At 36.8% G+C, this 60,948-nt stretch overlaps 5 protein-coding genes, 1 long non-coding RNA gene and 2 other non-coding genes across 14 annotated transcripts; 4 read left to right on the top strand and 4 right to left on the bottom strand.

The window, feature by feature from the left end:
* The first annotated feature begins 2,679 nt into the window (after window positions 1-2,679).
* On the top strand, window positions 2,680-5,201 carry LOC106400014 (nuclear transport factor 2). Its single transcript, XM_022694849.2, is given in 6 exon segments — window positions 2,680-3,026; window positions 3,171-3,362; window positions 3,610-4,098; window positions 4,181-4,322; window positions 4,408-4,840; window positions 4,842-5,201. Coding segments are annotated over 5 exon segments (1,365 nt in total). The 5' UTR covers window positions 2,680-3,026; window positions 3,171-3,188; the 3' UTR covers window positions 4,969-5,201.
* Window positions 5,202-7,176: 1,975 nt separating this feature from the next.
* LOC106400395 (nuclear transport factor 2) lies at window positions 7,177-9,957 on the top strand. Its single transcript, XM_048760133.1, has 5 exons — window positions 7,177-8,169; window positions 8,384-8,645; window positions 8,722-8,927; window positions 9,049-9,190; window positions 9,276-9,957. The coding sequence occupies exons 1-5, from the start codon at window positions 7,996-7,998 to the stop codon at window positions 9,782-9,784; spliced, it is 1,293 nt and encodes a 430-aa protein (XP_048616090.1). The 5' UTR covers window positions 7,177-7,995; the 3' UTR covers window positions 9,785-9,957.
* Window positions 9,958-19,695: 9,738 nt separating this feature from the next.
* Window positions 19,696-21,340, top strand: LOC106397786 (ninja-family protein AFP1-like). Its single transcript, XM_013838413.3, has 2 exons — window positions 19,696-20,606; window positions 20,833-21,340. The coding sequence occupies exons 1-2, from the start codon at window positions 19,928-19,930 to the stop codon at window positions 21,186-21,188; spliced, it is 1,035 nt and encodes a 344-aa protein (XP_013693867.1). The 5' UTR covers window positions 19,696-19,927; the 3' UTR covers window positions 21,189-21,340.
* A 1,740-nt stretch (window positions 21,341-23,080) lies between these two features.
* Window positions 23,081-23,154, top strand: TRNAN-GUU. Its single transcript has one exon. It is a non-coding gene; the product is annotated as a tRNA-Asn (tRNA).
* Window positions 23,155-23,997: 843 nt separating this feature from the next.
* LOC106402198 (PLASMODESMATA CALLOSE-BINDING PROTEIN 4-like) lies at window positions 23,998-25,743 on the bottom strand. Its single transcript, XM_013842886.3, has 4 exons — window positions 25,549-25,743; window positions 25,050-25,289; window positions 24,930-24,957; window positions 23,998-24,540 (listed from the first exon to the last, which is right to left on the bottom strand). Exons 1-4 carry the CDS (start codon window positions 25,598-25,600, stop codon window positions 24,204-24,206), a joined length of 657 nt encoding a protein of 218 aa, XP_013698340.1. The 5' UTR covers window positions 25,601-25,743; the 3' UTR covers window positions 23,998-24,203.
* A 12,952-nt stretch (window positions 25,744-38,695) lies between these two features.
* LOC125589304 lies at window positions 38,696-38,802 on the bottom strand. Its single transcript, XR_007325492.1, has one exon. It is a non-coding gene; the product is annotated as a small nucleolar RNA R71 (small nucleolar RNA).
* A 7,946-nt stretch (window positions 38,803-46,748) lies between these two features.
* Window positions 46,749-50,437, bottom strand: LOC106397308 (probable WRKY transcription factor 57). The gene is made up of 4 exons (XM_048760132.1): window positions 49,926-50,437; window positions 48,791-48,934; window positions 48,265-48,635; window positions 46,749-47,068 (listed from the first exon to the last, which is right to left on the bottom strand). Exons 1-3 carry the CDS (start codon window positions 50,273-50,275, stop codon window positions 48,266-48,268), a joined length of 864 nt encoding a protein of 287 aa, XP_048616089.1. The 5' UTR covers window positions 50,276-50,437; the 3' UTR covers window positions 46,749-47,068; window position 48,265.
* Window positions 50,438-55,352: 4,915 nt separating this feature from the next.
* On the bottom strand, window positions 55,353-57,983 carry LOC106397309. 7 transcript variants are annotated; one of them, XR_002655157.2, is made up of 10 exons: window positions 57,827-57,982; window positions 57,568-57,741; window positions 57,443-57,455; window positions 57,289-57,350; window positions 57,019-57,091; window positions 56,640-56,860; window positions 56,404-56,560; window positions 56,230-56,320; window positions 55,692-56,054; window positions 55,353-55,561 (listed from the first exon to the last, which is right to left on the bottom strand). It is a non-coding gene; the product is annotated as an uncharacterized LOC106397309 (long non-coding RNA). The 7 variants fall into 7 exon arrangements; XR_007324746.1 differs by having other exon boundaries at window positions 55,353-56,054; window positions 56,633-56,909; window positions 57,827-57,983; XR_001279682.3 differs by having other exon boundaries at window positions 55,353-56,054; window positions 56,640-56,909; window positions 57,827-57,983.
* Between the last annotated feature and the right edge of the window lie 2,965 nt (window positions 57,984-60,948).

Below are 60,948 nucleotides of genomic sequence, written 5' to 3'. Positions count from 1 at the left end.
ACACGTAGCACATATATATAAGAATTAGTTCGATAGATTCTGCCACTAACCAAAGATCTGGTTTCAATTGGAGATCTCAAAGGCTGCCCTTTTTGATTCTCCATATTTAAGGATGCCCTTTTATTATCTAAATTTGTTGTCTGCTAGGTAACATTTACGAAGGAACACATATCGTTCTTCCACTTCTGAATAAATATTTGTGCCACCAGAGACACGTGTGATGTCTATATCTACACCGATAAGAACTTCCTTTGTTACATGCTTTGCAGATAAAAGGAACACATATCGTTCTTCCACTTCTGAATAAATATTTGTGCCACCAGAGACACGTGTGATGTCTATATCTACACCGATAAGAACTTCCTTTGTTACATGCTTTGCAGATAACATGGGGTCGATGTGTCAAATGTAATATCATATAAGCTCAATCTATTTAAAATATTCAACAGTTCTTTTTGTTAAGCTCAATCTTAAATCTAAAATTAAACTAGGAGTATTCTAGACATATGAAAGTGTTCATACTAATCCATATGTGGAGGTAGTCCATGAGCACTCTTTGAATATTCAGATGGGCCGAAAGCAAGTGTTCATATTGGTATAAGTATCAAAAAACAATATGATTTAGTTTCGGGTAATAAGTGAAACGTACTTAAAATATGTTGATTTAGTCTTAGATTTCTTAAGATTTTCACTAAAACTATCGAGCATGATTCTTCTTTTTTTGTGTGTTATTCAAGTATTTATCTTATCATTCATCATTAAAAACCATAATGTATTTCTAACATTTTATAGATTACCTTCTTACACATAACAAAATCTCCAAAAAAGGGAAAATATTTTTTAAATAATCTTATAAAAATTAGGAAAAATTGCTAAAACGAAACAAAAATTCAGCATGGTTGTGCATTTGGTATAAAAGTTTTTTTCTCCACTTTTGCTCTTTTTTCTCCTTTCTAATTCTAAAAGTTAATGAAATAAATAGTTTTATGAATCAAAAAAATTGTAAAAAATAGAAATAATTGATAAAACACACATATACACGAAATGATATATTTTTTGGCTAAAATACTTGATAAATTAAATTTTAAAATTACGTTCTACTAAAAGTATAATCCATCTTCTACGGAAAATGGGTTAGTAGAAAATGAATTCTAGATTAAAAAAGTTCACCTACTTTTTTTTAGAACGGACAATCTAATTTTACTTAAAATTCTAAATAGGGAGAATGTGAATTCTACTAATTGTAAAGATAGCTACTTTTTTGTCTAATGCAACTTCTATTTTTATTACGTATTCTACAACTCTCGGAATGTGCAATCTAGACATTACTCTGACGGCTACATGAAGTAGAATATGCTTATGGGATTTTGTCTTCGTTCTACACAATGTAAAAAGTGCTTTTTACGGATAAGAAAACCTGATTTTTGCAAAAATTTAGAAAAATTTCAGTCAAGAAAATATTCTAAAAATATTTGAAATATTCTAACTTCCTAAAATGTGTATATTTGGTCACAAAAATATTTTAAAAATATTTGTAATCTCTGTGCTTGCCTAAAACGTTACAAAAATATTTTTTTTTATTTTTTTATATGTTTGCAAAAATATATATATATATATATATATATATATATATATTTGACATTTGTGATATATTTACAAACATATATCGACTAAAAAAATATGTATATTTGTTTTATTTTTATTAATATATTTATTTATAGAATTATTTGAAATTCAATTGGTGTATATCACGGAGAATATATAAATGTTATTGTTCATGCTATGCATGAGAATATTTTATTTTTAGTTAACATCATATATTAAAAGTAATAACTGAATTTAAGTATATAATTATCGTAAAAATATTAGTATATAAGTGTTACTTATTATAATTGTTTAAAGTATAAAATTATTTATCAAATATGATTAAACTTCTAAACTATTTAATAAAGGTTTATTTATTTAAATAATTTATAAAATAGTTAACATACACTAAAAATTGTTGAATATCGAGTAAAACGTTTAGTCGATATTTTGGAAATATTTGTTTGTAAATTTAAATGTACAATTTATAAATAAAAATATTAATTTTTTTTGTGCTCTTTATTTTAATTAAGTTTTTATTAATATATTCATTTATTTTTATTAATGTATTTATTTATATAATTATTTTGAATTCAATTTTTTATATCAATTTTTATATCAATTTTTTATATTAATATAAAAAATGTTAAATATATTATTTATATTAATTTTTATTAATATATTCTAAAATGTTAACTTAAAATTATATATATATATATATATATATATATATTTTTTTTTTAATTAAATTTTAATTTTTTAATTTGTTTTTAATATTTAAATACTTTTAAAATGTATTTATTTGATTAATTTGATTAATCAAGTGTTAGTTTTGGGATTATTAAAAAAAATTATACTAAAAAGACAACTTAACAATGATATTATACCAAAAGGACAAACATGTTGAATTTTTGTTCTGTTTTGGCTATTTTCCCTAAAATTTATTACTTAGATAAGAACACAAGATTTTGTATCTATCTTTGAGAATTCATTAATTATTTTTTGTTTTATTTTTTGGTCATCAATCCATTAATTATTTAGTTCAAGAAAGTAAGACTAAATTTGCAAGAAATCTAGAAATCATTAACTAAATAGTTCAAAAAAGTTTAACCAATAATTTATTTTGGCAAGAGTGCTAGGGTCAACAAGAAAAGGATATAAAGGCCAAAGAACATAAAAGCATCCACCTCACAGTCAAAGACTCAAAACACAAGTCCGAGTTTCTAAAGCTGACCGACCCCCTTTTGTTCATGAATACAAATATTATCTTTCCTTTTTTGTTCTCTCCTTACGGAAACATAATCTCTGCCAACCTGTCTTAAACCCTTATTTAAAGCTCCTCTCCTCTCTTGCCTTCTCCTCAAAAATCTCTCAAACTTCTTTACCTAATCACAACTAAAAGCCTCCTCCTTTTCTCTATACTCTCTTGGTTCCATCTCTAGGTTTGTAAATCCCTTGATACGAATTCAGATTTGTGATTTTTCTTGCATTCTGAAAAGTTTTGATTTTTAATAATGGGTTTTGGATTAGAATGTTGATTGTTTCTGTTTGATCTGAATTGTATTCTCCCCTTTCTTTTTCCTCAGGACGTGACGTGTACAGATATGGCTGCGGAGGGAGGTGTTCATTGTGCTCGCCAAGTCTCTGAGGCTTTTGTGGAAAAGTACTATCATCTTGTGGGGACGACGACTCATGCAGCTCATAAGTTTTATGGAAATGATAGCCTTGTCACCAGACCAGGACCTGATGGTACTATCATGTCTTTTCCATCCCTCGAGGTAAAACAATGACGTTGGATGTTTCTCACGATTCTCTTTTTATATTAGGTTAATGATATTTAGGTTCATGAGATATTTACTCTATGATACTAATTGCACTTTATGCTGAAACTAGTTATGATGATTGCACTTTATGCTGAAACTAGTTATTAATTGCACTTTATGCTGAAACTAGTTATTAATTCTCTTTGTCTATATTTAATCGGAGAGAGACTTGACATTGTTTTATTATCATCCTTGGTTCCAGGCTATCAAGAAGCACTACCTTTCCTCTTACTATGATGGTACTACATTCGATGTGGTCAGTGTTGATACTCAGAGTTCGGTGGGAGATGGAATATTCATCATGGTTATTGGTTTCTTGACTGGTAAAGATAACCTCAAGAGGAAGTTTTCCCAAGGGTTCTATCTTGCACGTCAGAACCGTAACTATGTTGTCTCCAATGACATTCATCGTTTTGTGGATGAAGAGGGTTCTACTCCAAGAGCTCTTCCAGCTGCTGTATTTGGTACGTTTGCCAAGTCTTGTCCACAAGTTACAAAGCCAGTTGAAGAGATGAAAAAGACTGGGCAGGTCCACAAAGCCACCAAGAAAAAGTCTGTTAATGCTGCTGAGGTTAAGAAGGTGGTTGCTCCTGAAAAAGCTGTTGTAACTGCTCAAAAACCTAAAGAGCCAGTTGCTGAAACAGCTGCTACTCCTCCGCTTGATGGAGCCAAGAAATCTTATGCTTCCATGGTGAGTTTTATTCTTATAAATTTGACCTTTTTTTTACTTGGGCCATATCTATAACACTTATTAATCAATGTTGAAAATGCAGGTTCTATCCATGTCGAGAAACGCTGCTCCTCTTCAAGTTAAAGCAGCCCCGGTTCAGAAACCTAGTACCGTGGCACAACCCAAACCCCATGTAGCTCCACCACCTGTACAGAAAAGTGACCAGAAGATGGTTGATGAACCAGGTTATAAAATGTTCATCCATTGTTGTCAAACAACTCTTTTGTCTTGTCTATTTTTGGATATCTTACATGTTGTTTTTGGTTGCAGGGACTTCCATATTCGTGTCGAATCTGCCAATGGATGCAAGGCCTCTTCAAGTCTATGAACTGTTCAAAGGTTTTGGCGCTCTCAAAGGAAATGGAGTTCAAATCAGAAGCTCCAGGGCTAGTGGAAGTTGCTTTGCCTTTGTTGCCTTTGAATCTGTTGCATCCGTACAGAGTGTACTCAAGGCTGCCAAGAGCAATCAGTTCAATCTTGGGGAGCATAAGCTTCGTGTTAAGGAAAAGCAAGTTGAGTATAATAGTAGCAAACCGTCTGGTGGGAGAAGTGAAGGTGAAAGCATGAGTCAGAGTGGTTCTGTAGATGGAAGCAAGACTCAGAGTGGCTCTGTAGATGGAAACAAGACTGTGAATGTATCTGTAGGAGGCGAAGAAGATGATGGCTTTAAGGTGGTCAGAAGCCGTAGGAACAGAAGTGGGAAGAGGAGACAAGAATAGCCAAAGAATCACTAAAGAAGGAGCTGCTAAGGTTAAAGCTTGGTGCTCTCTGCAAACACCAGTACAAGAACAGTTACAGTTTCTTAGAAAAGTTGATTGTTTGAAGAGATAAGGGAAGAGCTTGCAACTTGAAAATATTCCGGCATTACAGTTCACATCTCTTTACTTTTTTTTTTTAAGTCTGTTGTCCAATATAAATTCTGTTCCTTTTTTTTTCTTTTTGTTTTACTCCTTATGGGACTCAATATAAATCTTCTGTTCTTTTTTTTCTTTTCAGTCAGACAATTTTCTATCCTTTTTTGCTTGTTTTCAAAAATTTTAATTTGAATGTTTCACCATTGATGTTTCTAACAAGATTCTGATCCATGCACTCTTGCATATTTATTTACATTTACATTTATAATTATAAGTTTCTGTTTTTATAACTATAAATTGTATATGATATTTTGTTATATATTGTGTAAATAAATATAAGAGTGGTCGTCATTTTTTTTTTCTGATCATTGATTATTAATAAATTTATTGTTATTGTTTTTTTTTTTTTTTTGCAAATTTAGAAGTAGTTTACAATTTATCAGAAGCTGTAATCAGTCAAGACTCAAGAGACTTGACTGTAACTACAAAGTGGGATTCATTAGCATTAGCTCAAAGGGCAGCTCGAGGTCTCCATGGACTCACGGTAGCTTCTACTAACGATTATGTTCTTTTCAGACATTTTTCTAAACAGACAACATAAATAACATCTAAAGTTATGAAGCTCAAAACTATAAGTTACATTTGAAAGTCATGGATCAGCTGCCCCCTTCACTCACTAGATCTCTCTTTCTCAAATTAGGCAAAGTCAACAACCTTTTTACTGTCTATTTCCTTCCTCAATTCACCTAAAAGGTGAAAAGTGAGGAAGAGCGCTAGAGAAAGTGCAGCATTTGAGACTACCCAAACATGAAACAGACCAATTAATAACTGATAATGAAACATGATGGTACTGTAATTTGCCTTGAGCCTCTTGTCAGATTCCTTCTGAGCCCTTATAGCAGGTTTAGAGGCAGCTTTCTCTTTAGTCTTCCTCTTCCTTTCCATAGCTAACCGAGCTTTTCTCTTTACTCTCCTTCAAAATCTCTTCGTCAACCTCTTCTTCTTCCTTTTTTTTTTGCATTCAATACACGGGGAGTTCCAAATTTATAACATAACTCCCCTCACCACCTGATCTATTGAAATCCCATTGTCTTTTTCCACGCGTCTTTCTTTTGTTTATCTGTGATTACAATTCCGTCTTGAGACGTATTGAAGCTGAAATCTTCTCTGTTCATCTTGGCTCAGCTGTGTTTCACAGAGTGAAGCCGAGGTTCTGTTTACGTAGAGGATAATTGGAAAGAGTTGTAGCTTTATATTTTTGATTTAAAAATAAATCTGTAGATTTTTTTGCTGTGGCTGTAGATAATTTTGCTGTAGAATATTAGCTGTAGGTTTAAAAAGATTCAAAGACTTAACTATAAATTTTCTAAAGCAAAAAATAAGTGCTCTAGATTTATGGCTTTTCATAGCTAAAAATAAATAAAAAGAAAAGAAAAATCGGTAGCTTTAAAAAATCTTTACACATGATTGGTAAAATTCTGAGCTGTATAAATAATTTAGGTTGCAGAGAGATCTTACAGCACTTCTAAAATATTTGCCAATCAACCCCGTAATCATCATCTCTAATAAGCCTTGTCACTCTATCAACCTATCAAGAAAGACATTCGAGATTAAATTTCTCAAATCTCATGCAACATACATGTCTACACCAAGCTAGTGGTTTAGTGCTTCAAATAAGTTCCATTGCACTTAATTCTTGTTGGGAAGGATGCTTTACGCCATGTCATCGGTATTAACATCGGTTGGTCTCGAGTCCGGAGGAATTATTTGGGCCGAATGCGCAGACACCTTCTGATTTCCAAAAAAAGAAAAATTTATATATATATATATGCTTACATATAGTTAACGTTAACTATATTGACATTTTAATCATTATATAATCATAATTATATATTTACTTTGAACATATATTAATTTTTATTTATATTTATATAGCTTATAACTTATTGAAAAGTTCATAATAAGAAGGAATAAGTTTTACGTAGTAATCATTTTGAAAATTTCTTTGTACACGTTACTAACAATAGAAAAAGTTATCTACATGTATTTAAGTTTGCATCTATCATTTCAAACGGGTTGTATTAACCCATAAACTACATAATCTAAACCAAAATCAAATTGATTCAGTCTAAATCAAAGTCAAATATTTCATAATTTCCTTTCTTTGGCTTAAATCAATATAGAAAAATATGTACTTTCAAAATTACATGACTGTTAGTTTGCGCATTAGGATCCCGATTTATGGATCTCTCGGTAAAAAGTAGGTCAGATTTCGCTTATTCCTAATCCTGAATGCACGGTGGATGTGAAGAAGTAGACCATCATCTCGGAAAAGAAAAATTGAAATGATTGAAGATTCTTTATTTGACCAATTATATACAAAATGGATTGGTTTTTCCCACCTAAACACAATTTTTTCTGAAGAATTCATCTCTCCAACTATTTCTTCATGGGAAGTTTATATAAATTTTCATATCTTATTTGAATTGAGATAAGTTTTTTACTGTAAATTTTGCATTTCTTATATAATGATTCAACCTTTATAAAGTTATATCATATTCTCTTTAATATCTTATCCTGAGTAAATAATTATTTTTGAAATATTTATTTTGACTCAATTTTTAGGTAAGAGTTCAAGAAAGTTTTACTTATTTTCTTGGCAAGAGTAATAGGGTCAAGGAGAAAAGGATATAAAGGTCAAAAACATAAAAGCATCCCCCAGTCAAAACTCCGAGTTAAAGCTGACCGACCCTTTGTCATTAATACAAATATTCTCTTTCCTATTTTTGTTCTCTCCTTGTATGGAAACATAATTTCGCCGACCCTCTTGAACCCTTATTTAAGCTCCTCTCCTCTCTTGCCTCCTCATCGCAAATATCGTCCTCTTTAACCTAATCACACTAAAATCTACCTCCTTTCATAGAGGCTTGCCTTCTTTTAAATTGATGAAAGTAGTAGATATAACTTTATAATAAATAAATAAAAACTCAGGACGTGTGTAGATATGGCTGCCGAGGGAGGTGTTCTTGATGCTCGCAAAGCCTCTGAGGCTTTTGTGGAAAAGTACTATCATACTGTGGGGACGACGACTCAAGCAGCACATACGTTTTATGCTGATGGTTGCATTGTCAGCAGACCAGGACCTGATGGTACTACGATGTCTTTTTCATCCCTCGAGGTAAAACATTGTCGTTGAATGGTTCTCACGATTCTCCTTTTATATTAGGTGTTATTAGGTCAAGGTTTGTATTATGTTGGTTGCCTTATTAGATTCATGATATTTATTTACTCTATGACATTAATTGCACTTTATGCTGAAACCAGTTAAGACTCTTGCCTATTTTTTTTTGTCGAGAGAGACTTGACATTGTTTTATTATCATCCTTGTCCAGGCTATCAAGAAGCACTACCTTTCCTCTTACTATGATGGTACTACATTCGATGTGGTCAGTGTCGATTCTCAGAGTTCATTGGGAGATGGGGTATTCATCATGGTTATAGGTTTCTTGACTGGTAAAGATAACCTCAAGAGAAAGTTTTCCCAAGCGTTCTATCTTGCACGTCCGAACGGTGTCTATGCTGTCGTCAATGACATTCATCGTTTTGTTGATGAGGAGTCCTCTACTACAAGAGCTCTTCCATTTGTTGAATCTGGTATGTTGCCTGAGGCTTTGTCTTTATAACTATATATTTGAAAGAGAACTAACTCTTTAATGGACGAACATTGTAGTGCCAGAAGTTACAAAGCCTTTTGAAGAGGTAAAAAAGACTGCGCAGGTCCACAAAACCACCAAGAAGAAGTCTGTCAAAGCTGCGGAGGTTAAGAATGTGGCTACTCCTGAAAAGGCTGTAACTGCTCAAAAACCCAAAGAGCCGGTTGCTGAAACATCAGCTACTCCTGCTCTTGATGGAGCCAAGATATCTTATGCTTCAATGGTGAGTTTTCTCCTTGTAGATTTGACTTTTTCCTTGGGCCTTATATGCAACACTTATTTATTAATCAATTTTTTTTATAGGACTTATTATTTATTTATTATTAATCAATTATGAAATGCAGGTGCTATCCATGTCGAGAAACGCTGCTCCTCTCCAAGTTAAAGCAGCCCCGATTCAGAAACCTAGTACCGTGGCACAACCCAAACCCCATGTATCTCCAGCACCTGTTAAGAAAAGTGACCAGAAGATGGTTGATGAACCAGGTTAGAAAACGTTCATCCATTGTTGTCAAACAACTCCTTTGTCTTGTCTAGTTTTGGATATCTTACATGTTGTTTTTGGTTGCAGGGACTTCCATATTTGTCTCGAATCTGCCAATGGATGCAAGGCCTCCTCAAGTCTATGAACTATTCAAAGGTTTTGGCGCTATCAAAGGAAATGGTGTTCAAATCAGAAGCTCCAGGTTTAGTGGAAGCTGCTTTGCCTTTGTTTCCTTTGAATCTGTTGCATCTGTTAAGAGTGTACTTAAGGCTGCCAAGAACAATCAGTTCAAGCTTGGGGAGCATAAACTTCGTGTGAAGGAAAAGCAAGTTGAGTATAATAGTAACAAACCGTCTGGTGGGAGAAGTGAAGGTGGAAGCATGAGTCAGAGTGGTTCTGTAGATGGACGCAAGACTCCGGCTGGCTCTGTAGATGGAATCAGGAGTCAGAGTGGTTCTGTAGATGGAAGCAAGCCTCAGAGTGGCTTGGCAGATGGAAGCAGGACTGAGAATGTATCTGTAGGAGGCGAAGAAGATGATGGCTTCAAGGTGGTCAGAAGCCGTAGGAACAGAAGTGAGAAGAGGAGCCAAGAATAGCCAAGAGAAACAGACAAGAATATATTCCGGCATTACAGATTCACATATCTTTACTTCTTTAAGTCTTTTTTGTTGTTGCTCAAGTAAAACGGAAAAAATCTTTTTTTTTGTTTTACTCCTATCATAAATCTTCTATTCTTAATTAGTTATATAAAAAAAAACGATCAATCACTTTGTTTGGTCTTGTGTCGTATCATTCCAATATTGAAAGTTAACAAAAAAAAAATCAAACTTATACATCTGTAACAGAATGCAATTTGCATTAACTGCTTTTCAAAATAGAGAACAACAATAATCATGCAGAAAGTATTTTATGTGACAATAACTATGTTTGTCATTGTTTGGTTGAGGTTCACTATGTTTGTCATTGATAATACAGCAGTAGCTGCTGAAGATGAGGTACTACTCTCTGTCAAAACATTTTCATGCATTTTAATTTAGAAGAAAAAATTACTGACTTAACTTTCACGTCTTGTAGATCAGACGGGTTGATCCAACTCATGACATGGTGGCTAACCATGGAGATGACTACACGAGATGACTAGAACATCTTATGGTAAGCCAGCGACCAGTCCATGAGTCATGAGATATGTGAAAGGTTTTGATAACTTCCATATCAGTACAGTGCTGATCATATGGTCAGTTTAGAAGATCACTTTTGCAAGATATCGTCATACTGTTGTTGTATTGGAAGGCAGAAGCATTGGTAAATACCTTCTAGGCATTTCCTTTGGTTCATTCATAGCGGTTGCTAATTCACGAAGTGTAAACATGTATGTTGGCCTTTTGACTTTAGTGAGTAGTGGTAAATATCCAATGATGCTCACTTATTCCTGTAAATTGGAAACCAGATATTGATTAAGAAAATGACAAGGATTCTTCCAGAGGCTCTAGCACGGGCTAAACAAGGTTTGTTGTTTCATTCTCTTATGTTCTACTTTTGCTTTCCTCTGTGCTGATCCGTGTGTCCAATGCCTCACCGGCTCGCCCTATATTCGTCTGACCTTGCTATCCAACTCTGTTGATTCTGGTAGTAAGCAAAGCTGATGGTGAAACCACCAAACACGCTAGGAGAGACTAGAGAGAATGCCCTGTTAGCACTGTTTTCTATCAAGGTTTGGCTATCAGTCAATAAAAGGTTTTCACTGTTGATAATATCCTCTTACCCTTTACAATCTACCAATCCAAGATTTTTCTCTCTATATATATATGGAGAGATCCCTGTGCTTTCTCAGGAAAGATTCAAACATACCTTAGTACACCTTATAAATTATTATGCAGGTTGGCATGCTGAAGGATGCAATGTCCAATAATTATTCACAACTCGAGGTAAGCTATGAAAAATTTAAAGTCTTTCTGATATACTAAGCTACTCGGAGTAAAATCCAAGAACCAGTAGTTAGTAGTGTGTACATTTCGTGTACTGTTTCGTTGATATCAAACAACCCATTTGTCTCAGGCAATGAAAGAGTTGGTGCAATTTGATCTCAGGCATCAGGTTTCTTCACTGGTTCGCCCAGTGCAACAGGTTAAGCTTCTTCCAGTACATATTTGAGAAGAGCATAAAGTGTTATTACATCATGCCTTGGTTAAGTCCATATTCTCCACTCACATTGTATCTATATCTGATTTAACCAGCCCAACTTGTATTGTAAATGATTAGGGATATTAATTACAGGGTTAGACCCAACTCTCTTTTGTTTATTATAAGCTCAGCCTTATTTTAACCATATTATAATCAAGGGTTAGTGCTGGTATCAGAGTTAGCTCATTTAATTGAAAAAAATATTTCATTTATTTTTGTTCTTAAATTTTAAAGATAAAACTAGAAAAATTAAGATATGATATGATTTTTTCCTCCAATTTTTTGAGCATCAAAATCAAAAGTTTTCCTGCCAAAATCGCAAAATCGAGTTTTTGCCTCACAACTAAGAATAAAGTTTTTCCGTCAAAAACAAAAAATTGTGTTTTTTTCCGCCAAAACCTAATTTAAGTTTTCCCGCCAAAACCGCAAAATCGAGTTTTCCCGCTAAAACCGCAAAATCGAGTTTTCCCGTCAAAACCCGCAAAATCGAGTGTTCTCGCCAAAACCGGCAAATCGAGTTTTTCTGCCGAAACTGTAAAATCGCGTTTTTCCGCCGAAACAGCTAAATCGAGTTTTCTGCCGAAACCGGCAAAATCGAGTTTTTCCGCCGAAACCGCAAAATCGAGTTTTCCCGCCGAAATCGCAAAAACGATTTTTTCCGCCGAAACCGCAAAATCGAGTTTTTCCGCCAAAACCGCAAAATCGAGTTTTCCGCCAAAACTAAAACCGCAATATCGAGTTTTCCCGCCAAAACCGGCAAATCGAGTTTTTCCGCCAAAACCGCAAAATCGAGTTTTACGGGTTTTCCAGAAAACTTAATTTTACGTTTTCACGGGAAAACTCGATTTTGAGGTTTTGGCGAAAAACTCGATTTTGATTTTTTGGCGGGAAAACTCGATTTTGAAGTTTTGACGAAAAAATCGATTTTGCGTTTTTGGAGGGAAAACTCAATTTTGTTGTTTTGGTTGAAAAGTCGATTTTGCGGTTTCGACGGAAAATTTCGTTGTTTGGTTTTTGGCGAGAAAACTTGACTTTAAGTTTTTTTGGTGAAAAACATTATTAAATATTGTATAATAGTTGTGTGAATCAAAATAAAAGGGTTAGAATTTAAACTTTGGTCCTATTAGAGTCAACCCTATTTAAACCCTGTTTAAAAAATGAGGGTTAGGGTTACAAATGAGTTTGCGGGGTTAGGGCTACCCCCGATAGGTTGAGCCATATTAACATCCCTAGAAATGATCTTAACCTATTTTTCCTCTACCAGGCTCTTGATGCTGTGTTCCAACACTACAAAGTCGACTTGCAGAGAAGAACCACTTTAATGGATTATATTCCAAATTTTTCATTCGAATATTCACATTTCTTATTATAGCTATCAGAATACTAAAATAAAATTAGATTATCAGTTTTAGGTTTAATAAAGTTTCCCTTTGTGAATACGTGGAAGTATATCCTATGGTTTGTTCCTTTACGAATCAATCCTTTTAAGAATATAAATCATTTAAGATGAGGTTTATATCTAGTCCAGTGTTGCGTCAATCAACTATTGTAATTTGTAAAGAAACAAAGAATGATGCACATCTGTAATTTGAAAGTAAGTTAGTGGTTATAAAAAGAAGTAAACGCATTGCTTGATAAAGAGAAGAACAATCATGCGAATGTAACACCTCCCTAGTCTTCAGGTTTGGATTACAAAACCCTTAACACGTCAAAGATTTTGCTAGATTTGATTTCCATTCCCTTCTTAATCTTCTTCTTACCTACCCTTTTTTCCTTTGAATATTTGCCAACATAGCTTATTTTCCACGAAATATTTCATTTTCAAATTGTTCCGATAGTGGTCTAATAGTCGTGCCAAGTGTTTAGAATAAGAAAATTAAGGAAGTAGAGGCAACGAAAATCAACATATCAACCAGGGGTTCTAGCTCTGGTGGTAAAGGGTTCACAGTTGTGAGTACCGCCACCTCGTTTCGATTCCCGGCCACTGCGAAATTTAACATTCGGGCCGCAGCGACACAGATTAGTTCATTGGGCCTGGAAATCCTTTGGGAAAACTGTGTATAATTCAAAAAAAAAAAAAAAAAAAAAAAAAAAAAAAGAAAATCAACATATCTTCAGATTGAAAAATTGAGTTTTCTATGAATAAAATTTTTTAAAAAAGAATCTTGATCAAATTCTCCGAAAATGATGGACATCTCTTGCCAATAGTCGAAGTTTAACGATTTGATCTAGACTCTGTGCAATTGTTTGTATGTTGCGAGCATTTTGTACTATTGACACTCTACTCGTAAGTTATGTGGTTAGACACACTACTCGTAAGTTATGTGGTTAGACAAATTTCTATTAGCGGTACACATATTTACCGAATCAACACTAGCGTAAAAAATCGCGTTCTACTATGAAGAAGAAAATACAAGTATTGGGTTTTAGATAATTGACACGCGAAGATCTCACACCCACTTGGGCACGTGTTACTTGTCCGATGTCTGGCATGCTTCACGTTCCCGCGATAGTACTTTGAGGGCATTTTCGTAGTTACCCGGAGAAATTTCTAGCTCAGCTGTCACAGTGTCACTGGTCTCCTATATTTCTGAGCTGGCCGCTTTGGGGACTATGATAATACATTTATGTATATAGGGCTCTTCGTTTCCTCTACGTCGTTTCCGTCTAGATGATTCATTCGAATGATCTAATATTATTGAGACTGTTCGTTTATCCACTCGTTAGATCATCTAGATAAATCATCTAAATAGATTTATGTTCATTTTTATCTAAATTTCTATTTTAGATAGAGTTTAGTAAACAAATTACTAATATACCCCTTTCGTTTCAAAATAATCTATGTTTTAGAAAAAAAAATTATTTCTAAAGAATACATATTTTACATTTTCAATACATGTAATAATGATAAATTGTGAACTTTGAATACATTAATTGTGTTCACTGAACATTGATTGGTTAGACATTAAAGAAAATAGCTAATCACGGAAACTAATGCATTTATAATCAAGAATTTACGTGTTTTCTTTGTGTGTGAAAATTCCAAAACAAACATTATATTGAAACGGAGGGAATATCATTGTTTTGATTTAATCATATTTTATTTTTGTTTCACTATATTAATTTTTATTAATTTTCTTAAAGATGGTCATTTTAAACTATTTTTTATTGGGAAATATAATTTTTCGGTTTTAGCGGAAAATACATATTCAGGATTTAATTCAAGAAAAATTGATTTTGCGGTTTTAACGAGGAAAAAAATAAATTTGTGGATTTGTTGGAAAAAATAAATCTTACGGGTTTGGCGGGAAAAATGCAGTTTTGTGGTTTTAGCGTGAAAACATATTTTTGCAGTTTTGGAGTGAAAAATATTTTTTTTGCGATTTTGGCGAAAAATACATTTTGTGGTTTTGGCGAGAAAATGCGGTTTGCGATTTTGGCGGGAAAATACATTTTGTGGGTTTGGCAAGAAAATACATATTTGCGATTTTGTCGAAAAATGTGTTTTGTGGCTTTGGCGGGAAAATGCGGTTTTGGCGGGAAAATACATTTTTGCTGTTTTGGTCAAAATACATTTTTGCGGTTTTGCTGAGAGTGTGGTTTTGCAGTTTTGGCGGAAAAATGCGTTTTTCCGATTTTAGCGGAAAAATCCATTCTGCGGGTTTGGCGAGAAAATGTGTTTGCAGTTTTAGCGGGAAAATGTGTTTTTACAATTTTGGCGGAAAAATGTGTTTTATGTTTTTGGCGAGAAAAATGTGTTTTGCAGTTGGCGGAAAATGCGCTTTTGTGGTTTTGACGAAAAAATGCATTGTGAGAGAAAAGTGTGCTTTGGCGGGAAAGTGCGTGGGGTTTGCGGGACAATCTGTTTTGTGATTTTGGTGGAAAAATAAATTTTTTAGGTTTTGGCAGGAAAATGTGTTTTGTGGTTTGGTGAGAAAATGCGTTTTTGCGTTTTTGCGATTTTTCGTGAGTGGCAAAAAAAATGATATTATATTTAGATTTGTAGTTCTTGAATTATATCATGGGTATAACATACATTATATCCTTTTGACTGAGTCATCTCCATTCCGATCGTTCAATTTGGTTGAGCTGGCTAGCTTTAAAAATTAAAACTAAGTTTATAAAGCTCATCTAATTGAACTATTGTGATGATTTGTACTTTGAAGCGTAAACAAACAACAATCTCATTCATTTCTGTCCAACTGGTTCATTTGGATGGTAAAACGAACATGACCAATCTACATAGTATTGGTTATGCGATCAAGATCACATACGATTAAGGGTAGAGGAGGAATCGCATTTGTTCTTAGAATATTATGTTGATGGATAAAGAATCGTATATTGATAGTTGGAGTTAAGGTTAATCCATTTATTGTTGACTTATAATGCCATAATAACTAAAGTTTAGCATGGTATATGTCAAAGCTGAATAGAAGTTCGAAATCTGATGTTAGAACATGCATTGTAACATTTGAACACATGCATTATACATTTCGAAGATTTTTTTAAGAACAAATCAGGAAAAAAAATCCCTTAAAACGTTGTATTACCAAAACATAAAATGACTAATACAACATAGTCAAAAACTAAACAAAAATCAGAAAACATAGCAAAAAGATAGAATTACATCAGACAAAAAAGGATAAAACTTATATTATGTTCATATATGATATCTTTTTTTTTGTAAATGTTAAGATTCATATCAATGGCTTTTCAAGTTTTTAACAGATTTGTTGCACAAGCAACTTATTTGAAGAAAACAACAAGAAGATTACAGAGGGGAAGAAACAGAGGTTAGAAAACATTATAATAGTTTTATTTGTTTAAATAGTCATAAAATTCTTTTTTTTTGTTTTTAAAAAAAATAATTAGCTTGCTGTAAAAAGGAGATTGCTTTAAAATACATGCAAAACTATAAATAGTTTTTATATAAAATATTTTTGTAGGAAACGAATTTAATGTTTTGGGTAACAACTATCACATAAAAATATTTTTTTATAACATCCCGATTTCTATTATAAGTGGAAGGTCTTTAAAAAATTGATTTGACTACTTATATCACTAATATGTGATTATTTTTCGGATACACATCCGTTTAGAATTCCAGAGTTAAACGCGCTTAAACTGGAGTAGTAAAACAATGGATGACCTATAAAATAAGATATTGTGCAAGTGACGCCAAAGCACGGAAAATGTCATATGATGATTCTAGGGTCAGTAAACAAGACAAATAGACCTCTGAATTAACGCATTGTCTGTCGCATGGAACTTGGTCCACTAGCAGAGTGAGCGGGCGTGAGAGGCCATTAGCCGTGGATGGTCGGAACATTACAAGCGGTATCAGAGCTGGTTAGCCATCTCGGTTCTGGTCCGAAAAGCGTTTTGAGACCTGTCGTGGTGCGCACAACAAGGAGTTGCACTCTGTGAGGTGGGTGAATTGTATCATCCTAATTTTTAGTATATATGGAAAGACTTAAAATAATTGATTTGACTATCTATTTCACAAAATTGCACTTATCTTTTCGGACACACATCCTTTAGAAATCTAAAATTAAGCGTGCTTGAACTAGAGTATTAGAATTATAAGTGACCAGTAAATAAAACGAATGAGCCTATAAAAAATTAATGCAGTGTTAGTCGTATGAAATGGGGTCCACGAGCCGACGGGCATGGGACCCACTAGCCGTGGACGGTCAAGACGTTACAAATTTGGTGGTCAAAAATAGGGGAAATTGGCAAAATATACTATAATGAAAGTTTTTTTCCCTTCGTACCATTGCATTAATTGACCAGTTTTGTGCATAATTATCCATACAATAACGAAAATAATTATTAAAAATTATATATATATTAGAAAATTATGAAAAAAATATATATTACAGGAATATTTTACATATTTTGATATAAATATTTGAAATCCAAAAATAATTTGGATATGTTGATCTAAATTTTAGAATATCTATTATAACCCTTGTTACAAGGATAAAATAAACTTTCTAACTTATTTTATACATTTTATAAAAGTTATAATTCATATTTTAAAATATTTTCTATGTCCAAATATAGAATATGTCCGCCTTAATTCCAACAAAAAAAATCTTTGTTATTTATAAAATACATTTTAGGTTTTTTACTTCATTATAGAAAAATCTAAAAAACTTTAATTTGTGTTCTGTCTTTTAAAATACATTGTAGATTTGAAAAAGCGTAACTCATCAACTAATAGACTAAAAAAAAAACTAAATTGTTGATATAAAGATTCGAACGATTTCTACCAATAATTAAGCGAGAATGAGTTTGTGTTTATTTATAATTGGTTAACGTAACACTTTTCCAACAACAACAAAAAAAATAAACTTTTTACCTGAAATTGGATTTAACACATTACACCAACAGTAACCGAACTTTAAACTCTTTTCAGACTTATAGTTTGTTTACAACTGTATTTCCTGAAGTATTACCGACAAAAAAGTACTGGTACTGTATTATAATACTTGATACGTATAGTATTTCGGGTTTGGTTCAGATTTGTATTGTACTATAAAATTAACCAAGTGGTCTTACTCTAATGGTAAAAGGTTCATAGCTTTGAATACCAATCTGAATTTGATTTTCTTTGACCAACCGAAACGCCTTAAGTGGTAAGAAAACGCAAATCATGCAGGCTTCATATTGGTTAGTCATTTGGCCTAAAAAACATTTGGGATTACACCACAGTTATCAAAAAAACATTACACTATAAAACTCTTAAAGCAACCATATATCGTTTGGATTCAGACTATATCATTTCGGTTGAAATATATTCAAAGTAAAAAACAAAATTTAAATACAAATTTAAAAACAAACATAAAGAAAAACACTTAAAATGAATAGAAATTAATCCAGCATATATCAAATTAATAAAATAACATTAAAATTTTGAACCAAGCATGAAACACAAACATTGTTTGTAAATAATATGCATTACTTTATATAAAAAAAACTTGTTATTTCCACGAAAAATGTAGGAACTAATTATTTATAACTAATGAGTATTTAAGGTATTTATTTAAATTTTAATATTTATTTTTATTTATCATATCAATATAATTGAGTATTTGCAATATTTATATATAGTTCAAATATTTATATCGACTAATAGTTTTGAATTTTTCGGGTTATCCATTTGGATTAGTTTCAGATATGTTTTATACTATCTTAAGAAATTTGTTCGGATATTTTTTTATTTCAGATTGGATTTTGGTTCGGATCTCAGTTTTCAGATTTGATGCCCAGTCCTAAAATCACCAGCCTCTTACTCTGAGTTAACATATAAACGTATCTGGTACACTTTTGTAAAGACACGTTTCGAATACACCATCTTTTGCGGTAATGACGACACGTTAGTAGCCAGAGAATAATAAACAATTTTTAAAATAGTTTTGCGTTAGAAAAAAGAGCAATCAATAATAGGGCAAAAAGGAAGGGGACAAAGAGATTAAAAACAATTTATTTAAAGATTAAAAACTCTCAAGCCATACGAAAACGTGTCAACGCGAGGAGCCATCTGATCGACACTTGGCTCTTTTTTCTCTCTGCTCTCTTCTGTCCTTTTCAGACATTGGCTATTCTCGTCGCTTTCTTTTCTTCTACGTGCCCAACATTTATGCTCTCTTTTCTCAAAGTAAAATTTAATAAAATTTTATAGAACATGCCCCCTTATTAAAAATTTAATAAATATTAATAATTTAATTTACTTTTTTATTTTATTATACATTTACAAGTAACTTTTCACCAATAAAATTTAATCAATTCAAATATTCTCAATTAATGTTCATCAAAAATATAAAAAAGTATCTTAACAATATAAAAAATCTATCTTTGTTGAACAAGAACAAAATCTAAAAAATTTTATTTGGAGGAACGGAGGAAATATATTCTTTTTATTTAAATAAATATACATAGGTGTAAAAGTATGTGAATAGTAGATATAAACTTTATTGGATAAATTGCATTATTAATATTTACTTTTAAAGAAATACTATTTCAAATGTCACTCATATTATATATTATATTTTATTATTGGTTAAACTATAATTATGTAAATAATTAATAATATTTATAAGAAAATAAAATTATTTTTAATTTATAATTACAATCATAAATACAAAAATTAATAAAAATAGAAAAATAGATAATTTAAACAAATAAAAAGATTTAAATAAATTTTAAATAGTTTTAGTTGTTTAAAAATCCAGAGTTTTATTCGGCAGTTTTCTCATATTTGATACTCTTATTGATTTATACTCTTAAGCGGAAAACAGACAAAAGAAATTATAACGGGGGTACTTTGAGCTAAATAGGTAATTATGAAGTGAAATGGAACTGAATATTCAGTGTTCTCTGTCTCTGTCTCTGTCTCATCCGTTGAATATGTAAAATACTCATTTAGGGAAACAAATTAAAGACAAACCTGGAAACTTTTCTTTCTCTCGGAGATATATTGGATATGGATTTGATCAAAATCTAATCTTTCTTTTGTTACTCCGACCACTGTTACATCACCTCTTTCTCCTTTCATGGCGGAAGCTAACAAGACAAGTAGAGAAATTGCAAGAAGCAATAGTTGTGTGTTCCCAAGAGATCTGCTTCAGAGATTCATCTCTAACTCAGCCGAAGGTGAAGATGGTGATCACGAGGAAGAAGATGATGAAGAGATCGAGTTGAATCTGGGGTTGTCTCTCGGCGGGAGATTCGGAGTTGACAAAAGCAATAAGCTCGTGAGATCTTCCTCCGTTGTCGTGACGATGCCTCTTTTCCGGGAAGCTCATCAGCCGGAGACGACGAAGCCTGCGGAGACAGCCGTAGCGAGACCGAGACACACGGGCTTAACGAGAACGACTTCGTTGCCGGCGGAGTCGGAGGAAGAGTGGCGGAAAAGGAAAGAGATGCAGACTCTTAGGAGAATGGCTGCCAAAAGAAGGAGAAGCGAGAAGCTTCGCACCGGCGGTGGAAACAGCACCAAGTCAACCGAAGCTAATAATAATCCGGGAGAAGCGGCCACCACTTCGAGGCGGCGAGGTAGACCGTCGTCGGGACTTCCACGGTGGTCAGCGACGGCTAACAGTGGTGGACTCTTACGGCAACATAGCGCTGGTCATGAGTCACTACAAGGCTCCCTTGAGTCCCAAGGCGGCGGCGGCGGTGGTGTCGGAAGCTCTTCAAGTGTCTCCGAGTTGGAAACCAAATCCCATCAAGGTGTACTATTCTAATCATCATTACACAAAGCTTTAAACTTTGTTAAAACTTGAGTTCTAAGCAAACGGATGCATCAATCTGAAATCATTACACAACACAAAGTTAGTTTTCACCTTGTCGGAACCTGAAAAGCCATTTGGTTAGTTATATAGATTTAAACATACTAAACACTTATTTTTGGTACCAATATTACTAAGAAGCAGTATTGGTTTTTGATTCATTACAGCATCTAGTGAAGAAGCAAGAAGCTTACCGTCGACACAACAACAACAGGAAGCGATAGCAAAGCCGAACACTCGGCTTAGAAGATTGAGTTCAGTGGACATGAAGATAGAGCCACCACAAGGGAAAGGGAAAAACGAGATGCCATGTGTGTTCACAAAGGGAGATGGACCTAACGGGAAGAGAGTTGATGGGATTCTTTATAGATATGGCAATGGAGAAGAAGTGAGGATCATGTGTGTCTGCCATGGTGACTTCTTGTCTCCTGCTGATTTCGTTAAACATGCTGGTGGTCCTCATGTAGATCATCCTCTTAGGCACATTGTTGTCAACACTTCTTCTCCTTCTAATCTCTTATAGAACCCCTTCCTAACCCCTCTCCTCATTTGATCCCTTTATTTTAAGACCAGAGTGTAGAGAAGATGTTTTTAAGAGGTTTTAGATCATGACAACATATGTATGTTTTGTCTGAATCTGGTAATTTCCCAATATTTGAGAGTTTTATATTTTTATTTTTACTACTTTATAAAGAGGAGAAACGAAAACACACTTTCTTCTTTATCGACGGTGAATTTTGAGTGCTAAATGCAGAACCTCAACCAGATCGCCTTGAAGACTCAACATGACAATGTGAGAAGAGAAAGAAAGATCTAGAGCTCGCTCATCCAATATCAGCTCCAAGACACGGCAAGTCATTGCATATTCTGGAGCAACATAACTTAATGTTCCAGCCACCCCTGTTGTGTGTGACATCAGATAAGATCTCTGTTTCGCTTGCCTGGTAACCATTAAAATGAGATTCGGATGCCCTTGAAGTCTGTTGATCCCCTTGAAACCTCCCAACTTGTCTTTTGACAGAACACAATGTTTTGAAGACACCTTGGCTTTGTTATGTCGAACCGAAACCACCATGAGTCCATGACCGATAGATTTTGAGTTGCTTCCATGAACAGCATTGTCGGTTCTGTCAAGTTTTTTTTTTATCGTTGTCTTTAGGAGGGTAGGTCCCACTCCAAGTCAGTGTTTTATAGAGAGAAAGAGAGGTCTCCACTGGTCCACATGGCTGCTTCTTTGTTTGAAGTGTAGGACCTACCTTCTTTTCATTGGTCCACGATTACAATCCTAAAACGTTGTCAGGGTTTTTAAGTAAGTCGACATGTATCTGCGTCGTTTTGACGTTTTTACGTCAGAAGAAACAAGGCCCAATTGTTTTTTTAGTATTTGTTTCAAAAATAACCCCTATGTTGCGTAATATTATTTCTCTGCTTAGCAGAAGATCTTTCTCAGGTATCTTAAATTTAAAAGATGCAAAAATGCAAGCCATAAGATGGGCCGTTGAAAGTTTGGTAGCGCATAGACTAGACAGGGTAGTCTTAGGTATAGAAGATTCGGTTCTTGTGGATATTTTGGAAAGACCAAAGGCGTGGCCATCTTATAAGGTTACTTAACATTTTGAGGAATTATCCCAAACTGGAAAGTCATGCTTGAAATGAAGGAGACTAACAAAGAAGTTTATCTCATTGCCAAGAGTGCCTCCTCAACACATTTTGGGCAATCCTACGTGGCTGCAGGTCATCCGGATGGCTTCAGAGGCTGTTTGATAGTGAGAAAGTGGGATCCTTTGCCTAGTCTTTTGAGGTGTGGAGAAGGTGTAACTTTTGGTTTAGGCCTTCTTATCGTTGAAATATGTATTGGGGTTTATTCAATTCTTGTTTGGGTATGCAGGAATGTTTGATCCATGTAACAAACCAGTTTAATTAGCTTATACTATTATACCTTGGAGGAAAAAAAAATATTATTTCTCTGCTTCATCTGACTTGAAAATAACAGAAAACCAAATTGTTTTAGTCTCTTTTTCTTTTGGTAACTGTTTTCAATAAGCAAGAGACCTGTACATTTGTGTAAACCCTCTCTTTATATTCTTGTAGTCCCTTTAGCTGAAGGGAAAAAAAAAACTGAGTTGGAAGTAATCTAAACTGAAGTTTAAGAAGAGAAAGGAAAACAACAAATCATTCATGAGACCTTTTGGACTCTGCCTTCTGTTGCTTTTCACTTCCTCTAGTTTTGGGGGGGGGTTCGAGGCGGCGATAATGACCGTGTGAGGGTGGCTGGTTTGTAGGAGGAGAGAAAATGTTTGAGGAAAGAGTAAATTTTCCGAACATTCTCATTCTCTGGTTTGAGAGAGATCACATACGCCATATTGAATTTGGTTCCGAGTTTTAAGTAATACATACAATAACTTAATCAAACAAGCTGGAATAGCTCAGTTGGTTAGAGCGTGTGGCTGTTAACCACAAGGTCGGAGGTTCGACCCCTCCTTCTAGCGTTTTGTTCTATTTTGTTGAAGAAATCACTCTTTAAAGCCCAAAAAGCATGAGAAATAAGGCCATATCCAAGCAAGAAGACCACAGTATATCTTCTTCTCAATTCAACTAAATGGAAGATTCTTGCAAATTCATTATTTGATGTATTATACCCTTTCTTTCAAAATTATCATACATTTTGTTTTAGCTTTGATTAACTAAGACATGGCAGGCGTCGTTCATACTAGGTTTAACCTAGTAGGTTAGTAGATTTATATATACATTTTTAGTTTTCACATGTTTTTCAAGTAGTAATTGAGAAACCACTAATAAGTTATAAAAAGTTATGATATGTAACTTGAGAAACCACCTAAAGTTACGACGTTAAGAAAAAACGTTTGTCTATATGAGTTGAGCCTGACTGAGGAAGGTGTAACACACAGACTAGAGATAGAAAAAAAAAGAGATGCATGCATGATATTCTGTTGCTAATAATCAAAAGTAGCTTTAAGAATCATCTTGAAATTGAGGGGATGGAAAGAGATTTGTATCAGATTCTTTGGCCACTACTAGCCGCACCCGATTCCCCAACTCGTCTCCATAAACACCAACTTTCAAACAAAAGAATCCGGAAGATTCTGAAGTATTCAACTCCCATTTTTAATATAGGATTAGGATAAACTAGTCTCCATATTCTTTATGAAAACCTAATAGCCGCAATCATTACGTTAACACTTTACATCTCTTGTTGTTTATAATTCAAGTCCTAAATGACAAAGTTACACATTCTTTAGTCATTTGTAAGTTGTAACCAGCAATTTATATGCCAAGTTGATAGCGGAGGGTGCGTATTAAAAGATGAAAGATTCAAAGAAAAAAAAGATAAATATAATAGAAAAGAGCAACTCATCCTCCGGATTTACAAAAATAAAAAAAAAGCTCTTGGTGAAATCCCAAAATTACTAGCTAATAACAAAGATAAGAGTGGAAAAAAGACGTAGCAGTTCTAAGCCGTTGGCAAAATCTCAGTCCATCCATTACAACCAGACTGTGTGTCCTGAGATGATGTTTTCTAAACCACAAGCACAATAGCTGCACCGGCTAGTAACAAGAACACCGAGTTAGTTCGGACTGATATCTTTTCTCCACCGCTTGGATCTAGCCCGCCGCTCCCGGTCGGTCCAAGAGTAGTGCCCGGGAACACAGAAGATGAAGATGAAGTTGGCATCCCGTTGGTGGGCGTGCCTGAAGTTGGCATACCAGTGGAAGTGGAAGGAGTCCCGGTGTTAGGCATTCCGGTTGTGGGAGTCCCGGTGGAAGGAGTACCTGTGGATGGGAAGCCACTGGTTGGTGTCCCAGTGCTTGGGGTCCCTGTCGTTGGTGTCCCAGTGGACGGGGTCCCACTAGAGCTGCAAAGTAGTGAGAAAAAAAACATGAGGAATGATGATCAATTAAAGGATAACTAATGACGTATTAAAAGATTTAACCGATAATACACATCTGGATCATGTGAATGATTGTCTGTGTTTTCATGTGCTTTTTGATTTTTAGTAAAGGTGAAATGAACACATGATACATTCTTATCATGATACCTTGTCTATTCGTTTGGTTTAAATCACTATCATTGTGTCACCACAAAAATCGAATTAAAAAAAAGTAATTTAAATTAAAGTAAAATGGTTCAGTCTGTAGTAAAGAAGCAGAGTACCAAATCTATCTACACATAAATCACAGTTTCTTTATAAAATCTAAATCTTAAGACAAGGAACAAGAATGAATAAAGACAAACAAAACATACCTGGAACCAGTCAAACAGCTTGACGCCGCTGTAGTTAAAAAAAACAGAGTAAATCATTACAACAACAAAAATATAGATTTGATACCAAAAGCGAAGTGGGTTATGTAAAAGATGGATTACTTGAGGGAGGGGAGGTAGAGATGATGGCCGCGCCGTTGAAGTCACAGGTGGCGCCGGAGGAAGCTTTCTTTTGGTAGTAACTGTTGACGGCGACGTCACAGTGGGCTTTGACGGTGTTAGGCTGGTAACAGGCTCCGTTTTGCTGGATCTGAGTACAGTCAGCTCCTGCTCCACATGCATAGTCTATTGCCTTCTGAAGCACTTGCTCGTTCCCGTCTTTGCACACACAGTACGCCGCATCTTTCCCAAACAAAAAATAAAATCAAGAACATTAGAACTTAAAACCCAGAAAATAAACCAGATTTCAACGTTTCACATCTCTAAGATTTAGATTGAAACAAAGGGTTGGTTTTACTTTTACAGACAAGATTTAACAGAGAGATCTAATACTAAATTTCTGAAATTTTTTAGTGAGCAAAAAGAAAGATACTTTTCAGAACTGACACAAGGAGAATATAGTGAACATTATGGTTAAAATAAAAGGATGTTAAGGTCTTACTTGAATAGGCAATCATGGAGATAATCAGGCACAAAGGAAGTAGTACCGACATGACTTTGTTATTTGTAGAGATCTCTTGCGGTTGAGAGTGAATTACAAAGGAACAAAAGGCTCAGATAGAACTTGTTTTTGAGGTAGTGTGTCTTTGAGAGAAAGAGGGAGAGATGGAGAGTTCTAGACAATAAAGGCAAGTGTGGCGGTGTGGTGTTATATATAATTATATACATCACCACTTTTTTTTTCATAACCGAGTGTCCTGGTCCCACCAAAATGGTGCAGACTAGAGATCAAAACGACCAAAGACGACTTAGCTTGCGCTTATCACCATGTAGATCATCTTAAACGGTCTTCGGTCTCGGACGCTAGGGTTCCGCATATGAATTCCTCAGTGACCGGGATTCGAATCCGAATTGTAGAAGAATCTTTCCCTCTCAATCTATCTCTTTATCTCTCTCGATTGTTTGATCTCTCTCGTTTGTGTATAGGTTAACGACTTTCGTAAACACAAGCTAAACGCAACAGCTAAAGAAAACAGAATATCAAGACGAAAAAGCTATTAGAGTTCTCTGTCAAACGACGAGGTACATCTCCTTCAGGATCGGGACCTGGTAATTCACTATCTCAGTGTTTACAGAGGTTTTCTTGAGTACAACAATGGCGATCGATCTCGATCTCTCTTTTCGTTTCAGGATAAGAAGATCTGCGACGCACCACACAACTCACCACTCCATCTGTTATCACCTCTTGATGAAGTTATACTTAGTTGCTATGTGCTTTGTCTTAGCTTTGTAGACAAAGTTCTTTGCTAGGTAGATCGCACTTTGTGAATCACAATGGACCTCAAACTCACCACTGTTTAGTCTTAGTTCTTCACAGATATCCTTCAACCAAATGCCTTCTTTGATCGCATCTGACAGTGCCATATACTATGCTTCTGTTGTTGACAGGGCAACAACCTCCTGAAGTGATGAACTTCAGCTCTCAGTGTTTCCTCCAATCGTGTAGATATAGCCAGTGATTGATCTGCTCCTGTCTAGGTCCGACGCATAGTCTGAGTCACAATACCCTCTGATTTTGAAGGCATCACCTCACTTGAATGTTAAGTTCAAATTAACGCTCCCTTTGTATACCTCATGATCCATTTCACTGCTGACCAGTGACTCCTTGCAGGTTTGCTCATGTACCGGCACACCAGTCCCACTGCATACGCTAGGTCTGGCCTGGAGCCTACCATGGCGTACATCAAGCTTCCTACTGCGCTTGAATAAGGTACACTCTCCATCTCCTTAGCTTCAGTTATCTATAGGTCTTTAGTAACTGCATGTAGCTTGAACTGTGATCCAAGCGGTGTACTAACCGCTTAACAATCTTCCATGATAAACGTTCTTAGAGCCTTGGCGAGGTACTCATTCTGAGACAGTAGTAGCGTTTCTTTAGCGCGGTCTCTAATGATGTCCATCCCTAGAATTCTTCGAGCTGCCCCTAAGTCTATCATTTCGAACTCCGAGCTTAGCTGATCCTTGAGCCTCTGTATTGTGCTTATCTTCTTAGACGCAATTAGTATGTCGTCGACATATAACAGAAGATACACCATATCTTCCGCACTCAATCCTTTCAAGTATACGCACGGATCATACTCACTTCTCAAGTATCCTTGCTTGACCATGAAGGTGTGAAATCTGTAGTTCCATTCTCTCGGTGATTGCTTCAACCCGTACAATGACTTCCTAAGTAAACACACTTGGTCCTCCTTTCCTTCCTTCACATATCCTTCTGGTTGCTCCATATACACTATTTCCTTTAACACCTCGTGTAGAAAGGCTGTCTTCACGTCTAGTTGTTCCAGCTCTAAGTTATATTGAACTACTACAGACAAGAGTAGTCTGATCGAGACGTGTTTCACCACTGGCGCAAACACTTCATTGTAGTCAATACCCTCCAGCGAGCATACCCCTTTGCTATTAATCTTGACTTATGTCTAGGCTTCTCCACTCCTGGTTTCCTTGGTTTGTACTTGTACAACCACTTACACCCAATCACCTTGTGATTCTTTGGTCTCACGGTGTAATCCCATGTGTGATTCTTCTCTCATGAGTGCATTTCTTCGTCTGATGCCTCATTCCACAATTTCCATTCCTTACACTGAGTCGCCTCCTTGTAGCTCTTAGGTTCCTCTTCAACTATATTTTCTGCACTTGCAAGGGCATAAGCAAGGAAGTCTGCATCCTCAAACTTTGATGGCAGTCTTATGGTTCTTCGTTCTCTGTTCTTTGCTAACACATACGTGTTCAAATCGATGTTATCTGCGCCTTCAGTTTTTGACTCTGAGCTTGATGCCTCTTCTGACTCATTTCCTGTGTAGTCTTGGCTATCTTGATTCTGCGCATCTTGAGCTTGTTCGCCTTCAATTGCTCCACCTCCATTTGAGTTTTACCCAACATAGAAATCCTCCAAGTTACAACTGAATGTTACTTTCTTCTTTCCTTTAGATGCCACTGTTGGTTTCTTCGTTGTAACACATCGATCTTTCTCCTTCTTTATGTCTTTAAACTGTTGTTGTTCGTTAAAAACGACATCTTTGCTAATCACCACTCTCTGCTCCTTTAGTAGCCACACCCTGTATCCTTTGGTTCCTTGTCTGTAACCAACTAGCACTCCTTTAGTGGCTCTTGGACTCGTCTTTTCCTTCACTTGGTGCACATAGGCTAAATACCCAAAGCTCCTTAGGTGACTATTGTATCCTGGCTTCGTACCAGTCCAACGTTCCTCTGGTATTTCAAAACCAATGAAGGAATTTGGTGACCTGTTGATTATATAGACTGGCGTTGATGATGCCTCAGCCCAGAAGCTTTCGTCCAGTCCAGTCTCCATCAACATTGCTCTGACCTTGTCCATGATCGTGCGATTCATCCTTAACGAGATGCCATTCTGCTTGGGGGTATAAGGGCATGTCTTGTGCCTCTTGATTCCAGACTCTTCACACAAGTTGTCCATCTTCTGGTTGCAGAACTCCAGTATATTGTTGGACCTTAGGCATTTTACTCTCTTCTCCATCTGATTTTCCATCATGAGTTTCCATTCTGCAAAACAAGAGAACACCTCGTCTTTATTTTTCAGAAAATATATCCAAACTTTTTTAGAAAAATCATCAGTGAGAGTTAGGAAATAGTGAGCCCCTGATAAGCTCGAAACTGTGTTAGGTGATCCCCAAATATCTGTATGAATATACTTCAGTACTCCTTTGGTTGTGTGTGTTCCCTTCGGGAATTTCTGTTTATGAAATTTTCCCATAGCACATGTCTCGCAGAAGCCAAGGCTCTTAACTTCTTCTCTCTTGAGGTAACCCTTCCTGGCCAGAGTCTCCATGGACCTTATGTTCATGTGAGCCAGCCGTTGGTGTCGTCTCTTCGTGTGATCAACACCTTCCTTTGCTACGTACGAGATCAGGTTTCTCCCCATCTCTGGGATGTATCTCACGTCGTTCAATGTTACAACGGTTCCATCCGCCGTTGTCTATCGTGATCTTCCCCATACCATGGACCTTGCAATGTGTATTGTTTCCCATCATGACTTTGTTCCCTTTGAACTCCTTGAACTCAGTCAATTGTTCCCTTCTTTGGGTGATGTGAAACGTGCACCCTGAGTCGAGTACCCATTCATCTTTTGACACAAGCAGGCTTGTTGTTAGTGCAATAGGACCTGGTAGCTTTTGTGCCACATTTGCCGAGCTACTAGACTTGTCATTGAAAGATCCCTTCTTTCTCTATGGACAATCCATTTTCCAGTGAGCGTCACTTCCACAGACCCAACAAGTTTTGTCTTGCTTTCCTGTAGGCTTTCCTCGTGATTTAGATCTTTGCCTCCCCTTGTACTTGCTTACCCACAACTTGCCTCCTCCAGTGTCACTCCTTGTGGATGATCGTCCTCTGGATTCTGTGTATAAGGCCTCTGATGACTTAACCTTGTTGTTTAACCCTTTCTGCGTTAACTCCACCTCTTTAGAGTAAGCAGCAGTCATAACCTCGTTTACCGTAAGTGTGTCTCTCCCCGTCCCATATTGTAACGTGTGAACTAATGCCTCATATGCTGATGGGAGCCCTGAGAGAAGTTGTATCGCCTGATCTTTGTCTGAGATGCCAATATTTATGCTAGCACGATCAGCAACTAGCTTCAGAAAGGACTCGAAGTTCTCTTACATTGCCTTGTCCTCATCCATCTTAAAGCATGAGAACTTCTTCTTGAGATAGATTTGGTTTAGCAAAGACTTTGTCTGATAGTCATGTTCCAGCGCCTTCCACATTCCCAGTGCAGAATGTTCATTCATGATCTTCCTCAAGGTCACATCGCTTAAGCATGTACTAAACAGGCTTCTCACACGAAGGTCTCTTTCAGCCTTCTTTAAGTCCTTCTTGACATCTTCACCTTCTTCTGACTTTCCTCCCTTAGAAATAGATTCTGCTTCCTCCTATAATACTGATAACCCTTGAATCTCCAGCTGTGCCGTCATCTTGAGTTTCCACAAACCAAAGTCTCATTTCCCATCAAACCGCTCAATCTGAAACTTTCCTGGCGTCGGATCCATCTTGCTATTATTCGAGCTCCCCGCTTGATGCTACCTGCAGATAACACATAGCACACTCGACAACCACACAAGAATCTTCGAACAATCCAACTAATACAGTAACGAGTGAAAGAGCTCAGATCTAGAAACTTCCTTTCGGTCTGTTGATCCTGATGATTGTAGCTTTGCTCCTCTTCTTATAGAACGAGCTTGTTATATGCTTTGCTGACTTGATCTTCCTTCTTGATCCTAACCCCTAGCTCTGATCGAGCTCTGATACCACTTGTAGAAGAATCTTTCCCTCTCAATCTATCTCTCTCGATTGTTTGATCTCTCTCGTTTGTGTATAGGTTCGCGACTTCCGTAAACACAAGCAAGCTAAATGTAATTAACAGCTAAATAAAACAGAGTAACAAGACGAAAAAGCTTTTAGAGTTCCCTGTCAAACGACAAGGTACATCTCCTTCAGGATCGGGACCTGGTAATTCACTATCTCAGTGTTTACAGAGGTTTTCTTGAGTGCAACAATGGCGATCGATCTCGATCTTTCTTTTTGTTCAGGATAAGAAGATAGAGACGATGTCGTTGGGTTGTTATAAGGATTGTGATCTCCTGCGACGCACCACACAACTCGCCCACGTAAGTCTTCTCTTTTTGGGCTTCACCATATCTCTCAAAGGCCCGCTTATGATCAACCCGACCCAAAGTATCTCGCCCCATCGCGCACCACTTCTCACACGGGTGGCGGAACTCACAGCCGTGAGTCATTTACCACCAGAGGTGGAAGCCCCTGTTTGTAGACATCACCATTGTCCAACACTTTTCTTTTTTTATTTGTTTTCTTAAACATCATTAACCAAAAATACAAAACAACAGGCTGGTAAGTTTTCACACTTTGCAAGTAAGTCTTCTTTTTTTCTTTTTGCAAATACGTAAATTTTCTTCAATGAACAAAAGTGTAAGAATGAAACTGACGAGTAACTGATGGTAAAAGGTTTAAATTGCAGTGGAGGAATAAAAATTTAAAAGCATTGTTGTCTTCTAGTGTAGTGTTGTGTTTGTGAAAACTATTCGGGGGCACCGAAAGATTATAGTAAAAGGGGACCATAACTCTTTTTTTATTTATCAATTTTGCCAACTCGATTTACGTAGCTCAGATGAGTTCTCTTAGAACACCTTTCTTTGTAATTAAACTCATTTATTTAGAAACGGCCAAAGTTACGTAGGAGAGTTATGTAAGAACTAAAAACTTGTGTTTAAACTACTTTGTGATTAAAAAAAAAACTACTTTTTTCTCTACGAAACTACACGTACAAATTCAATTCATCCACTCTTACGGGAATTTAGACTACATCTCTTAAAGAACACATTTTAAGGAAAAAATAGTTTCATCGAAGACGAGACCCAAAAATTTAAGAAGACGAGACCTAACGGTAACAAAAAAAGAGAGGAAAAAATAAAAAGAAACTCAGAGAATTGGGACTGAGCCATGTGCTTAAGACAATCTTTGCCGATGCTACAACACGTGTGATGTGCCACACACAACAGTACAACACACATTTACACACGAAAGTGTTACCGTTTTATTTCTTTTATCATTTTCCTATTTTTAAAAGTAATTTTCTTCTTATATGTTTGTCCGGGTATTCAAGGAGAGCCGGTGTAACTTGTAAGTCGGTGCCTCAGCTTTTCAGTGACATTATTTATCAAAAATGAAATTCAATATCAAACAATTTCCGAACGTTGGTTGCTTTGGGTTGTCATGTACTCCCAAAACCCATGGAAACTTTGTTGGGCCTTAAGTTTTTCTTGGTCAACGACCTTGTTCTATTCTCTGGCAGTATAAGCATTTTAAACATGCGGATACATGTAAGCTCTTCTGATAGAATTTTTTTATGGATTTACACCGTATTTGAAGTTTGATTATAAAATATACATTTTGTTGTTATAAATGTCAATTTATTGTGGGTTTTAGCAGAGCCGTGCCTGATAGGAAGCAGGTCAAGCATTGGCTTCGGGGCCGGTTAGACTAATTATTATTTTGGTGCCAATATTTGTAAATTTTTCTTTGGTGCAGTGGTTTAGAAAGATATTTTAACTGATCAGGCCATGAGTTCTAACCATTTTAGCACTGTTTCTGTATTTTCTTTAATTTTATCAGTTATTTTAGATTAAATTTTGACATTAAAACAAATTAAGGGGCCAAAAACTTTTTTTATGCTTCTAACCTACAAAAAGTAAGACACGTGTCTGGGTTTTAGGATGGTGCACTTAAAACTGCCAATTTCGAATTTGTATTATCATAGTTAGTGCAGATCATTCTTCACAGAACATTGTATCGCAGCAAAAGTTGTATATTGCATAGACGTACATAGACTCACTCATAGTGATAAAGAACGGAAGCTTAGATCTTAAGAAACTGTAACAAAGAGATAGATTCTCGAGCTGTCGATACTCTCAACTCGAACAAGAAGATATTTTGGCGTGACGATACTCTCGTCAAGACAAAATAAGGGCTAGAGTACTCCTCTAAGTGCTTAAAGCTCTGATTGCAATTGCAAGTTTATAAAATAATATGATTGTCCAGTTCGCTATATAAACTAAACGAAAGACGTCCTAATGCTAATCCAAAAAGGATAAATAAAACCTAAGTTTAAAAGGAAATAGAAAACGTAAAACACAAGGAAGGCCTAATGTTATAGTAGGCCCAAGACAATGACGGTGCGCTGCATCAGGTTCCCCTGGAGGCCGGAGGATTCGTCCACGAATCGGAAGGCACATCATCGTCGTGAAATGGTGTCAAGTGTTTCACATTGAAGACGTTCGACGTGCGTAGCCCATCCGGTAGCTTTACCCGATATGCATTAGGGTTGATGCATTCAATAATCTCCACCGGTCCGATTTTCTTTGCCTTCAATTTATTGAACTCTCGCAATGGTAATCATTCTTTTGTCAAGTAGACCCAAACCAGATCACCTGGTGCAAAGAGGACTTCACGACGGTTAGCATCCGCAGCTACCTTATATTTAGCCGCAGATTCCAGCAAGGTACGTTGAGCCGTAGGATGAAGGTCCTGCAGCTTGGTGACGAAATCTACAGCTTCGCCGTGGTGCCGCGTTAAGTCTGGCGTCGTTGCTAAGTCCAAAGGACAGCGAGGAACGAGGCCATAAACAATCTGAAATGGACAGAACCCAAGACTCCGATTGAAAGCATGGTTATGAGCAAATTCTGCTTGACTGAGCTTTGAATCCCACAATTTTATATTGTCTCCCACAAGACAAAAAGATCACCCATCGATCGATTAGTAACCTCCGTTTGACCATCAGACTGCGGGTGATAAGCAATGCTCATATCAAGGGAAGTGCCGAGAAGTTTCCATAATGACTTCCAAAAGTGGCTGAGAAAGCATGTATCCCAATCAGAAACAATAGAGGAAGGAAGGCTGTGAAGATGATAGATGTCCCGGAAGAAGAGAGTGGCGACATTGACTGCGTCCGTCGTCTTCTTACAAGCAACAAAGTGAGCCATCTTCGAAAAATGATCCACCACTACGAATATCGAATCATGACCTCGTTGGGTTCGAGGCAATCCTAATACAAAATCCATGCTAACATCAGTCCACGGTTGAGTCAGGATTGGTAGTGGAAGATAAAGACCTGCGTTGGATGCTTTGCCTTTAGACTGCTGAAAAATCACACACTCGACGAATCGTTCGACGTCCCTGCGGAGAGTCGGCCAGAAGTAAGAAGCGACCACGAGTTGAAGTGTCCGGTCTCTGCCAACATGTCCTTCATTGTGAAGTTCAGAGATGATCTGGAGCCGAGGACTGCCAGCAGGAACACATAATCGAAGCCCTTTAAACAGGTAGCCATCTTGAATCGTCTAATCTGCATTAACTCCACCTTCGGTATCTGTAAATATCCGAGCAAAGAATGCATCAGTCGGATACATATCTGCGAAAAACGCGAAGCCGAGCACGTGCGTATGCATTGTAGTAAGCAAAGAATGACGGCGACTAAGGGCATCAGCAACGCGATTCGTCTTCCCCGATTAGTGCCTTATAGAAAACGTGAACTGCTGTAGATACGATATCCAAGCGGCATGTCGTGATGAGACTTTGGCTTGACTATCCAAGTGTCACAAAGAGTCATGGTCGGTGAACATAACGAACTCGCGATGCACCAAATAGTGACACCAATGCTTAATAGCTTGGACAATGGCGTAGAACTCAACATCGTAGGTACTGTAACGACCCCGAGCACCTGCAAGCTTTTCGCTAAAGAACGCTACTAGTCGGCCATTCTGACTAAGCACTGCACCAATTCCGAGTTTAGACGCATCACAGTGTAACTCAAATGTGGATGAGAAATCTGGAAGAAAAAGAATCGGTGCTGACGTTAGTTTGCTTTTGATCAACTCGAACGCGTCCGTTGTTTCCTGCGTCCAGTCGAACTTGCCCTCACGCATACATGCTGTGATTGGAGCCATTATCGTGGTGAATTGATTGACGAAACGACGGTAGAAGGAGGCTAACCCATGAAAACTCATAACCTCCGAAACCGTTTTGGGAACAGGCCATAACCTAACTGCTTCGATTTAGACGTGTCAACCAAGAGGCCCTTCTCTGACACGATATATCCGAGAAAGAGTACCCGTGACACGTCAAATTCACACTTGTGTCTGACTGCATAAAATTGTTCTTGGCGTAGAACAGTGAGCACCTTGCGCAAGTGTTCTTCATGTTCTTCGATGGATGAACTAAAAGTTAGTATGTCATCAACATAGACAACTACAAACCGGCCAATGAATGGGCATAGGGCTTGGTTCATGATCCTCATGAAAGTGCTAGGCGCATTTGAAAGACCAAACAGAATTACTAACCATTCAAAAAGTCATTCCCTCATTTTGAAAGCAGTTTTTCATTCATCCTCCGGTCTGATTCGGATTTGATGATAACCGCTCTTGAGATCAATTTTTGAAAATATCTTTGCGGCTCCAATTTGATCCAGAAGATCATCCAATCTGGGAATCGGAAACCTATAGGGAATGGTGATTTTATTAATCGCCCGGCTGTCGAGGCACATACGCCAAGTTCCGTCTTTCTTTGTTATCAAAAGAGCCGGTATGGCACACAGACTTAAACTTTCCTTGATATGCCCTTTTTTGAGAAGATCCTCTACTTGGCGACATAATTCCTCGTGTTCACTTGGGCTCATACGGTAATGAGGTCTGTTAGGGAGCGTCGAGCCTGGTACAAGGTCAATATTATGTTGAATATCGCGGAGTGGTGGCAATCCTTCTGGTAGGTTTGCTGGAAAGACATCGTGAAATTCGCTAAGAACTGTGTCCAATGTTGTAGTCGTCGATGTGCTGAGGGTCCGATGAACTGAAGAGGGAAAGAGGGCAAACGCATAGCCCTCGCTTTTCAATTCAGAGATGAATGACGAGTACGAGCAGGGAATTGTTGCAGGACGTTATTGTTGCGCATGTGGCATGTTTGTTGATGATGTCTATTCTGGAGGATTGGTGTTGTCGCGAGCTGGAACGAGAACGATCTGTTGAGTTTCCCAAGTGAAACTATATGTGTTTTAGCTCCATCATGGGTAACTTTGCGATCATATTCCCACGGTCGTCCTAGTAGCAAGTGACTAATGTCCATTGGTGCGACGTCGTAGTATATACGATCTTTGTAGTGGGGTCCTATTAAGAACGACACCAATGCTCTTTGGGTGATGCGGAGGTTGACGCCTTCTGTTAACCATCCCAACGAGTACAATGCAGGATGAGGTTCCTTAAGGATTCCCAGTTTGTTAACTGCTTCTTCTGAGATGACGTTGCGGCAACTACCTGAGTCTATGATAAAGCTGCATACACGACCAAGAATCGTACATGAAGAAAGAAGATATTCTTTCGTAACCAGCTTTCATCTTGTCGTCGAGGCATGAGGCACGATCTACGAATCACTAAGAGATGTCCCGTGCCTCCTGTTGTATGAACTGGCTCAGGTCTCAAATTTTCTTCTTCGCCATAAGAATCATAAACCGGATCATCATCATCGTTTGCTTCCTCAATAAGCAGTCCACGTCGTGCTTGATGAGGGCAAGCCGTCTGGCGATGTCTATGCTCACCACACGAGTAGCACTTCAACGATGGAATGCGAGTTGAGCGTCACAGGTTGTTTTCTTCTGGTGGTCCGTTAGTGCGAGCTGCCGGAGCCGTTGTCTCCGCTTCCTTTGTTGTTGGTTGGGACGTATTTTGATCCGTGAGGCGAAATCGTGATGATTGATTACCCCAACCAGGTGTCTTCTGTTGCTGTTCGAACGTGGCTGCTCGTCTATGTGCTTCGGCGAGTGTTGTTGGATCAAACTGAGAGAGCGCATTTTGAAGTTGAGAGCGAAGACCACCGATGAACCTTGACACAAGTTGCTCCGGGGTATCGTAGATGTCGGTCCGCGTAAGAAGAAGAGAGAACTCCTCCGCGTAGTTGATATCTTGCATATTCACATTGTTTTATCCATTTATTCATGTGCATTTTCATCATATAGATTAGGATTTAGCCATGTCTAGGTTGCATTTTGCATACATATGTCTCTATTAGGTATTGGAGTACCACATGGAGTTCCTGGAGACATTTGGGTACATTTGGAGCTCAAGGGAGGTGATTAGAGTGATCTTTGGACGAGCACTGACTGGAGCGACTTCCCTGGGCGACTACATGAAGTCGTTGTGACACACATCCTGGAGCGACCTGGCCAGAGCGACATAGAGAGGTGGCTCTCGTTTCTATCGCGAGACACCCCTCCTAGAGCGACGTGGAGAGGTCGCTCACATTTCTATCGCGAGACACCCCTCCCAGAGCGACGCTCCAAGGTCGCTCATGTTTCCATGGCGAGACGACACAAAACGAAGTCCGGAGCGACCTTTCAGAGCGACCCACTGAGGTCGCTCCCGAAGGCCAGAGCGACTTGTCGGAGCGACATGCTAAGGTCGCTCCGCGTCTATTTGCCTGTCGAACTCATGTTTTCTCAAGGGCCTTTTGGTCATTTCATTATGCACGTTTTTAATTTTCAAAACCTATGTTTTAAGTACCTTTTTGGTAGCCACCAAGGCATATCTCTTTTCTGGAGAACAACTAGTAAAACTTCTTTTGATTCAGATTTCATTGCTTTCATATTGTGTTCTTGTTGATTTCTTATCTATTTCTCTACATGATTAATCTGAAATCCAATATGGGTTTAAGAGGAATCATGGAGATTAGTGAGTAATCACCTTTTGAATTCATGGGTTAGGGAGATTAAGGGTGATTATGTTAGTTCTAGGATGTTTTAGTGTAGATCATTCTTGTTCCTTGCTAGTAGAATATTCATAATGCATCTTCTGAGTTGGCCACTCAAAAGTTGATCGATAGGCATTTCCCACTCAAAATGTGTTTGATGAAATGCCTGAGACAACTCTCCTAGGCTTTTAGTATACTTTGCCAAAGACTTTTGTTGTTAAAGGTGCTAAAATAGCTAATAGACTTGTTAGTAATGATTTCTTTCATATTATTCAACCAAAGACATTTGATGTTTGAGATATGTTAGCAAATGAGCATTTATCTAGACATAGAGCTTGCTTAGAATTGTGTCTAGGCTTAAGGTCGATAGTTTGATTGATCATTTGCCATCCTTATTTCGAAACTTGATCACCCAAGGTCTAATCCCTATGCCCATGAGTTCTCTTTTCGCTTAGTCAAGAAAGTATCATTCTGTAATTGCTTTCTAGTATTAGTAGTAGTTTAAAACCCATCTAAATCATTGGTTGCATTTAGATTAAGTGAGTACTTGCATTCTCGGTGCTTTGATATCCCTCAGAACTGGTTCGACAATATTTTATACTACAACATTTGTCTTAGGAGCCTTGAAAACTCCTAACATCAAATTGGCGCCGTTGCCAAATTCTGAGTAGATTTAAACATTGAATTTAGTCACTTGCTTAGGACTAAGTCATTTTAATTTTGTTTTGTTACTGATTCTTCTTCTTCACTTACCTTTCACTTTCAGGTGTATGAACTTGAAGAGCAGGGGTCCATCAAACATAGTTCCAATAGTAGCAGACATCAGAGCTTTAGAGAGGGAGTGTGCTAGAGCTAGAAGAGAAGAAGAACAACAAGTCCACTTGGAGAGATTGGATATTTATATGGCAGATCAACCGCAAGGGGCAGAACACCAACCGCAGGCAGCTCGACCCATTGGTACTTATGACCGGCCCAACATTCATGGTCATAGACTGGGAATCCGAGCACCGGCTATGGCAGCCAACAACTTTGAGGTCAAGTCAGGACTCCTCAACGTGATCGAGAACAACAAATATCATGGCTTGGCTTTAGAGGATCCATTCGATCACCTGGACAAGTTCGACAGCTACTGTGGGTTGTCAAAAACCAATGGTGTGTCCGAAGATGCCTTAAAGCTCAAGCTATTCCCTTTCTCTTTGGGGGATAAGGCACGTCAGTGGGAGAAGTCTCTACCCAGCGACTCTATCATCACTTGGGATGATTGCAAGAGAGCATTCTTGGAGAATTTCTTCTCTATTTCAAGAACTGCTAAGCTGAGAAATGAAATTTCCAGCTTTCAACAAAAGAACTTGGAAGGCTTCAGTGAAGCCTGGGAGAGATTCAAGGGCTACCAAGCTCAATGCCCACACCATGGTTTCTCTGAGGAGAGCTTGCTGAGCACATTCTACCGTGGTGCTCTTCCTAAGTACATGGCCAGACTGGATACAGCTAGCAATGGGTTCTTCTTGGGGAGAACTGAGGAAGATGCAGAGGAGCTGGTTGACAACATGGTAAAGAGTGATGCAGTCTACAGTGGAGACCACGACAGAGGCAGTCGAACAGATGATAAGCAGACGAGGAAGGAGTTGAAAGCTCTACAGGATAAGATAGACATCCTCCTTGCTGATAAAGCCACCCAAGAGCAGCTGCACTTTGTTGGTAACCCAAGCCAAGAGACACCACCTGTTGTCCATGAGGTTGAGGGTTTGGAAGGTCATGAAGAGCTGTATTTCATCAACAACAATGGTAGCTGGTACAAAAAAGAGCCTAACTTTCAGTACAACAAATACCAATAGAAATCATATCCCAACAACCAACAGAGTGGTTATCCGCCTAGAAACAACCAGCAAGGCAGCTATCAGCCTCAGCAAAACCCCTCGTCTGGTTCCTCTGCTCCTCAAGAGAGCAGAATTGATACCTTACTGAAACAAATCTTGGAGTCTCAGACTAGAAGTGAGAAGCATGTTGGTTATGAGTTGAACAAGATTGATGGGAGCTACAATGAGCTCAACAACAAGTTCTCACATCTTGCTTCTACAGTCAAGAATTTAGAGAATCAGTTTGCTTCCATGAACACTCACCAGAATCGCCAGCAAGGATCTCTACCTGGAAAATCTGACCAAAACTCCAAGGAGGCCAAAGCTATCACCCTTAGGAGTGGTAAGCAGTTACCTCCTACAACCCTCACCAGGGATGCTGAGAAACTAGGTGAGGAGGTGGCCATCAACTTAGATGATGAAGTGGTGATTGTTGATGAGAAAATCAATGATGAAATCTTGGAGAAGATTGTGGAAGCTAAAGGTAAATGAAAGGTTGGGGAAGAAAAGAAAACAGTGAAAGATGGTGAAGTTGTTGCTCCAGCAAGTGAGAATTCTTTTGTTCCTCCTCCCTATGAACCCAAACTTCCATTCCCTGGTAGATTCAAGAGGTAGTTGCTAGAGAAGTACAAAGCTCTGTTCGAGAAGCAAATGAGTGAGGCTCAGGTTGCAATGCTCATCATCGATGCTTTCATGTTGATTCCTCAATACAACAGGTTCCTGAAAGATGTTGTAGCTGCAAAGAAGAAGGAGATGGAAGGCATGATGATTCTTACCCATGAGTGTAGTGCCATCATCCAGAAGCTTGATGTTCCAGAGAAGTTAGAGGATCCAGGATGCTTCACACTACCTTGTGCTCTTGGACCTATGGTATTTGAGAAATGTCTCTGCGATTCGGGAGCTAGTGTCAGCTTGATGCCTTTATCTGTTGCAAAGAAGCTTGGATTCACTCAGTACAAGAAGTGTAGACTCTCTATGGTGTTAGCTGATCGTTCAGTGAAGTACCCTGTGGGCATCTTAGAGGACCTCCCTGTGAAGATTCGAAGGTATGAGATACCTACAAATTTTGTGGTGGTTGAGATGGGTGAGGAGGCTCAAGACCCATTGATTCTTGAAAGACAATTCTTAGCTACAGCAGGAGCAATTGTTAATGTGAAAGAAGGCACGATTGATCTCCATTTGGGTAAAGGGCATGTTCTCCACTTTGACATCAAGGGGAAAATGAAGAAACCAACTGTGTTCGGGCAAGCCTTCCACATTGAAGAGATGGGCACTCCTGCTGATGAGCACTCCTGCTGATGAGCACCTTGAAGAGTTACCACCTGAGGACGACGAGGAGGGAGCTTCTCCCTCTACTCATTCCCCATAGAAGGTAACCCACTACTTTCCCTTGTATATACCATTTCGTTTTTGCATATTAGTTTTCTCTTTTTGGGCATCTCTCTCTCCTTGACAACACAGAGATTGTGTCATTTAAGTTTGGGGGAGGTACCAAGTATTTGATCATGTTTGCTTTGATGTTGTTTCATTGAGTCATGCATTGCATACCTATTTGCATATAAAAAAATCATTTAGTTTGCATCATTTGCATTTCTAGGAGAGTCTAGAGCATATAGATTGCATTCACTTGCACTGGGAGCAATGATTTGAAATGCCTTGTAAAGAACGTTACTTTGCACCTGAGTAGCTTATACACCTCTCAAAAAAACTTGTATGCTTCGAGCCTTGAAAACTCTTCCTGAAACTTGTTGATTGCTGAAACTCAGTCTTTGAAGCCAACTACAACCTTATTTGAACTGAACGAACTTAATGCATCTTGCTCATGGTCCCTTGTGTACTGAATCATGGATATACACACTTGAGTTGTCACATCCTTTATGCCAATCTTTTTTGACAAACTCTAGTGGTACACCATTCCCAAAATTCCTTCCTCCTTTTAAGCTTTCATTATTTGATGAGTGATGCCTTTTTCGGAAAGCCTTATATGTGCATAATGTTGAGAGTATCGGGAACGACAATGCTTGGTCTTCATTCTTGCTAGATTATGCACTCTATTGTCAAGCTATAGGTGGGGGGTGAGTGTGGTGACTATGGTTTGGAAGCATGAAAAGTTCGAAGGAAAAGAATAGACTCTTTGTGTTTAAATGGATAATCTTATTGGAATTAATAGATACACGTCTAGCTCGAGTTTATGAAAAGTCTTGGCCCCTGAAAAAAATTATATATATATAAAAAAAAAAAAAAAGAGAAAAAGAAAGAAAAGGGGGCTAGCAAAGTTGTTTAGAGCTAAGATTTGTTTAGAAGTTGAGAAAATCATTTATAAATTTCAAACAAGAAGAGTTATGTGTGCAAAGTATTCTTGGGATCTTTTGGAGAGAGATGGGAGTTGGGTTTGACATTGGGAAGTGATTGTGTAACCTGTATGTTTGGGAAAAGGGTAGAACAATGGAGATTGAGCATTGTATGCATGAGTTGGTCCATTTCCTAGATATATTATGTGCAATGTCAAAGCTACTTGTTTTGAGAGTAAACCACTTTAAAAGAAACATGGATTTTGAACCTCTTGACCCACTTGAATAAAAGCCTTCCCTTACTCAACCAAATGATTTGGACCAATTGACCATTTGCAAGAATTCACTTGATGCTATGCTTAATGAACTTGAGAGTTGGCTGATTTGCATGTGTGAATGCATGATGATGAGCGTAGGGATGAAAAGAGTTGAGATAGGCCTAGAGAAGCTAGAGTATAATAAGAGGGGGTGTACTAATGCTGAATTTAGATGTTGATTTGAGTGCTTTGTGTGTTTCTTTTGGCTATGAGCTCCCACCTTCAATCCTCTCTCCCTATGAGTTCTAGAAAGTTCACTTGACGACAAGTAAAAGAATAAGTTTGGGGGAGTTGATATCTTGCATATTCACATTGTTTTATCCATTTATTCATGTGCATTTTCATCATATAGATTAGGATTTAGCCATATCTAGGTTGCATTTTGCATACATATGTCTCTATTAGGTATTGGAGTACCACATGGAGTTCCTGGAGACATTTGGGTACATTTGGAGCTCAAGGGAGGTGATTAGAGTGATCTTTGGACGAGCACTGCCTGGAGCGACTTCCCGGAGCGACTACATGAAGTCGCTGTGACACACATCCCGGAGCGACCTGGCCAGAGCGACATAGAGAGGTGGCTTGCGTTTCTATCGCGAGACACCCCTCCCAGAGCGACATGGAGAGGTCGCTCGCATTTCTATCGCGAGACACCTCTCCCAGAGCGACTTGCCAGAGCGACGCTCCGAGGTCACTCGCGTTTCCATGGCGAGACGACACAAAACGAAGCCCGGAGCGACCTTTCAGAGCGACCCACTGAGGTCGCTCCCGAAGGCCGGAGCGACATGCCGAGGTCGCTCCGCGTCTATTTGCCTGTCGAACTCATGTTTTCTCTAGGGCCTTTTGGTCATTTCATTATGCACGTTTTTAATTTTCAAAACCTATGTTTTAAGTACCTTTTTGGTAGCCACCAAGGCATATCTCTTTTCTGGAGAACAACTAGTAAAACTTCTTTTGATTCAGATTTCATTGCTTTCATCTTGTGTTCTTGTTGATTTCTTATCTATTTCTCTACATGATTAATCTGAAATCCAATATGGGTTTAAGAGGAATCATGGAGATTAGTGAGTAATAACCTTTTGAATTCATGGGTTAGGGAGATTAAGGGTGATTAGGTTAGTTCTAGGATGTTTTAGTGTAGATCATTCTTGTTCCTTGCTAGTAGAGTATTCATAATGCATCTTCTGAGTTGGCCACTCAAAAGTTGATCGATAGGCATTTTCCACCCAAAAAGTGTTTGATGAAATGTCTGAGACAACCCTCCTAGGCTTTTAGTATACTTTGCCAAAGACATTTGTTGTTAAAGGTGCTAAAATAGCTAATAGACTTGTTAGTAATGATTTCTTTCATATTATTCAACCAAAGACATTTGATGTTTGAGATATGTTAGCAAATGAGCATTTATCTAGACATAGAGCTTGCTTAGAATTGTGTCTAGGCTTAAGGTCGATAGTTTGATTGATCATTTGTCATCCTTAGTCCTAAACTTGATCACCCAAGGTCTAATCCCTATGCCCATGAGTTCTCTTTTCCCTTAGTCAAGAAAGTATCATTCTGTAATTGCTTTCTAGTATTTGTAGTAGTTTAAAACTCATCTAAATCATTGGTTGCACTTAGATTAAGTGAGTACTTGCATTCTCGGTGCTTTGATATCCCTCAGAACTGGTTCGACAATCTTTTATACTACAACATTTGTCTTAGGAGCCTTTAAAACTCCAAACATCAGTAGTCGTCTACAGATCGTGAGCCTTGTCGTAGATTTTGTAGTTTATTGTAAACTGTATGTTCATAGTTGTGCGTTAGGAACGTCGCTTTCAAGTGTTTTTGTAGTTTAGTCCACGCCATGATTGAAGGTTTGCCGGTACGATGTCTTGTTGTTTTGACTTGTTTCCACCAAGAAGCTGCGTGCCCTCGAAACTTCATCGCCACAAAAGAGACACATTTTTCCTCAGGGACCTGTTTATATTCTAGAATCTCGTTCACTGTGGCGATCCAATCCAATAAAGCTTCTCCTCGAGGACCGCCATGGAATTCGGGGACATCAACTTTGAAAGAGTATTCCCAACGTTGATCATGTGGCTGATCTCGATTGATGTTTTCTTGATGATTACGGTTGTGACGGTGTTAAACACCCTGACGTCCGCGTCTTGCGAATGGATTGGAATGTACTGAACGCTCGTCTTCTGTATCTCCATCGTTAAACAATGGATTACGCCTCGTGAGTCGCTGGCTTAGCATCTCCCCTAACTCCATAATCGAACCATGTATCGTACTTTGAATGTTCTATTGCATAGCCAACAATGCTTGCTGAAACTCCGACATCTCCGCTGATTCGCGGTTCGTAGGCACTGGAGCTTGTTGTTTAGGCGGCATGCTGAAAACAAATTATTATCCAAAAATGTTCCTTGTCTGATACCAACTGATAAAGAGCGGAAGCTTAGATCAAGAAACTGTAACAAAGAGATAGATTCTCGAGCTGTCGATACTCTCGACTCGAACAAGGTCTTTTGGCGTGACGATACTCTCGTCAAGACAAATTAGGGGCTAGAGTACTCCTCTAAGTGCTTAAAGCTCTGATTGCAATTGCAAGTTAATAAAATAATATGATTGTCCTTATTTACAATCTAAGAGTTCGCTATATAAACTAAACGAAAGACGTCCTAATGCTAATCCAAAAAGGATAAATAAAACCTAAGTTTAAAAGGAAATAGAAAACGTAAAACACAAGGAAGGCCTAATGTTATAGTAGGCCCAAGACAATGACGGTGCGCTGCATCACATAGTGAACATATGATAAATCTATAAGTATAAGGCTTTAAGAAAATATATACAATTTTTACAATTTACAACCGTATAATTTTTTTAAATATATACTCCGAGCATCATCACTGATGAGCTTCTTCCCATAAATCTCTAGATATTAGTATAGTAGTATATTAAAATAATTCGATTATATACCTAAAGTTTACTGATTAAAATAATTCTATCAATGAAATTTTTTTTATGTGGTCTATGTGTCTCTCACAGTTTATGAAAGTTTTCAAATGAGATATTTTTTACACTTTCTTCATTCTCTTATACTTTAAATTTTTAATTATCATTTTTACAAAATAAACTATGATGAGAAATTGTTAATGTTTATGTTCTTAGACTCCACAAATCACCAATAGAAATTATATAACAAACAAGTAAACCCACAGTTGATCATAAAATTCAGGTAGAATTTCTCATAAAAATAATAATATTTATTAGGAAAAACTCTTTTTATCAAATTATTAGGAAAATATCTTTATACTTGAAAAAAATGGGCATAAATTTTTAAGCTTTTGAAAAAACAATTTTATGAGATTTAATGATGAGAGACTCTTGATGCATATAGTTTTCTATCATGGTGGTTAGATAGAACTATTGTTTTTGTGGTATGCATGGTTTGGTCTTTAATTTGTGGTGTGGTTCTTGATCTTGACCAGGCTGGTTTTCCACACGTGCATCATCTACCACATCCAGAGCCGTGCCTGATAGGAAGCAGGTCAAGCATTGGCTTCGGGGCCGGTTAGACTAATTATTATTTTGGTGCCAATATTTGTAAATTTTTCTTTGGTGCAGTGGTTTAGAAAGATATTTTAACTGATCAGGCCATGAGTTCTAACCATTTTAGCACTGTTTCTGTATTTTCTTTATTTTTATCAGTTATTTTAGATTAAATTTTGACATTAAAACAAATTAAGGTGCCAAAAACTTTTTTTATGCTTCTAACCTACAAAAAGTAAGACACGGGCCTGACCACATCTAGACAGAACGAAATTCTCATCGTCACCATGGAGCCTCTCTCGATACAGGCACCATACCATCATTCAAAGGATTGATACAACGATTCGGAACAGGATCGTCTCTCTTCACTATCATGGGAGGCACAAATAAGGAGGTTTGCTGAGACGTTGGTTTGAAATATTTCCGAGTTGATTAATTTGCCGCCCAGTTTGTTTGAGTCGGTCGGAAGGCTGCCGTGGCGAGGAGGAGGTATTCGGTGGTCCTAGGCGCTGGAACAAAAAACCTTTCAAAAATCGAAATTTCAATAGCTAAATCAGTGTTTAAGTCATGAATCTACTATATTTAGGTGAAACTCATAAGAATCGGTTGTAAAAACCTATGAAATCGCGAGAAAAAAAAAGAAGAACAAAAGATTTGAGATCTGGAAACGCAGGGAAGAGGTTGAAGATGGGGGTAAATTTGTATTTTCTCATTCATTAACCTAAAATCAGAAAAAAAATGATGCAAAACGCATTTTTGCCAACTCGAACTCACGCCCCTATACAGAATGACTGGGACAAGGACCACTAGACTGTGTTATCTAGATGGATATTCTTCACATACCTAATATATGAACCTAAAACTAGGCGCCGAATACACCCTGCTTAAACTCCGATTTTTTGGTAACTCGCTAGGCGTAGGATTACCGCCCGACTAATACCTAGCGTTGTTCCGAACAGGGGGAACAACATATGCGTCTGCTCCTGAACGTGCGTATGACTTCTTATTTTATTTAGTTGCTTTGGTTCTCTTTGTCGTCTTAATTTTCTGGATGATATGATCTTTTCACAACCCAATCATAAGTAGTGTTACGGCTGAAATATTAATTTGTAGAGGTTTCTGTACAAAAAAAATCTTGGATAGCCGAAATAATTTTTTTATAACTGTAGTGAATTGTGGTGTCTCAAATTTGACTCCAATTTGAATTGGAATAATTCAAGGTATAAGAATTGCAATCCTTTTTCTTTAACATAGATATGGATGCACTTGCAATCTGAAAAGGTGGTAAAAGTAAACTAATAATATCACCCTAAAGTACAAAGATAAAAGTCTAAAATGATTGTAAGAACTCAAAAAAGATTAGCAAAAGTATTATCCGAAAACCTCCATGTTTTCTTTTCTTAAGAATGCACATACATGCTCTACGTTGGCACATAAGTCAGTAGATATATTAAAGTTGATCAATTACATCAAAAATTATACTATATACATTCATATATATATGTACTATGAATAGACCTTAAGACATTGCAATTTTAGCGGTGGTGAGACGCCTTTGATCAAAATTGAAATAATATAAAGAGATCTATGCTTACAAGTTACAACCCCTTGCGGCCGCATATCTCCACAATGAGTTGCACCTCCTTAGCTTCTTTTTTTTCAAGGTTATGATGATTTGCTGATGGTACCTGGGAGATTATATCCAACAATGCAGACATGTTTATGTGTCATTTTTTTCTTTCAATAATCAAATATGCAAGCACACATTCCCTATTTGATATTATGTAATATAATATATTCGTTTATTTTACCAAAAAAAAATATTCGTTTATTTGTTATTGTGAATAATGTATAATTTTGTCATGTGGTTAATTTGTCTGACTTCTAAGAAATATTCCAAGTCAATATTGTTAGTACTTAATAAAGGGTTTTACTCGTGGAGCTAAGATGCTCATATATCTCTCTTTTTTTTTTTTAACAATATGCTCATATATCTCTTTTTAATTATTTTCTCCCTTTAACTTTCTTGGCTGTCTTTAGCTAAAACAGGAAGCATTTATTCATGTGACCTAACACAGTACCCTCGGAACTTATACCATATATATGCGGCGCCTCATGCATACATGTACATAGAATAATGCTATGCAATTAAGTTGATGTGAATACACAATATTAAGGGTTGTATATAACTGATAAAAGGAGAGATTCAAGATCAGAGTGACATCGAGTGGAGTATCTAAGCTTGGTTATTAATATTTGTTGACATTTCTATAATCATGCTGACCCATTTCAAGTTCACCTCTACCTTATATAAGTAAGCCTATACATATGCCTTTGAGCAAGAGGAGTAAGCACTATATAATATACCAGTGCTTGACCCTAATTGAATCACTTCTAAATAATAGTTAACATGTTTTATGTATATAAATATACAAACAGAGAGAGAGAGGCAACCATCCATTTATTATACATGCATCATCGAACTTTTATGTTTCTGAAAAGGGACTGGCCTACATATCTATCAAGTGATCTAAATTATTCGAAAAGAGAGATGATGGTGCATCATCAGTGATTAGACAAACACGATATTGATTCTCATTTATATTCATCAGTACATCTACATCACTACAATAGATAGATTTGCTTCTGTCAAAGCATGGGATATTTTTCCCACTTAAGATATCTCTTGATTTGGGTTTTGAGTTTCGGACTAGAAAAAGTAACCCTTTTATGCCTTTGTGGTCCATTAAAAGTTTTAAACCCTTGGGAACCAAAAGAAATATCATTTTATCTATTTATAGAATTCACTTCTAATCCTATATAGATGAACATTAATTAACAAACTCAAATATATATATATATATATATATATATGAGATTTTACCTCAAGGATTGCGCATGGTTTGAGGTACAATATCACCAAGTAAACCTTCTTCTGGTTGATTAATAGACGGCACTGCAAAATGTCCGTCGTCAGTAGTAGATTGAGGTAATTGCGGTGAAGAAGTAATTTCTCTGTGAAGTTGATGAAGGAGTTCTTGGTAATAATAAGGATTTGGCAATGGAGGAGGGAGATGATGATGGGATGTGAAATTATGAGGGTCGTGAGCTGGGAAGATTCCGCCTCGAGGGAATCCAACGGTTTGGTGGCAATGTTGTCCTTCGTATGTTGTGATCACTATCGATGGATCTTCAGATGATCGTTCCACTCTCTTCTTCACCGTGCATCTGCTGTTCGTGCATCTATAGTAGCTCCTACATATAAACAACAATAAAAAATGTTTGATGATCTCTGATGTACCATGTATATATATATATGTAACTTTCCTTTTGCAGATAATATATATTACTAAAACTCATTGGCTAGAGAAGTTAAGATAATGAGAAGAAAGTGATGATAACTAGGAGACCTAGGGAATGAGCTATTCTTGACAGCTTTCTGTCCATATTTACGCCAACGATATCCATCTTCAAGATTATCTACATCACTCTTGGTCATGAATGCGAATCTTTGTTGCCTGATTCGCTTTTGCGCCTTCTTCTTCTCCTTCTTTCTAAAAAGAAACATCAAAAGATTATTAATATATATCACCATGCTGCAGAAATTACAGAATAACCAATCAATCCGTCAAAAACAATGATTCTGTAAAGCTAGCGCCACCACACTCAGCAGTCAAACTACCACAAAAAAAAATATTTTTTTTCTTTCAACTTGAAATATTATATATCAACCCGGAACCAGGAATTAGGAATTCGATTACAAACGGACTCAAACAAAAACAACCCAATTTTTCTGGTTCCTAAACTAGCTTCAGTCGACCCTTCACCCCCGACACAAAAAAAGATCTTTAATAGTAATACTTTCATTAACTTCTTTTCCTTAACGTTCAAGTAACTTTCATTAAACTAAACGTTTATTGAGTTTAAAACGAGCATCCATTTTACATTTGCTATAACGATGTAAAATCATACTCATCTGCACTCATTTAGTTTTCGATCGTGGACTCCAAACCCTACATATCAGTTAGGGTAGTGATGTCCTCACAGTTTACGAGACATGAATTTTAAAATAACTCAGGGCTTTTCTTTAACACTTTGCTATGCATACTAGTATTGGATAACATCATTAAAACGTGAGACACTTTTTGACCTAATATTAGTTTAATAAAAGTAAAGACGAGGAGGATGCAAAAAGGATATGTAGAGTGCACGCTAACATCACATAGCCGCAACAGCGGCGGTGTGTTCATCATTATTTTTTCCTCTCTAAACTGTCACCGACGATTCATCATACTGATGATGACTCTGCTATATTATTTGTACGAACGAATCCATTCTCCACTTTCTAGCGATGGCAAGAATAATTAATGAAGAAGAATTGTGTTTTTAATTGGTTTTGATGGCTTTGACCCCAAGTTAAAAAACTCTCCCGGCCACCACCACCACCAACAATTACGATCGGACCCCTGAAAAAGGAAAAAAAAAAAAACCCACGTGTTTCTCGCGCGTCTCATCGCTTATTTGGGAAAAAGTAAAGAAACTCACGGTGTTTTCGCGGCGGAGGCGGTTGAGTTCTCGGTTGGATCCTCGCTTGAGCTAGATGTAGCAGCCGAAGGATTGTTAACGTTAGTTGAAACCTCTGTAACGGTAACAGAAGCGGCAGCGGCCGATGAGGAACAGGAAGATGTTGGAATGGGCTGATCAGTCTTTGAGGTGGTGGTGGTGATGGAAGATGGGACACCGGCGGTTTGTGTAAAACTAGAGGAAGCGTGGAGGTTCCAGGCGAACTCAGATAGGATGGTGGAAGTGTCTCTGTAGAAGAAGTCAGAATCTGAAGCTGTGAGTTCTCTCCATGCTGAGTCGTCGCTCAGATCGGGATCTTTAGGATCGTTCATGATACAGTCTTGAGAGAGAGAAAAGAAAAAGAAAGATAAAGCTAGGGTTTATTAGCGATTGGAAGAGAAAGAAAGCAAAAGAAAAGAGAAGAGTAGAACTTTCGAAGAATCCCGTTAAAGTGCTGTCAGTGTCTCATCTAACACCGATCAGACTCTGTCTTTAGAGATTTTTTTATTTTTAATTTGTTTTTTAAAGATTGTCTTTTGTCAAATTGCGAAAATAAATAATTCATGAGAGAGGGAGAGGAGTGAAAAAAAATAAAGAGAACATTGAGGAAAAAATGGCACGTCAACGTCAAGGGTCACAAGTGAAGCGAACGGAACGGGAGGGAGAGAGAGATGATATCTTAATTTAAGCTCGAGGTAGGTTCACACAGCTACTTTCCCCTCCTAGATCGACGCCTCCGATTTTCGGAGTCGGATTCCCATTTTTGCTCACTTCCTTCACAAATCTTTCTTTTGTGCATAGTAAAAAGATAAAACTTTACAATTTTACTTTGTATATAAACGGATGGGAGTTGTTTACAGTTATTTCAAACTTTACAATTTTACTTTTTATTTCTGATTGAAAAATTAGTTGGAAAGTAATTTAAAATGAAGCAAAATTTGGTTTTCCTTAAGGATGAAGCATAATAAAATACTTAATAGTTGACCAAAAAATTAAAAACTTAATAAAGTACGCATTTAATTTTTGATTGAAAAAATTGTTAGAAAGTTATTAAGTGTTGATTCCTGCGTGTTGTCCGTCTTGGATATGACAAGATTACAAGAATCTAGCCAATGTAATCCACAAACCATTAAACATTTATTTAAACGGCCACGTGGAATTTCTCGATCGTCATGATCATTATATAACCATACTTATATTCCCATAATTGCAATCCTTCAAATAGCACTCAATCAAAACGAATCTTCAAAAATCATTGAACGATACTGTGTCAAAAAAAAATTAAAAAGTGATCAGCAGATTAGTGGATTATTTTTAAAGTAAATGGTTAAGAGCCAGACACATGTATAGGTGATGTCTAACCATTATTAGAATATATTATTGAAAACATGTAACATATGTACCACACGCCAGAACCCTACCAACATATCTACACAGCTGTAATATTAATGCGTCTACGTTTAAATTTGTGATTTAATTATATACAATCAACATTGTCCATATAAATTCTTGTGTAAATATGTGAATGTAACTTTTTGGGAAATATATATATATATATGCATATGACCAAAGAATTTAGTGTTAATTTACACATTGAAAGAGCAATATTTTTCTTTACCATTTATGGGTTTCGTCCATCGCACTAGGTGATACTCTTTAAGTTTCATAACAGATGATGTTTTAGAAGTTTTTTGTTGTTTCGTAGTAGATAATGTTTTGATATTTTTATGTTATTTTTAACTTTATTAGAAACTGCGTAACTAATTAGATATTATAGTTATTTTTATAATTAGTTAAATTATTTTTAAATTATATTTAAAAACTATTTTTACAAAAAAATAAATTTTTTTAATCTTTATGCATTAAAGTAAAATATCATCTACGTCGAGAATCAATTGTGCGCACACGCAAGAGTGACACCTACCTAAATTTCCACAACTCTATAGCCGCCGCCTAGGCATTGTTATTTAGTTATTCGATATACATTATATAGTCGGTAGTTAAAAAATAAATAAATTATGAATAGAAAATATCAATAATGTATACGAATCCTGTTAGAGATATAACCATGAACAGTAGAGTTTGCAATCATTAAACGCAAATGCTCTTTTTTTTTTTGACATCTGAATTTTATTAGTCAACTGAGTTAAACAATAATTCAGAGAAATATAACAAAGACAAAGCCCAAAGATATAAAAGAGACAAACCGTCAAAGTATCTTTCCGGAGACAAAAACCCAAAGATGGGAGACTAAAAGTCAACTAAGACTTACACTACAAACGTACAAGCAAGGTCCAAACAATTCAATGGATAAGCCTTGATTCAAAGAGTTCAATCAAATCCACTGTCCAAAACCACTCTCAAGACCACTCCATACGAATAAAGGTGAAGCCAGAAAAGGACTGAGAAACAATGAGCTCGAGAAGATCCAAAATGCTACCAAGCGAAGTAGGAGACAAAACGAACTCAACCAATCACAATTCTAACATAGATGATCACAAGAGTAACGAAGAACATTGAAAGAAACTCCACTACATCACCAAACCGAGAAGACAGTGCCGATAAGAAAGCCCAATCACAAGGATAGGAACCTTGATCTCCGACAGGGAAAACGCCAACCAAGACCTTCAACTCTTACACGCGGACACTCGCACACCAGTCCCAGTATCTACAGACTAAAGACCGGGTACGTCCTCGCAAGAGAAGACCTGAAAATCGAGACCATTGCGACGTCATGAACCCGACCCAAGACCCAACAGTCTTAGAAAAGAGCTAGTAGATGCGTCGCAGCAATAACACGTCAGAAAGACGAAGCCCCGAACGAAACCTGGCCAAACTCACCAACCTGAGAACTCAGAACACCAAAGCAGAAAAGAAGAACCATGAACCAAGGCCAAACTAAAAGAGAGAGGAGAGCAGCGATGGAACAAAGCCGGTGAACCGATGCTAAACGAACCTCCGCTACACCATCAAACCTCTAAAAAGATTAACTCCATTGAACAAGGCCTCATAAATATTAAATAACGCTTAGGCCCAGACCAAGTCTTTCAAGGCGGAAGGAAAAGACAAATCATTAGTCTTGAGAACACGTGTACACTCATGTAGCAGGAAAGAAGACACGTGCCCAGAAAAGGACAAATCCCACCGCCCAAACACGTCGACTCACAGATCGTCGGCGTAACCCCGACACCACCGGACAACCGCAAAACTTCAACAAGCTAATGGATGAGACCAAATCGGAGCAGCCAACATCACCAGAAAACCAAAGCCGGCATATCATTAACAAAACATTAACGCTTCAACCCATGGAATGTTAAACAAGTCTCAATCTCGATCTCGCAAATCAATCAAACAACATCGGACATCAGATCTTGCACTTTCAAAACCGAGAAGGATGAAGAAAGAAAAGAAGAGAAATCCAAATGATGATTGACCGAACTGAGAGTAGTAGAGAAGCTATTGAGTAGAAGATCACCGGAAAAACCCGGAACTGATGCTAGACAACACCACCGTAGAAGAACGAGGTGACACTAGAGACAAAGCCGGCCAAACGGTGCTATAGGAGCCATCGTTTGCCAGAGGCAGAGCCCGACAACCGGGAGTCATAAGCCGATGAGAATCCGGTGAATTGATGAAGAAACTCATCAACCGTCCCGTTGATTCCTTCCGGCAAAAGACGAAGAACACTCTCTCTGAAATCCATATCTTCCCTCTGAATGATTTTTTATAGATAAGAGGAAAAGAGAGAATTTCCTCTCTCTAGAGAGAAGAGAGAGGTTCTTTTTCATTTGATTAGTCACCCGCAAATGCTCTTATATGCAGTATTTGCACTTTTCCTCGTATTATTAATTTACTAGTGGTCTAGAAATGTTATCTTTGTTTTGTTTAAAGTGTTTTTTTTTGTGGGTTAAACGATTTGGTTAATTTATAGGTATAAAATAATATGTTGTAAAATATTTAACAATACTGGATTGTCGGGGTTGAGATATTATGGTGACTGAGGTATTATGGTCCTTTAGTTTGATTAATTTGTGTTTACAATTGTATATTCCCATTTATTTTTATATCTATTCTCGGTAATTATTAGAATTATGTTGATTTTTGATGTTATATGTTGTTGCGTGTATTAAGTTTATCATTGTTTTTTTTTTAAAACAAATATTTTTTAAAAAAATCTACGATTATTGTTTTGAAGTTCCATTTGGAAACAAAATTTTGGTGTCATATTGTTGCTAAATTGATTGGTTTAAATTTTAAAAAAACTCTAATTTAATTCTTAAAGTAAAACCCGAATTCTCTTGCTTAAAATATGAACACAAATTATTTAGCTTGTTTGTAGTAAAAATACATTTGACATTGATTTTCGATGTTGTTGCGGCAACATGTAATTGTAGTTTTTTTATATATTTTCATGTAAAATGGTAGCCTCGTAAATCTAACCCAATATAGATTTTGTCAAGTTATTTTCTTTAAATTCTTTTTTTTATATAACGAACACCAAAGACAAGAATGCAAATATGGATTTTGGTCCATACTTAGAAAACAATGGATACTGAATGATATGATTTATTTTATTCTTGGATGGAAATAGTTTTTTGAGGAGTTTTCCTATAATTGACTATAATTTATATCTTAAATGTAGAAAGAAGAGACAAATTATTGCATTAATAATATATTATGGTATGAAAACTTAAAAGCGTGTTTCTTAGACATACATAATTCTATGCAAGAAAAACTAATATAGTTTTACAAAAAAAAAAAAAGAAAAAAGAAAAACTAATATAATACATGGCGCTAGTGTGAAATCAATGAGTTAAAGAATCCACCGAAAAAAGAAGATGAAAACACCAATCACAATTCAAAATTATTATAAAAAGAACAAAGGGAAAGAGGTGAGGTTGTGACACTTCTTCATTTCTTTTATATATTTACAGTAGAGAATGAGAGATTGACGTTACCATGAAAGAACAATGTGAGGAACACCAGAACTAAATTTTCTCTTGCTTCCTCAATTCCACAAAGTAAATGAATAAATTTTGACTTGTTTTGATTGAGAAACTGTGGTGATGGTTTGTGTGATGTCTTAAATTGTTGACTCTCCTCTGCGTTTTGTTTTGTTCTTTGAATTTCAGATACTTATTTCTGATGTATCGGTTAGTTTTTTTTTTCTTTTTCTGATGCAATAAGCCCATTCTCTCCATTAGTTTCTTTTCTTGTTTCAGGAGCAAAAAAAGAATGATTATGAAAGCTTAGTAAGTACGTTTCACATTTCACATAGAGACAAAAGGATAAGAGTTGCAGAAGCCTGTTTAAGATATAAGATTCTTAGTTAGCCAGTAGCTTGACATAGATCAATTTGTAATCTTTATCCAAGTTGTAAGGAATAAATAAATGTACGCACGTTCAAAATGATGATAGAAAACAAAAGAAGATAATGGATACTAAACCCCATTACATTTTTTATATCACTATCAAATCTATGTAATACACTATCAAGAATTATCAAAGGAACTCAAGAAAAAAGAACACAAATCAAAAATCAGGAAAAAAATAAAACAAAATAAGATGAAAAGAACTGGTTCGTTCCCTTTAGTCCATATATGACTTCTTCACAGTACCTTCACCGTTGAACAATAGAGTTTTTTCATCAGATCAATGACATGCTTGGAGTCTTTCAATCTTCCTTTGTCCCAACATGAACATACTTGCGAGAAAGACTTCAATTTATTGTGAAAAAGGAAAATTTACCTTCTCTTATTTTTTAGCTTCATTCTGAGCGTTAATAGGTGACTTCTCCTTTTCTTCTCTCTTCTTCTTCCTCTCTTTTGCCTCTTTCGCTTTTGCTATCTCCTCCTCCAACTGATGCTGCTACTTCATCTCTGCATAGTCTTTTGTTTTCTCTTCTCCTCTTCTTTCTTAATCAACTTCTTTTTCTTTGGTTAACTTAGATAGCTTCTCTTATTCTTATTCTTCTTCTTCCTTTGTTGCTGGCTTCTCTCCTCTTTCTAGACACAAATTCCTTGACAAATGGTGGAGGTTGGTCTGGCTTTACGGCCTTGTTAGATTTGTGGTCTGGATCTTCTGCTCGACGGGTTTTGAACAGCATTTACACTGTTTTCACTTTCATATTCAGTTCTAACAGAAGCTATATAATATGAACAAAGTTGCTATGTGTTGTTCCAAAAAGAAAGAAAAAATTCTATACTAGATAGAGGTGAGTATGTTATTATCATTGTTCTAAGCATACTTCTCAGGTTTAGTTAGTTGAAACATGAGATTAACCGACCTGTAAGAAGGCTCTCTATGGCGAGGATCGTAGCCTCCAAGAAGACAATTTGACTTCAATGGCGCTTGGATTTTTTTCAATGATTAGAAACCTAGCAAAAATCCCATTAATCACAGTAAAAAGGGCGAGAAGCACATTAAAGAGAGGTCATGTGGCACCATGAGATATTCTTACCTCAGCGTGGAAAACCAGTTTGAACAGCTAATCACCGCTTGCTGAACATCCAAATCCAAGATTATTCAGGTTTTCACGGTTGCTAGCAAATGACAAGGTCTATGACAACAAATCACGCGAATTTTCACTGTTCTTCTTTCCCTTATCTAACCTCAACCTGTGGATAACAGAAACGTAGAGTAAATGTCTTAACCTATGAAACGAAAATTACTCATGAAGCTTTGTTTACGCTTTACTCTTGCTTGTTGGCCTTTAGGGCTTGGCTAAGATGAGGGACATAACTCTTTCTTCACACGGCAAGATAGAGTATCAGGTGTAGGTGTTAATGGATGGAAGCTTGTTGAACCTTGAGGCAAAAATCCAAGTGGAGTTGACTCAAGTTCGTTGTGAAGATCATTGATCCTTTGTAAAAGTTCGTTGAGATAATAGATTGCATCTCCAATTATTGATGATCGATCTATATTTGCAAATGACATCCAAATCCACGAAAATGCTAGAGTTTTTAGCTAAGGCAAAATAAAAGCAACAAACATGACACAAAATCTCTCCAACTCTAACTGTGAGAAGTAAATGATGGAGACAAATCACTTAAGCAGATAAGAGAGAAGTAATTACCTCTCTATTTTTTGTACTCTAGATCAACATAAGAGTCCATAAGCACAAAGAGAACACCAGGAACTCTTGAACACTTGCAAAAACCAAGAGACATCAATTACCCAATCATATACTTTTTTTCTTTTCTAATGACTAAATTAGAGAAATAGTCACAATGTTTAAGTATTCACACTTGCTCTACCAATGAAACTAACCACATGCTTATGGTACTGGTTAGCAACAGATTGGTAGCTAAACAATCGTAATGCAAGAAAAGATAAAATGACTTACATTAATATTTCTTTTGTGCCCAGATCTTTGTGTTCACATAGCCAAATTTGGGTCCGAGCTTTCTGCGTGACAAATACAGAAAAAGTGAAACCCAAGAATCAGAAAACGCATTGATAAATTAAAACCTTTTCAGATCCATTGTTTTGGAGCTTACACTTTGAAGAAACCTACAATTTTAAGTTATGGAGCCGCCGCAAAAACAAAGCAAATTCAATCAAAGAATACAGATAAAGTAATACCAACAAATAGATGAAAGAGAAAAGATTCTAGGAAACGTACAATTAGTTGGATCATAATCCACTGGACTTTGGTGCTTGCCATGGCTGCCCACGTTTGGAGATCTCGTTTAATCTTCTGGAAATATGATAAAAAATATCTGAGAGGACCAAAGCCTAGATCAGTCAGACGACGATTGGCGAATCCATCCCCTGATGCGCCACAGCAGGAAGTTACCTTTGATGATAATGACGATGATTAATTCAGAGGGAGTGGGATGAGTAGTGAGTGAGAAGTAAATAATGAGATTAAAGGAGCTAACCGATGACATTACAGAGGTGGTGATTTGAGTTGCTAGAAGACGGAGAGCCAGGGAGGAGGAGCATAGCTCGTGTATCACCTGATACAAACCATAAAATAAGATTGGGCCATCTCTGAAATTTCAGTGCAAGAGCCCACCAGACAAACAACATAAATGGCCTACGAATAGAAAAATGACGAGGCTTTGAATTCATGTAATAAGAGGGGACACATGTCATAATTTGGAGAAATGAGTGATGAGGTGACAGCATGAGAAGGGAGAAAATGCAACTTTATTGTTATAGATTATTCACAAATTTGAAACGCTAGCATGAATGAAAACATCACATGTAATTATATTCTTCGTTTGTTTATATCTCACGTTTTCAGTCTACATTTAGAAAAATAAACTGTAGCGAGATCATGATGTAAGCAATTTCTTCACCATATGTTTGTATTTCACGTTTCTCTAGCAATATTATTTTCCAAACACAATGATAGGACGCACTAGGCGTGGGCATATTAACCGAAATCCGAATCCGAATCCGAACCGATCCGAAAAACCCGAACCGAAGTTAAAAAAAACCCGAACGGGTTTAGGATTCAACCAGTCCGGATACCCGTATCCGATTGGTTATATCCGATACCCGAACCAATTATCCAAAGTACCCAAATATATATATATATATATATATCCGAAGCTTCCATCTTACATTCCCATTCATCTTTCCGTCTTCTCCTTCTTCAATGTATATGTTCAGTACATACTTAAACTCATTGTATGACCGATTACATATATGAATTGCTATACTTTGCGATTTTGATTTATGTTTGATTACAAGTAGGATTTGCGGTTTGTTTTCTCTTTGCTCTTTACACATGCATGAGCTCAAACATTCATGATTATCCAGGTTTGATTTTTGTTTGATTTTGATGTCTCTTTGATTTTGATTTATGAATAGATGGATTCTTTACCATTTTCTATTGAAGATAATACAAATAGAAATTACACAAAGAAAAAGAATACAGACTCGTGTTCCTCAACGTAATGACAAATCAGAAAGATCATAAATCTTATATTAAGTTGTTCAATCTTCTAACTTCAAGAATATTGTTTCTGGTCTCATAAAGTCAAATCAAGGATACATAGAATTTTTTATTTATTTGTTACACAGTTCGATTATACCCGAAATAACCCGAACCCGAACCTTAAAAAACCCGAATCCGATCCGAAGTATAAAATAACACGAACGGGTTCTGTACCTCTCCATCCGAAAACCCGAAAACCCGAAGCACCGACCCGAACCCGAACACCCAGGCCTAAGAGGCATGTTCGTTTAAGAGAAATTAGGGGACATGACCGTAGCAAAAGAAAAATTAAGTACATAACTATAGTAAGACATGTGCTATGATATTCCATATATTATCTACAATATATACAAAATTATCCTCACCTCTTACCAACTAACACACGCGCTTCTTCTTTCTATTTTTTATTTCTCTTTTTTTTTCCTTATCACGCAAAATTCAAAGAACCGTTAATGTTCGCGACGAACTTTGCAATCAAAACGAACAAATCAAAGTAATCTAGTTAGATTGAAGAGCGTAAGATCCTGATTTCGCACGCTGTATAATCATCAGACACAACAAGTGATTGTTTGATGTTTTTTCTTCATATATTTGATTAGTTTTACAATTTTGTTACTTTTGATACGTGTAGATTAAGAAATAGAGAATGCGCATAACTATTGGAGAAGATAAACAGTACACGTTGCGTTATGTTATTCTACTTGATAAAAATAGAATATAAACGATTTTTTAATATTTCCTCCCCCTCCCCCTCCCCTCTTTCACTTTCACGGTGCCCTCCCCCCCCCCCCCCCCCCCCCCCCCCCCCCCCTCGTCGCGGCTAAGGCATCACTGTCACTCTTTCTTAATCTATAAACGATTTACATTGTGATGTTTCTATGTATCAAGTTGTCTATACTATTTTTAATCGATATAGTATATTATAGTATGTTAGTTATGCATAACACGTCCCGATGTGTTGCAATCAGGAGGTCTGACCAATGGTTTATTAATACTTCTACACCAGGAAGTCTGAGTTTCAATTCCCAGAGAAGACAAAATTATGCGAATTAATGGAGAAACGGCTTAGAAGAGATTTGCAGCATGGTGCAAGGAGTACCGTCAAACATGGATCTGATAAGGCGGCCCAAGTAATGCAGTCAGGCGTGAATTCTCATAAGACATGTAGAATTATCGGCTGTAGAATTATCTGTAATATTTCTCAGAGTTTGTAATAGCATAATATATCAAGCGTTAAAAAAAGTTATGCATAACACGTCCAGTGGTTGTATCGAGTATTCCATACTATGTTGTAATACTTTATAGTATAGTTACTTAACAGATGAAACCCAATCTAGTAATTAGTTCTCTCTCTCTCTCTCTCTCTTCACGGTGTGTTGTTATGATAGAGCTTTTGATAGACTATATCTATACCATAGGTTTGATGAAATGGAATAGAACACATGGGTTTTATCTTCTTATATGATACTCACGCGCACATAAGGAGAGAAACGGAAATTTGTTGGTTTAATTGTCCCATCCATCGCTAAATATTGTTTGATGGCTATATTCTTAATTGTCAGGTCTCATATGAATATTGAGCAAAAAGACCCTTCATTAATTATACATAACATAATAACAATTATTAAAAGTAGTAATCATGTATCATCAATATATATACACATGCACGGTACAATGTGTTTTCGGATTATATAGCATATTAGCATGTTATCGAAAAAGTTACATATTATTTTTCTTATAAATCATGCACGAATCACTTACCAAATTGTTATATAACCAAAATGTTTTTAACTTATAATTTTTTTTCAAAATCATTTGCGGAACTTATAAGAAAATAAAGGATTATCTTGTGTTTACGATTATTTTCTTCCATTTTTTGCATTTTAACCAATATGATAAACTATCGTGCTTGCACTTGTATAATTTTATGTTCTGTGAAAAGTATAATATGGTGCTTATTTCTTTTTGTCATTATCTTATACTGATTCATACTGACTCTGTGAACCAACTCGGAAGATCTTGATCCATGTGAACGACAAAAGACGGTTGCTTCCT

This window comes from Brassica napus, chromosome C6 (assembly GCF_020379485.1).
Source record: "Brassica napus cultivar Da-Ae chromosome C6, Da-Ae, whole genome shotgun sequence".
In the NCBI taxonomy this organism is placed as follows: domain Eukaryota; kingdom Viridiplantae; phylum Streptophyta; class Magnoliopsida; order Brassicales; family Brassicaceae; genus Brassica; species Brassica napus.
The sequence above is the reverse complement of the archived record's forward strand: the minus strand, read 5'-3'. Positions and strand labels throughout refer to the sequence as shown.

What these genes read in the sequence shown, in the direction of transcription:
- LOC106397786 (XM_013838413.3), top strand. Translation starts at nt 19,928, where the DNA reads ATGGCGGAAGCTAACAAGACAAGTAGAGAAATTGCAAGAAGCAATAGT. An exon ending in GGAAACCAAATCCCATCAAG is followed by an intron (nt 20,607 to 20,832) that starts GTGTACTATTCT and finishes GATTCATTACAG; the next exon opens with CATCTAGTGAAGAAGCAAGA.
- LOC106402198 (XM_013842886.3), bottom strand. Translation starts at nt 25,600, where the DNA reads ATGTCGGTACTACTTCCTTTGTGCCTGATTATCTCCATGATTGCCTAT. An exon ending in CTCCATGATTGCCTATTCAA is followed by an intron (nt 25,290 to 25,548) that starts GTAAGACCTTAA and finishes TGTTTGGGAAAG; the next exon opens with ATGCGGCGTACTGTGTGTGC. An exon ending in CTCTACCTCCCCTCCCTCAA is followed by an intron (nt 24,958 to 25,049) that starts GTAATCCATCTT and finishes TTTTAACTACAG; the next exon opens with CGGCGTCAAGCTGTTTGACT.
- LOC106400395 (XM_048760133.1), top strand. Translation starts at nt 7,996, where the DNA reads ATGGCTGCCGAGGGAGGTGTTCTTGATGCTCGCAAAGCCTCTGAGGCT. An exon ending in TGTCTTTTTCATCCCTCGAG is followed by an intron (nt 8,170 to 8,383) that starts GTAAAACATTGT and finishes ATCCTTGTCCAG; the next exon opens with GCTATCAAGAAGCACTACCT. An exon ending in AGATATCTTATGCTTCAATG is followed by an intron (nt 8,928 to 9,048) that starts GTGAGTTTTCTC and finishes TATGAAATGCAG; the next exon opens with GTGCTATCCATGTCGAGAAA.
- LOC106397308 (XM_048760132.1), bottom strand. Translation starts at nt 50,275, where the DNA reads ATGAACGATCCTAAAGATCCCGATCTGAGCGACGACTCAGCATGGAGA. An exon ending in GCCTCCGCCGCGAAAACACC is followed by an intron (nt 48,935 to 49,925) that starts GTGAGTTTCTTT and finishes GTTTCTTTTTAG; the next exon opens with AAAGAAGGAGAAGAAGAAGG. An exon ending in AAGAATAGCTCATTCCCTAG is followed by an intron (nt 48,636 to 48,790) that starts GTCTCCTAGTTA and finishes GTTTATATGTAG; the next exon opens with GAGCTACTATAGATGCACGA.